Source organism: Petromyzon marinus, chromosome 80 (genome assembly GCF_048934315.1).
Source record: "Petromyzon marinus isolate PM22_M1 ecotype Great Lakes invasive population chromosome 80, UKy_Petmar_22M1.pri1.0, whole genome shotgun sequence".
Lineage (NCBI taxonomy): Eukaryota > Metazoa > Chordata > Hyperoartia > Petromyzontiformes > Petromyzontidae > Petromyzon > Petromyzon marinus.
The window spans coordinates 5,040,932-5,113,020 of record NC_133746.1 but is presented as its reverse complement, the minus strand read 5'-3'; the positions used below and the strand labels follow the sequence as shown (position 1 = coordinate 5,113,020).

The 72,089-nt window shown below is 44.7% G+C and overlaps 1 protein-coding gene and 1 long non-coding RNA gene across 2 annotated transcripts; both read left to right on the top strand.

Moving 5' to 3' along the window:
* Positions 1–2,288: 2,288 nt before the first annotated feature.
* On the top strand, positions 2,289–9,406 carry LOC142907632 (uncharacterized). The gene is made up of 4 exons (XR_012931143.1): positions 2,289–2,576; positions 5,007–5,312; positions 6,621–6,665; positions 8,840–9,406. It is a non-coding gene; the product is annotated as an uncharacterized LOC142907632 (long non-coding RNA).
* Positions 9,407–18,917: 9,511 nt separating this feature from the next.
* LOC116958573 (scavenger receptor cysteine-rich domain-containing group B protein-like) lies at positions 18,918–64,552 on the top strand. The gene is made up of 13 exons (XM_076057188.1): positions 18,918–19,398; positions 20,445–20,762; positions 28,688–28,987; positions 32,312–32,356; positions 42,188–42,469; positions 46,070–46,372; positions 49,726–49,873; positions 50,850–51,019; positions 54,320–54,373; positions 56,149–56,275; positions 58,362–58,624; positions 59,328–59,446; positions 62,602–64,552. The coding sequence occupies exons 1-13, from the start codon at positions 19,383–19,385 to the stop codon at positions 62,782–62,784; spliced, it is 2,328 nt and encodes a 775-aa protein (XP_075913303.1). The 5' UTR covers positions 18,918–19,382; the 3' UTR covers positions 62,785–64,552.
* The last annotated feature ends 7,537 nt before the right edge of the window (positions 64,553–72,089 follow it).

Here is a 72,089-nt window from a genome sequence, read left to right as displayed (position 1 = left end):
AAGTTCACTCGTTTCCGGTTAGTTTGTTTTCTTTGTGCACGTTATTATTTTAATGTTAACAATTGATAGTGGAATGTATCACAAATGTAAAGTTCGTATTTATGTAATGGAATTAAGCTGTGGTAACGACGTTAAAGATATTAATGCATGCGGGGTATATGGAGGTGCGGGCTATCTGAAATTTGTTTTACACAAAACGCTATGTTTGCGGGGTATATGCGTCTGCGGGTTATATGCATATGCAGGCTATATGTGGGAAAATACGGTACTTGTAAATGTCATTGTCCTGTTGTATACATTTTCTTACAGTTTTATTAAATATTTACAAGTATTTTTTTTTTACATTTCTCAAAAGGAGGTTTTGTTCCTGGTTAAAACTCGATTTTAGTAGGCATTGCGAGTGTTCACAATATGGAGATATGTATATTTTTCATTATCCCACAGAGTCATGAACGTGATACAGAGAAGTATTTTTTGGGGTGACTGTCCCCACCCACTACCCATCATCCCTCACTACTTTATAGCAAGCCAGATTTCATGGAGTTAAAAACAGAATTAGACCACTTTTTCCCAAAAACAAAGGGACAGAATGGAGAGGGGCTAACAGAAGAGGACTGACATCTAGCAACGGCCTGGTGCAGGTCTCTATAATGAATAGCTCAACCCAGCCATCCAACTGGTTAAATCGAGATTGCAACTCTGATATGTGCAACAGGCACTGTGGAGTAATAGAACGCGTAAAGATAATGGACACATGGAGAGTACTTGGGCCCACTCTCCTAATGTTCAGGAGAGGCTCTCCACACAAAGTCACACCTCTTCTTTCGCATATTTTTCTTTTGCGAAATTCTGATTCAAGATATATTATTTGTATACCAATTGAACTTTCGTGCCTTTTTAATTCAACTATTCGCGATTTGGCAACATCCACATGCTGCGTTTGGCTGTGTCAGGTGCTGCACGATCTTAACTACGCAGATTTGGTCAGATCAATGTGGCCCAACATAAAATCTATTTTGAATCCTAATATTGCCTGTGAAATCAACTATGTTAATTTATGTTGCGATTTGCCTGTTCGAAAATACAAACTTTGTTATCCCCCCCACCCCATCAGCTGCAGGGAATCAAAACTATCCAATGATCACAACTACCTCGAGAAGTAAGTACATGGGGGAGGGGTAGACTGTGCTGGGTTGAAGGGTGCACATTTTGTCTCACCGAGTACCAGCCTGGTATGGGAACCCCTATCTAGCAGCTAGTCACACCTACAAGACTCTCGAGCATCTTTGGTTGAAAGGAAAATATTATTGTCAGAACTCAAACAATGCTAGACACGTTTTACACGCATAGCTGCAAATACAGTAATTATGAAAACGACTTCATCTTTCAGGTAACACATGTTTATGTTATCTTACATTGTGGATTGTCAATTTGAGCCTAAGCCACACATTTCAGTTTCATTTATTTGGTATAGCCATGTGAGCCATTCAGCTCTTGAATCGGGTGCAACCGCAACAAACAAAAAACAAAACATGAACAAGAAAACACCTTAAAGTGACTATGTGCAAACAGAAAATTACATGAAAAAACAGCAAAAATCTTCCAGAAAAAGCACCGTACACCAACGCTGTGCAAAAATCCCAGTGGGATGCAAGTCAAACAACAACAACCATAAGACTATTTTGATTAACGCTATCATTCTTACTCCGTACTACAACAAACAAACATTGCCAAACCAAAAAACTTTTAGAAATTACCAAAATAAAGCCATAAAAGCAATGCAACAGTGATCATAGGAACTGTGACCAAAATTTCACAATAAACTACGTAAAAAACATGTACCATCAAAACCTGTAGCCATAGCTGGCTGCATGAGTCATTCCGCAACAGCAGGAGCATCAGTAGGAGTATCAAACTTTTTTAATGCACCTTTAAGATCAGCACACTAAATCAAAACACAGATCATACTTTGCAGCGGTCATCCGGAGCGAAACATTTTATTTTATTTTAGGCCACTGAATAGCAGTGGCAGATAGGGGTGTACAACTCCTCTAGAGCAGTTTTGAGTGAAGATCTCATAGGTCTGCTACTAGGAAAGTCAAGTCTTGTTGGGGGATAAAGGTGGTCAGGTAATGATGGCAATCCGTGTGTTGGAGACTAATGGTCTAATCTTCATTATGTCAAACGCATTGTATGGACAGATATAGTAACATCCTTATATACTGTTGTTTGTTACATACGTAATTGCTTATATGATGACAAATTTACACCTGTTTATTTAGGTGATATAATCCGTCTGGCTGACCGTGAAATGGAATGTCAAGGCCGTGTGGAGATATTTACCAATGGCCAATGGGGGACTCCATGCGGGGTCAGGGATTACTTGGGAAACATTGCCTGCCGTGAATTGGGATGTGGATATAAAATCTGGGCCATATCTGAAAACACTCCGCTACCGACGCCCATCTTGAGTGTTCAGTGCGATGTTGCTGCAGAGAATGCTTCAGAATGCACTGTGGCACCAATAAATAAGTATGACTGCATACAGCAAGGATTTCAATACACTATTTGCACAGGTATGTATTTTCCAGACCACCAAATCACACGTGAAGTATACTCTTGCTCAATTATGAAGTATACTCTTGCTCAATTATGAAAATGATGCACGTGTTGGGATGCTAATACTACGAAGAAAATTAAATACATGCATGTCTTAACGAGCGAGATACGTTCCGAGAAAATGTCTTGGTAAGCAAAAATAGTTTAACGATAATCGTTTTCCCATTGACTCCCATGTTCAAAGCTGAAATAAGTTTGAGCCCCAAAATTTAAAAATCTTGAACAACTTTTTTAACGTGAGAAATATAAATTACTGTATGTTTAAATAAAGGAATAAAACATCACCTTTAACACTTACCACGCATGATGGACCAGAGAGCAAGAGCCACCTTCACAGATTGCTGGGGCAAGTGCTATTAGGGAGCGCCTCTAAAGGCCAGTATGGTACACGTAGGGGTGATTGGCCATCACTATGCCCGGCCGCATATGTCTCCCTAGTGCCAATGTTTACACACCGCATCAGGTACTCATTTGAGTCTGAGTCCTAGAGGAGGTCCAGGACCGATTCAGATGCTCAACACCGGTTTTGGCCGTGAGCGGGAATCGAACTCGGGTCACCGGGTTCGTAGCGCCGCACGCGAGCCGTTGCTCCACTGCTCTACCACCCACCCATTACAGTGCCACCACAAGGCCCCCTTCCCGACACAGTGAAGCACGCTCTGAGGCAGCATACCACAGGAGACTGGTAAACAAACAACTGCAGGCCGCGTTTCGCCCCCTGCCGCCATGGGATGCATTTGATCGATCGGTCTCCAGAATCAGAATCTCCGCTCGTTACGTTAAAACGTGCTCGTTTTGCGAATATGGGCTAAATTAAAATTGCTCGTTAAGCACGACACACCTGTACCATACATAAGCATTTTATTACTTTGAGAACCAATATTACAACTGATTTAACTAATTTAAAATGGAGATGCTTTAAAAATTCACAAACTATCATTTGTCACTAAAATTTTAAACTGAATTGTCTTATCTAAAAAAAAATCTCATTTAAAACTTGCGTGACTGCAGGAATCCATACTCTTTGGTTCTTTTGGTGAAGTCACCTCGGTAGAAAAATAAAATATAATATATCACGACGTTTCGATCGCAACACAAGCGGTCGTCCGAAAAAAAATCCAGCAGTGGAACTGCTGAACCAGCGAGAGAGCTGTTACAACAAGAGGTTAAATATGTGGCGAAGGACAAGCGGGCGGGGTCAGCTGCAAAGGAATTCCATCCCCATACGCAAGCACGTCAGTTGTGTTAATGGGGGAGATTAGGGAGAGAGATTAGGGGGATTAGCAAGTTAATGTCATGTCTATGTGTAACACAAGCTGCGGCGCTGCCAACTGCGCTTTGAGAGGCAAGCACGTCCACGCAAGAGAACCACCGCAACGGTGGTCGCATCAGTGAGACACACAGCCCATCACACAGCCAGAACCATCGATATATCGAGGCTAAGGGAGCAGAGGTGGCCATGTTAGTGAGACCCCAGCCCATTAATGCAGAGGCACCTAATAGTGCATTGCAACTCAGAGAGTCGGAGATAACAGCCAAACGGCAGGGAAGAATGGAAGCACCACAGCAAGTTACGACTTTGCTTGGTTAATAACTTGAAAAATATTTCACCCAATCCTATGAGTAGTGACCAGTGATTCACCTGAACTGGGCCAGTGCAGAAGCTCGTGGAGGTTGTGGAGGGTTCGATAAGAAGAGCAGAGCTTGGAGAGTGGTGGGAGTTGTCATGGGGCAGGGTATGAGAGTGGGGGGTGAGCAGGGAAGGTTCTGGAAGAAAGGCGGGGTTCAGGAAACGTTATTGAAGAACGGGCAGAAAGGGGCCATCCGTTTAGTACGTAGGCATAGAGGGGGGAGGGTGTAATCCCAAATACGTACGCTTGCCTATGGGGGTCTACTGGCAATGTGCGTACACATAGAAAACGGGGGGGGGGAGGGTAAAGCCTCGATAATAATGCAGGCAGCGGTGGACTATCTGTTTTCTTAAACATGTTCATATTATTAATTATTGATCGTTTATACGTGGATTAAATATCGGCCGTTCTGTCGTATTCGTACAGGGAGGGGGGTAGGGGTCATGTTTTGACAGATTTTTGCATACATTCGGATGGCCCCAAATAGAGTTTGAGGCACTGGGAGCCGGGTTTGCCGAGTGGAGGAAAATGACAAGGCTCCCGAGCAATGGCTGGAGTAGCGGGTCTACTAAGTTCACGCATCAAGTCCTGTTCCATTGTATGAGCCCTTAGAAAATGTGTGCCTTATAGCCTTTTTTAAGAGACTGCGTGGGGGGTGATTCCACGTCGGCTTGGGAGTCCACACAAAGTGGCCAGGAGAAACACTTGAACTGAAGTGTTGTATTACGTAACATTTTGATTTCATGTCTATTTCAGCTAAAGGACTCCGTCTGGTGGGTGGAACAAATCGCTGCGAGGGCAGGGTGGCGATTTCGAGAAATGGTGTTTGGAATGAAATCTGTAATTCAACTGTCAACACTGAAGATGCAGACGTGATTTGTCGTCTGCTCGGCTGTGGTTGGAGTGTAGCCCATGGAGTCATGTCACAGTTTGGCGTTGGAGCTGGAACAGTGTTGTCTGATAATTTAGATTGCTCGTCAACTACGAATGAAATATTTGGCTGCTTGCAGTCTGGGACAAATAATTGCAACCGACTTCAAACCGCTGCAGTAATATGCCAGGGTATGTTATCCTTGAATTTACATGACTATTGTATCGGAAACAACTGGCAAACTTGATTTGAACTTGGTAAACTTGGTAAACTTTAATTTTTCTTTTTGGTTTCTACTGCAGGCAGATATTGATTTTAGTCATTTACATATTGTGATGAATGATTCAAGCATTGCCATGATGTCACAATTCACGATTCGTGATTAATTTCAAGAAGTCATTGTTTGGTCTCAAAGTCATGGCCACTCTTGTTCTTTTTCTAGTTATCTCTCATTTTTCAGCATCACCATTAACGTAATATAACACTTGTTTAGAGAATTTAAATACACAAGTATTACATTTTTCTTGTACAATATATAAAATATGTAACCTTCATAATTCAAAATACATGCATTACATAGCACTATTTTACAGCAATTACAATGCAGGTTTCTCTCACTTTATGCGGTAGACGCATTCCAAAAAGTGTACCCAAAGCAAAATTGCATAGCATAGCCTGCACAGTTACCCAACCCAAAATACACTGCACGAGACAGCAGCCTGCCAAGTAGCACATAAAGTACACACACAATGTTGTCTCACTTACGACCGCGTAGCGACATATGAGTGAATTCAAACTGCATAAGAGCTAATTTTGGGTCAAAATAGATTTGCCGCATATACGCGAAATCGCTTAAACCAAACCCGCATAGTGCGAGGGAAACGTGTACATTATAAAGTAATAATGGTCACCATAATGCTAATTACTATCTTCATCAGCAATATAATTTTCATCACAATTGCTTAACATGTAGTGCCAAGCTGCCTTTGGCTTAGTTGCGGAGCAACTCCTCCACCCGTTAGCATGTTGTGTGTGTATGTGTGCGATAGAGGAAACTTGATTCGTCAGTTCTGTCACTGGGTAGGCCGAACGTACCAACATCAGCAGTGCCCCCCCTACTTACACGAGATCAAAATGTCACCATGGCCAAAGCTGTGGATGCCACCACATCTCGTCGATGCGTTCTTCCCTACGCCAGATTCTGCAGCTGTCCTACAGTAGACACTTTACCTCCAAAATCTGCCTTAGCCGTATCCCACCATCTGCCCTTTCTTAGGTCTTGTTTGACCTGGATACATAATTGAAATGAAACTAAATACAATTCATAACATCTTTTCTTGCCTGTGCAATGTCTATAGAGCTCATAACGTATGTACGTGGCTGATTATTGGGTCAGGTTAAAGTATCTAGTCTGCATTCGATTTATTGTTAGAAATGTAGTAAAATCCCATTTGTCATTGTTACAAGAACATTAATTAATATGTGATACGATTTTTCAGCTTCAGAAACTGCAAACCCTCTACTGATTGTTACTGGATCTGAAAGTAAGTTCAACTATAATTATTGGTTAAATTGTAAGTCTAACTATTTAGACATTTCATTTGTTTAAAACACACCAGATATACAGTGAGGGAAAAAAAGTATTTGATCCCCTGCTGATTTTTTACGTTTGCCCACTGACAAATAAATTATCAGTCTATAATTTAAATGGTAAGTTTATTTGAACAGTGAGAGACAGAATAACAAGATAAAAAATCAGAAAAACGCATGTCAAAAATGTTATAAGTTGATTTGCATTTTAATGAGGGAAATAAGTATTTAACCCCTCTGAAAAAAAACTTAGTACTTGGTGGCAAAACCCTTGTTGGCAATCACAGAGGTCAGACGTTTCTTGTAGTTGGCCACCAGGTTTGCACACATCTCAGGAGGGATTTTGTCCCACTCCTCTTTGCAGATCTTCTCCAAGTCATTAATGTTTCGAGGCTGACGTTTGGCAACTCGAACCTTCAGCTCCCTCCACAGATTTTTTTTATGGGATTAAGGTCTGGAGACTGGCTAGGCCACTCCAGGACCATAATGTGCTTCTTCTTGAGCCACTCCTTTGTTGCCTTGGCAGTGTGTTTTGGGTCATTGTCATGCTGGAATACCCATCCACGACCCATTTTCAATGCCCTGGCTGAGGAAAGGAGGTTCGCACCCAAGATTTGACGGTACATGGCCCCATCCATCGTCCCTTTGATACGGTGAAGTTGTCCTGTCCCCTTAGCAGAAAAACACCCCCAAAGCATAATGTTTCCACCTCTATGTTTGACGGTGGGGATGGTGTTCTTGGGGTCATAGGCAGCCTTCCTCCTCCTCCAAACACGGCGAGTTGAGTTGATGCCAAAGAGCTCTATTTTGGTCTCATCTGACCACAACACTTTCACCCAGTTGTCCTCTGAATCAGTCAGATGTTCATTGTCAAACTTCAGACGGGCATGTATATGTGCTTTCTTGAGCAGGGGGACCTTGTGGGCACTGCAGGATTTCAGTCCTTCACGGCGTAGTGTGTTACCAATTGTTTTCTTGGTGACTATGGCCCCAGCTTCCTTGAGATCATTGACAAGATCCTCCCGTGTAGTTCTGGGCTGATTTCTCACCGTTCTCATGATCCTTGCAACTCCACGAGGTGAGATCTTGCATGGAGCCCCAGGCCGAGGGAGATTGACAGTTATTTTGTGTTTCTTCCATTTGCGAATAATCGCACCAACTGTTGTCACCTTAAATTTTGATTTAAAGCTTTCGTGACTGCAGTAATTCATATTCTTAGTTTTTTTCGGTAAAGTCACGTTGACTTTACCGAAAAAACTAAGAATATGTTGTCACCTTCTCACCAAGCTGCTTGCCAATGGTCTTGTAGCCCATTCCAGCCTTGTGTAGGTCTACAATCTTATCCCTGACATCCTTGGAGAGCTCTTTGGTCTTGGCCATGGTGGAGAGTTTAGAATCTGATTGATTGATTGCTTCTGTGGACAGGTGTCTTTTATACAGGCACACTCTTAAAGGGAGTGCTCCTAATCTCAGCTCGTTACCTGTATAAAAGACACCTGGGAGCCAGAAATCTTTCTGATTGAGAGGGGGTCAAATACTTATTACCCTCATTAAAATGCAAATCAATTTATAACATTTTTGACGTGCGTTTTTCTGGATTTTGTTGTTGTTATTCTGTCTCTCACTGTTCAAATAAACCTACCATTACAATTATAGACTGATCATTTCTTTGTCAGTGGTCAAACGTACAAAATCAGCAGGGGATCAAATACTTTTTTCCCTCACTGAATATAGTAGTCTAGTGTATAGTACTGCAGTATATAGTAGTGTATAGTATAGTAATGTGAGGCTATAACAGTTCGGGACCTTGGTGTAGAAGGAGGTAAGGCACACAAAGCTATGTAGCTCTTTTTCAGATGTGACCTGGCCATCACAAATGTGGAAATTTATAGCAGCAGCCAAATACTCTGAACGTGTGACGTTGATTCTAAATGTGAAAAAACTGGAGGATATTGTCAGTGGGCAAACGTACAAAATCAGCAGGGGATCAAATCATTTTTTCCCTCACTGTACTTAATTTGTGTCTGATATTTACATATGGCTAATTAACCAAAATGTATATTGATATACCTAGCAATTTTTTATACTGATATAACCAATTTTTTACATGTGACATTGTGTTCTCCAGATGGAACCATTCGGCTGGTGGATCGTGAAATGACTTGCAGAGGCCGAGTGGAAATATTTAACAATGGATCTTGGGGTTCGCTTTGTGACTATGCCTGGAGTTCATATGGAGCCGATGTTGTGTGTCGACAAATGCAATGTGGACGCGCTGTCGATAACCAGGCCAACTATGGCAAAGGCCCAAGCCCGAAGTGGACAGCCACGTGTGGTTCATTGGAAGAGTCTCTCTTCAACTGCACACTGACCAAAGGAAATGCAAACACTTGCACTACGAGATCCGATGCTGGTGTTCAGTGCACAGGTTTGCTGTTTTTCAAATATTTTTTCTCCAGTAACATATTTGTTTGAAGTCAATGCTATCTAATATCTCAAAAAGAGATATTAATCCTTTGATATTTGCATTGTCTTTGTGCTGTTCGCATTTTTGCATTTTTCTATAGTCTATCACCGGGGCAGAGACAAGGCCATAATTTTGAGGTCAATGCATATGTAACGCGATAAACGGGGTACTTGCCTGCACTAGCAGACATCCACCAGTAGGGTGTAATGTGTGGGCCACCAAGGTTCCCCAGACCCCAAGAGGGGGGCTGGGGGAAGATTCCATGTCCCTCTGGAACTCTGGAAGGGAGGCGTGGCCAGTGGCGTTGGGTCCCTGGCACGTGAATAAAAGCCGGACCCCTGACCCGGGTTCGGCAGTGTTCCTCAAGCCGAAGACTTAAGACCGGGCTTTGAGTATGACCCTGGGACCCCCAGACCCGCTGTCCTTCTAAGGGCCGGGACTGAGTGGGCCAGTGGCCGGGACCCGAGGACCTTGGCTGAATCGGGTCAGGATAGCCTCCCCTAGGGCCCCTAGCTGGAGGGCTGAGTGCAGAGTGGTCTCCAGTGTGAGGAGGAACGATAGCCCGGAGGCCATATCTCCCCAGGTAGTGGGTGTAAGGGGCCATTACCCCTTTGTGTTAGGGACCCTGTACATTAGTGTTGTTAAATAAAAGTGTCGCTACAACTACCGGTTCCCTCTCGTCCTTGGGCTCACTACATATGGTGACAGAAGTGGCCATGGACACAAAACGCAAGAACCGTGCCAGGAGCCCGGAGGAAAACGACGACGACCAGGCGACCGTGGGTCCGGCGATCCTGGCTGGGGACGGCGAAGTGCTGCCGGCCGGGAACCTGCCCGGCCCGCCACCCGTCGTCTCCCTGTCACCACGCAGCTCGCTGCAAGAGGTGCACCTTCACTTGCAGAGCTGCTTCAGGCCGCGGCCACCATCCTCGGCGACATTCACCGCAAGGAGGCCGGGGCCAGGGTGGAAATCGCAGCACAGCGGGCAATGGACACCGCCGCCACCGCTGCTGAGAATCCCGCCAAAATTTTCTAATTTCCCGCCATGGTGAGGGACGCTTCCGCCGGGTGCGCAATGCAAGATGGGATGCGCGTCACTGCCGGACCCGGCGGGAACCAACCGGATTGTGTAATGTCATTGATGGCGCGAAGGCCATAGGAGGCCGACATTTTGGCCGCCGGAGCTAGAGTAAGCGCCAAGCCAGAAGACCCCCCACTGTCCGGGGGACAATCGCTAACCATCCAACAGCACCTGCCGGTGCTGAAAGCGTTTCCGGTTGCGGACGGCGATTGGGCGGCCTTCCAACTCTGCTTCCTCTCGCACTGCGATGGTCTGAGGGGGATGCGCTCTGGGCGCTTCCAGGGGCATTGGACATCGGCGCCCTCGCCATGCTCATCACCATACCTCGTGGGAACCGCTCCACACTGTAACAGGCGCTCCTTCACATGCATGATCTACGGACCGTTTTCGGATTCACGCCATCACTTCAACAACAGAAGGAAGGGTGAGTCCGAATCTCCCCTTTCCTTCTGCAGTGCGCTCCTGGCCCTAGCCAGAGCCACGTTCCCGTACATTGATTACGAAGGGATCGATGCGCTGGTGTTGGAGAAGCTCCTCAGCCTGGCACGCGAGTTGCACATCGTGATGCCGGCAGTGGACGACGACAATTTTTTCTCCCAGTGCGCCGCACGGTGCATTCAGGCGCACTTGGTGCGTTCATCAACGCCGGCAACCCCGAGGGGGAATGTCACAAAGACTAGGGCTTCATGTCCTCTTCGGCGCAGAATTGGCAATCCAGCGATTGCCATTGCTAACAGGATTCCCGCCAGTGGGGATGGATGCCTCTGCACCGAGACAGAGCGTCCATCACTTGTCACAACTGTGGCCTGCGAGAACATGTGTACTCTGGATGCTGCGCTCCTCGCTGCCGAGTCTCTGGTCCACGCTCCTCGGCACCGCGCTCGCCTTCACCTTCACGACGGACTCAGGCAAATCGTGGCACCTCACGTTCTCGGCCCCCACACGATACTCGCACACTCCACCATGCAACACATCATGCGTCGGGTGGTGGGGAGCCGTGGGGTCATAACGGGGCTTGGGCGCTCGGCCCTGGTCAGTGGACTGAGTTAGCCCATAGAGTCGTGGCTGCCACGCAGGGATCTTCTGTCATTGTCGGCTCAATTGAGAGGGTCAGTGTCCGAATATTGGTTGACACGGGTGCATCGGCAACCATTATTTCGGACCTCATACGCAACATTCTGTCTGATAAATGTCGCCCCTTGCAGCCTGTTGACGTGCCTTGTTTTGCCACTAATTGGGGTTCTTTGGGTATAATTGGATGTATCGATGCCCAAATTTGTATTGGGGATGTCAGGTTGCAAGGCCCCGTGTTGGTCTCCTCCACCCTCGCCGTTCCTGGGTAAAATGCCTATCAAAATTTTTACCTGGGCTGCATTGAGCTCCCCTCCGGCCGACACATGACGTTCCTACCATCACCCACTCGCTTGCGCACGGCCTACGTGATGGTCCCGGCATTAGCATCCCAGATAGTGTGTGTTCCACCGGGATCTCAAATGTTGGTGCCTCTTCGATTGAAAAAAACCCCTTGCATCAGTCGCCGCGGCGGACGGTGTTTTGTTGCGACTGTCTACCATTGCAGTAAGGGGTTTGAACTTGGTTGGGGCTCAGATGCTTTGTTCGGGGGATGTGGCACCCTTCATCCAAGTCCTGAATGCAGGTTTGCGAACGACCGTCATCCCACAGGGGACGGTGCTCGCTCACGCGGCACCGGTGCCCCCTGGGGGATCCGGTCGTAGCACATGTCAGTGACATGTCTCGTCCGCACCTGCGCCCGGACCGCGATGAACAATGGATTGACGCACTCTCTTCCGCCGGTGAAACCTGACCGCTTTAGAACGAGGGAAACGGGAGTTTTCCAACATTTTTAGTCATGGCAAATTCTACATTGGGTGTACTAAATTGCTTAGCCACCACATTGATACGGAAGGCGCGGCTCCCATTCGCCAAAATCTTTTTCGGCTGAGTCCCACCGAAAAGGAGCATGTTCGGTTGGCCGTTAATGACATGCTGGCGGCTGACATCATCTCCCCGTTCACCAGCCCATGGGGTGCCCCCATCATCCTCATCAAGAAGCAAGATGGAAGCCTCAGGTTCTGTGTGGATTTCAGTAAATTGAACAAAGTCTCGGTGGCTGACGCGTACCCGCTCGCATGCATGGACGAGTTCCTTGATGTTTAAGCTGGTGCGCGCTATTTTTCGACGCTCGACCTCCTCTCTGGATTCTGGCAATTGCCCCTCGACGAGGAATTTAAACCTAAGACGGCCTTCCACACTCCGCAAGGCTCCTTTTAAATTCAATCGGCTGCCCATGGGCCTACACTCGGCCCCAGCGACGTTCCAGCGCCTCATGGAGCTGGTACACGCTGGGCTCCAGTGGGACTCATGCCTTATCTATCTGGACGATGTGATTGTCTTCAGCCGAACGTTCGACGACCATCTCGACCAGTTGAGGGCCGTTTTCATTAAAATGTGGGCTGCAAATTTGAAATAATTTAAGCCCCAGAATTGTCATCTTCTACGGGACTCGGTCCGCTACCTCAGACACATTGTCAGTCAGTCCGGCATTGCCACTGATCCGGAGAAAACAAGTTGCGTCCGCACATGGCCAACCCCCACTTCCGTCGGGGATGTGCGGAGCTTCATTGGTTTTGCCTCTTATTACTGACGTTTCATGGCCGGTTTTGCTTCAAAGCCCCATCATGCCCTGTCGGCCAATGGAGCGAAATTTCAGTGGGGAATGGTGGAACAAGCTGCATTCGACTCCCTCCATGACGGCCTGGTGAATGCCCCTCCCCTGCGATACCAATATTTTTCCGTGCCGTTCATCCTCGACACAGACTCTAGTAACACCAGGATTGGAGGGGTGTTGTCCAAGGTCGTCGATTAGACCCGGCTGCTGTAGGCAGCGAGGTCTTATCTCCAGTATGTGTTGCATGTCAACCACGCTCCTGGACAACTGTCACACTGGCTAGCAGTCCTCCAGCACTATATGTTTTCCATCACCTACCGTAAGGGCGTCCGACACGCCAACGCCGACGTGCTATCGTGATTGCCGCCCGCTGGCTGATGTGCTTGCTTCACGGGTTTGGAGCATTGCAAGTTGACATCGGATGGTTTGCCTCCGAGCCTTGCAGCCACGGCTGATGTCGATGCTGCCCCACATTGCGCTCACGCAGCGTCTGTCCCACACGATGCCCTGTTGAACCTTACCTTCTTACCTTCGACGAGTGGGGACGTCTTCAGCTGGAAGACAGGTCCCTCCTTAAATTTCGTCCACGTACCTGTGGCTCACGCGGGGGTACGGGTCGGGGGGGCCCTGCTTCCTTTGAAATGCGTGATGGGCTACTCATGCATTGGAACGCTTGCTCGCGCTCCCACAAATTGGTGGTGCCAACTTCCCTGCAGGGGAGGGTGATATGGGCTGCACATGAGCGACTTCTGCATCTTGGGGTGCAGAAGACACTTGCCATGCTACACTTGGATTACTTCTGGCCGGGCATGGCAAGCAATGTCGCTGATTTGAACCAGGGCTGCTTCCAGTGTGCACGGAGAAAATCCCCTGACAAACCATCCCACCCGCCATTGCAATCTATTCATGTGTCCCGCGTAAATGAGTTGGTGGCGCTGGACATTTTGGGCCCATTTACCACCACTCCTAGGGGTAATAAGTACCTGCTGGTTGGGGTTGAAAGTTTTACACGGTGGCCCATGGCCTGGCCTTTCCCCAACCATTCGGCAATAGCCATTACAGAGGCTTTTCTCCTGGGCTACGTCCTGGACACGGGTGCTCCTGAAGGGAAACACTTCTCACCGACCTTGTTGCAGGACGTGTGCTACCTGCTCAGCACACATAAGTTTTGCACCTCGTCATACCATCCTCAGACGGATGGTTTGGTCGAGTGCCTCCACCGAATGCTCAGCTCCATGCTGAGCCATCAGGTATGCGAATCACAGGTAGATTGGGACCTTCAGATCCCCGGAGTACTGGCCGCGTATCAGATGGCACCTCATGCGGCGACAGGGTTCTCGCCGTTTTACTTGATGTATGGGCGCGAGGTCAACCCCCCCGTGGATGTGCAGATGCGCGTCGGGACGCCCGGAGCTACATCAAAGGTTGCCGACCATGTCCGGGTCAATGTGCAAAAGTTGGTTGATCCGCGGGAGGCCGCGAAACACAATTCTGAATCACGTCAATTGGCCAATGAACGCCTGTGGGGCCTTCGCACATCCAGTCATGTTTGGGTGGCAGGAGACAGGCTAAGCTCCACTGCCGCCAGGTACCGCTGGAAACCTCGCCAAAGCTGTTGAAACCATGGAGGGGCTCCATCGAGATAATTCGTGTTGTCAGGCCGCAATGTGTGCAGATCAAGTTCAGTAGGCACTGCTGGTTTGTTCACCCATCGCGCCTCAAACCCTTCATCACACCACACACTACACCCACACTACACGGGGCCGGGAGCGTGATGTGACCGACGAGCCAAGCCATGCGCCAGGGATGCGCCCTCTGATGTCACAGGAGTGACGCCGTCGTATCCACCCACGCCGGCTGCTCCTGCTGCTGAGCACCCGCCCGCACTGCCGCCGGCCCTACAAACGGTTCCTGTTGTTGGGGATCTAACGCAGCGATGCGGACTCGATCAAGAACAAAGATATTTTCTTGACTCATACTCCCCCATTCTCACGGACTCCACACCACACACTAATCTCACGTCCATTCGGCAATTCATTTGTGTGCTCGACTGCCTTGTCTCGCCGTCGGCTGATTGTTCACCTGGGATGGCTCACGGTCGTCCGCGTGTTCAGTTGTAGATATGTAAATAGTGTATATTTGTATAATGGGGGCTTTGGAATTTATATGGGACCGTTCTTGTGTAATTGTTCGCACTCTCTCGTTAATGAGGCACACTTAATGCGAGTTTTTTTTATTGTTGTTCACAGAGTTTTTATTGTTAATTGACAGTCGGGACAAGCGACCTTTGATGTAACGCGATAAACGGGATACTTACCTGCACTAACAGACATCCACCAGTAGGGGGTGATGTGTGGAACACCAAGGTTCCCCAGACCCCAAGAGGGGGGCTGGGGGAAGATTCCATGTCCCTCTGGAACTCTCTGGAAGGGAGGCGTGGCCAGGGGCGTTGGGTCCCTGGCAGGTGAATAAAAGCCGGACCCCTGACCCAGGTACGGCAGTGTTCCTCAAGCCGAAGACTGAAGACAGGGCTTAGAGTAGGATCCTGGGACCCCCAGACCCGACGTCCTTGTAAGGGCCGAGACTGAGCGGGCCAGTGGCCGGGACCCGAGGACCTTGGCTGGGTCGGGTCAGGATGGCCTCCCCTAGGGCCCCTAGCTGGAGGGCTGAGTGCAGAGTGGTCCCCAGTGTGAGGAGGCACGATAGCCTGGAGGCCATATCTCCCCATGTAGCGGGTGTAAGGGGCCGTTACCACTTCGTGTTAGGGACCCTGTACATTAGTGTTGTTAAATAAAAGTGTCGCCTCAACTGCCGGCTCCCTCTCGTCTTTGGGCTCACTACACATATATAACCAATTATGTTTTTTGGAATGTTTTACCACAATCATGATGTGTGGTTAATGCAGACTTGATGCCTTGCAATGGATGTGTCAATTTGGTGTTTGAACATCTTAACACAACTCCTGTATTATTGCCCGAAAGACTAAAGTCTATACATTTTTCAATACATATTTTTACACGATGATCAGTTCACTAAACCTCTATAATAGGCTTTATGTTTGATAATAGCATAACGTTTCGTGTGAAAACAGCGTTACTTTGCATTTATTACAGAAAAAAAAACACATCACAATAGTTTACACATTTGATACAAATATTTAAAATGTGTATCTAAAAAACTACACTATGTATACGCGGATTTACTTCTGTATACTTGCTTACCAACTGCGAGCATCTCGGTTTGAGTATACGCGAATCGGTAACCATGCCGAGTCGTGAAATCTAAATTGGACCCGAAGCCTGCAGTGAAGGAAGAAGGGGAAAGTGTTGCATCTGTGGCCCGGAGGAAGAGGGTGAGGAGTGGGGTGAGCCCCTCCTCCTATAAAACTTAAGTTAACGACGTTTGATGATTACAATAAGCAGAATTGTGAAGTCTTCCTGTCATCACTGTGCACCTACAAGTGTGAAGAACCTAGGGGCGTTAATGTGTTAATATGAAATTATGCAGTACGTGTTATTGGTTGCGTTAGTCACAGTGATGGAATATTACATGAATAGGCATTAAATTAACGGTGTTGTGTGCAGGAACTGTTGTGTGCATGTTGGTGTGGTTATATTTACGCGATCCAACCCAAAACAAATATGAATAATATTGGTCACGAAAGTATACGTGTTAAATTGAGATACTGTATTGAATGTTCGTAAAAAACACCAATCAAAAGAGTGTAAATATAATTCCAGAGTAAAAGGAGCCATGCAAAGTTAGGTACAGATGAAAGTAAACAATACATGTAAGCCTAACAGTGGCATAAAGATACGCACATTGAAAAATACAAAACACATGGGAGCAAGAGGAACCAGAAAAAAAAGTTACGTGCAGTGGCAAGTCAAATATTGTATTGTCTATATTTAACCCAGATTATCCTGGAAAATTTGGCAATCATGTTTTATTGCATCTCCTGTTTAAATGAAAGAGACTGAATTATATTATTTGGGTCTTTCAATAAAGTCACGTAGATAGTGACTTTACCGACAGACCCAAAGAATATTAATTCCTGCAGTCACGAAAGCTTTAAGTCGAGACCGAAATAACCGACTAAATTATACTGATGATACTGACTGGCATTCAAAAGTTGTATAAGTCCAGATCACATTGTAATTTTACTGAACAATTTTTCTATCTACAGCTGCGGGACTTCGTCTGGTGAGTGGCAGGAACCGTTGTGAGGGACAGATAGAAGTCTTCAGGAACTCTGTGTGGAGTGGAGTGTGCAGTTCGGCGTTGGACAATCACGGCGCAGATAGGATCTGCCGTCTTCTGGGCTGTGGATGGAGTGTCTCTCATGGGAACTTGACCCAGTTTGAGAATACATCCGCGACAATCATATCGGACAGCATAACGTGTGGAACATTTACAAATTCCATATTTGATTGCCTTCAGTCGGGAATACATAGTTGCAGCAATATGGAAACCGCTGCTGTAGTTTGCGAAGGTAAGTACCAAATGCACCCGCTTGACAATAAAATAGGTCTGTGGATATTTTATAACTCCTGCAAAGAGACATGGAATATACTAATTGAAAAAAAAAACATTGTCACAAAAGAGCTGGTCTAAATTTTGCCAAATTTAAAACGTTGCACTGCAAACTACTCAATTGAGATTACATAGAGCAATGTCACTCCATACCTGCAGCCTAATGCCTACTTGTAGGTCGGTACTGAATTGCATTTTGCTTTTTTAAGGAAATAGAGTGGTGTTGTGGTAAAATATGCCTAAAGGAAGCGGGCTTCGGGTTCGACTCCCGACTTCGGTGCCTTTGTGGAGTTTCTATGTTCTGCCCCTGTTCTGCATGTTTCCTCTGTAATATCCGATTTTATTACATAGCTAAAAAGCTAAGACAAAGATCCTATTTGTAGCCTTAGCAGACTCGTGGGGCAAGTGCTGTTAGTGCCCACCTATGATAGCTGGCACGGCACACAAGGGGGTGCGTGACCAGCACTACACCCGGTTGCCTATGTCTACCTAGTCGCGATGTTTACACATTGCAGCAGATACTCTTCTTGAGGCTGAGTCGACGTAGGGGAGGCCCAGAAGTGGTTCAACTAATAATTACTGGTGTTGGCCGTGAACGGGAATCAAACTCAGGTTCTCGGGTTCGTAGCATTGCACGCTAACTGTTACACTACGGCTAAACAAAAAACGTGTAACTGGAATTGGCTAAACATTGGTTTAAAAAGGGGTTTTGGGGTCATCCTTTAATAAATCTCACACGTATGTTGTGTTTTCTTGGCAGCTGCTGAACCTACAAGCCAGAATTTGGTCATAACTCAAAGCCAAGGCAAGGATTGTCTATTGTTTTTATTCTTACCATGCCACATACATTTTATTTTAGCAACAACACCATATAACTCATTATTGTTGCATACTACATCTTGGGACCTCCTTTGCCAGTACCAAAATATGATAGTAGGTTTTTCTTCCTTTTTTTCTGGAAACAAAAAAAAAACCTTTTACAAGGAATCATGTCTGCACGAACCACTCTACTTGTGGTTAGAACGAGGCTTAACAGAAAGCTGTCTCTGGTGTAGACCAATCAGTTTCAAAGACAATGTATATATTATCAGTTTTTTTTATTCTGACCACAAGTATTGTGGGTAATGCAGCCATGATTCCTTGTAAAAGGTTGTTATTGTTGCCAGAAAAAAAGAGGAAAAAAAACCTATTATCATTGTTGCATATTGTTAGAGTTATCACCATATGATTTGATATACAGGTGACCCCCGAATTACGATGGCTCGACTTGCGACACCCCCCCCCCCTTTTTCGACCTTTCTTATAGTAAAACCCCCACAGTAGCGACCAAAATTCGTAAAAACGACCGCCTAATGACTGCTACCGACGCCGAGTCGATTGGCGTTGGTGGCAGCATGGCAGGCGAGTGTGCGCTTGTCATGCGCAGACTCGTCGCGTGATGGCGCTGCTTTTGTCTTCCGCCGTATGTGTATGTACAGTATAGACAATCAGTCACCAGCTGCGCATAGAGCGAATATTTGTTAGCATTATTTTCATTTATTTTCGTGGTCAATTTCGAAATTTGTATGGTGTCTAATGGGTGTACAGGAACGGAACCCCAATTCATTACATTGCGCCTATGGGAAATAAGGGTTACGACTTACGACCGTCATCCAGGAACCAATTAGGTCGTCGGTGCAAAGGTCGCTTGTACATATCAATATTATGCATGCATAAAGGCAAAAAGCACCCGTATAATGTATTTTGGTTGTAGAATTTGGGCCCCTTCAAATAAGATATTTGGTTGAACCTATTAGGCAGGCTTGCTTATGCTTTACCCATCACTTATTGTAGCTTAATTGCCCGCGTTGCACAAAAACAACTATGATAATTAATTCAAGTGATGCGACCATACTCCCCACATGCTGGAAAATGCAGGTTGATGAAGATATCTAATACTTATTATCCTTATATTTTTTCTTAATTGTGCTATTTATGCATCTCCAAACAGTTAAACCTTTATACGGGCTTGTCGGTTTGGTTTTAAAAATAATGTAATAGTTAATTTATCATTAAATGTCTAGCATGTGTCATTGTTTATTTAATCAATAGAAATACAGCATAACATTCTAAATTATAATTGTTTTACATTTGATTGATGGTACGACATGTGGTCTGTTGTATACAATTGTGGTAATGTACTTGTTAACAGAATCTTCCTTTGCAGTTTATCTGGGCAAATGTGAGAACTTTGTATAGTTTAGGTTACTTTATGGTCCAAATGTTTTGATATCAAGCCTTGCTCGTGTAATTGTTTCGTGTCTAATTTGTTGGTCATTTGATCTCTTCTAATATTAATGAATATTCTATATGGTCATATCCATAGAGCACGTATAGTGTATACATATACAGTAAGCCCCCATGTAACGCGCTAGTAGTAGATGCGTTCCTGAAAGGTACTGCGATAAGCGAAAAACGAATGAAGCGAAAGTTATTTCCCTATAAATAATGTAGTAACGATGAAGTTTGGTGAGATACGATGATACTACTTCGAAAACCACGCAGTGAGATAGCGGAACTAATAACCGAGTAAGGTGCGCCGTTACTGCATTACTGTATCAGCGTCATGGAATGCTATTAGCATGAATGACTCTATAAAATGTAAGTATTATTTCGTAAACTGAATCACTGTACTGCTCAGCTGCACAGCTCAAAAAAGTAGTTGTCGACCGTTCAGAAACTGCGTTATAAAGATGCGCGTTCTGCGTTATGATGGCGTGCACGTTCCCTCATGGAAGAACATTATTGCGAAAATGCATTGTAATCGTGCGTTAAGCGATGGCTTACCATACTATGAGTATATATTGTATGTATATAACACGTACCATATATACACATGCTATCTGTAGAATGATATGTGGTAAATTTATGACGGTTGTTATTCTCACAAATCTATTTAAAGTTTCTATATCGTTGTTTTCCAGATGGAAGAGTGCAGCTGGTGGATCAAGAGTTAATGTGTCAGGGAAGGGTGGAAGTATACAACAATGGTTCCGTGACCACATTTTGCAGAAACAACTGGAATGTGTTTGAAAGTGAAGTTGTGTGCCAGCAATTGGAGTGTGGCAGCAATGTAGAGGTTGCCTCCTACACGAACGACCAATATTATTTTGGCATTGGTCAGGGAACGTCACGGCAAGCCTCGTGTGGTGGCTCAGAGAAATCGATCACCGATTGCCAGATGTATCCAGCAAGTTCCTACATCTGCACAAACAAGGGGGCAGCTGGTGTTTCATGTACTGGTACGAGCACTCATTCGCTGTGCTGCTCTCGATTCCCACAGCCTCTATCCACGTAGCTTCAAAAAATATATTTTCCAAATAAACTGTGTTGAAATTTAGAGGGAAGATTGGTGCTAATGTGTCGTTTTTGTGAATTGGCACATTCATAACTAAAGAAATGAAAGGGACATTTTATTTCTTTGTTTGCCATGGTATGATTTTCCCCTCAAGTGTATTTTGCAAAATAATAATATAATACAGCTCATTTTAACTATACTGTTGGATGAAGGCCTTCCTACAACAACTTGTCGCGCAATGAAATAAATTAAATAATGTAACCTTTATACACAATTATAACCGTCATCTTCGTGAATTGGACATTACTATTTCCAGTCCCGATAGGCTCAGTTGAACACATAGGCTTTCGTGACCAATATCATCCATAAGAGGTTTTTTGGGGGGGTTAGATTGTGTAAATATATAAATAGGGATTACCGTTGGTACGGCTATTTTAATAGACAGGAAGTACAAAATCAAAGGGCTCATATAATGTGCATGCATAATGTGCGTCGATTTATTAATCCCCCCCCCCTACTTTGGGCAAGAGCACAGAAGGGTGGTCACCACATCTACGCCTCTATATAAGGAACGAAACAGGTAGACTTCTCCACAAATCTGGCTGTTGCCTGATGAAGCTAGTTGTAATTACTGGTGAAACGTCGCACTCAGATTGTAAATGTTGTGGCTTGGCTCTCCAACACACCAGTGTGCTGTTCTAGTTACGAATTGGCATGTTATGTTTATGTGACAACCCTTGCTAGTTGGCTGTGTTGGGTGGTGGCGGGTTTTAATGACACATATATTTACGCAATCTAACCCAAAAAAAAACCCAACTCTGTTATGGCCAGATATGCTCATTAGAGATTTGACTTCCTGGCGATTAATCGAAGGGAAAATAATCATAATCAGAAGGTTATTTCCTGAGTAAAGCCCATTGAGCTAAGAAGTGTTTTTTCAATGGCAACTCGGCCAGCAGGTAACAGTAAAGTATTCCACAATTACAGATTTTAAAAAGAAACAAACTTTACAATAGTAATAACTATTACAAATTACATTCACACTTAAATTTGAATGATTTTAATACAATCAACTTAAATAAGGACAGGGAATGCAGAATTTAGATGCCAAGAGACGAAACAAGGTGGTTCCAAAACTTTGCGGTAACACCATTGGAACCTCCTTTGCCAGTAGCAAAATATGATAATTGTTTTTTTACCCTTTTATCTGGCAACAAAACTGACACCTTTTTTATTTTCAAGGACAGTGCATACATTATCAGAGTTATGTTTTTTGTTTGCATTCCGACCGCAGGTATTGTGGTCAATGCAAACATGACTCCTTGTAAAAAAGGTGTCAGTTTTGTTGCCAGATAAAAGGGTAAAAAAACAATTATCATATTTTGCGGTAACAATTACATTAATGTTTTTGATCCAAACTGTGTAGGATATCTGGGAAGCCTTAATAGCCAATCAGACTTGTGTCACAGATATTTAGGATGGTCCATTGTTAATAACACCAATATCTTCATGAATGAAAATTGCCCTGCAGTGAAAATGTCTTCTCACATCCAATGACATTTTCCCAGCCATGGCATAGAGGTCACAGTGATGCATCCTATAAAATAACAACAAACAGTCGCCTTACAGAAGACACAAGTTGAGGATAGTACACAGGTGGTGAGTTACAGAAGAAATAGTTGAAACTCTTTGTTGCTGCTGCCATCTCCCACCCTAAACATGGTATCGCCACCTTCACCAGGCAAGGCCTAAGATCTAAGGTCCACCACAAGTGATGATACATTGACGATAATCAGTTGTTCAGGTGATGATCATCAATGTAAATATAAACCCCAAAAAGAAATGGCTATCACCACATCTACCAGCAGCCACTCACCCGGCTATAGATGTGGATGGCTACAATAGCCACCACACACAATGGGCCTACTCGGTTAAATGGCACGATACACATTCCTTATAAACAATCTCTAAATAGGCAGGCACATTTTGCTCTCAGCCCGGTAGAAAAAAAGGGACTCTAACCCAAAACGAATGCATCATCTTAAAGGAGGACAAACATGGACAGCCACTAATTTCTTCACGAACAATTATAGGCAATTTTTCGAAGAGCCAACTAAAATCGGCAGTCCTGAACAGTGGATTCCTGATACCGGTCATAACTCCGCCTTTCCGATTAGCACGGTTAGCTATGTACGGTGTGAAATAAGTTCAACATACACCTAAAAACCACAGCCACCACATTGGTACCTTTGGAAGGCCAACTGGGCTGGCTACACAAAAAAGTGGAAGACTAATTGAAGAACCTGGGGCCAAAGCTTGACGTAGATTTGTAAAAAAATCTGACATCTGCCGCAAAAAACGAAATCTCGAGGGGCCTCGGAAAAGTTACATGCCATGTTGGCAACCAGAATAACTTTTGAAAGTGTTCATCAGAACTGATGACTTGATAATTGAATCACACTGCTGGAGTTTATGAACTTGAAGGAAACACTGGGAAGACATCAGACTTGTACTTCACTCACTCCGGCCATAAAGCCTGGCAGCTCCTCAGGTGCATATACCAGCAAATATATAGTGAATTATGTGGCTTTTCACACGCTGTAATCCTGCTCAAATACACCAATGGAAATGTTCAGCAAATAAGCGGTTCAGAAGTAACTTCCCTTCACCTTGAACCAACTACCGCAAGCAACAGATCTATCCAAGCCGTGAATGTGGAAGCAGCTCTCAGGGCCACAAAATCCAACACGGTACTGAAATATGATGGTCTGTGTCCTGAGTTTCTGAATAATCTGCGACTATATGGCCAACCTTGGCTCGCAAACTTATGTACTAACATACACAGGGCAGGCAATATCCTGAAAGCATGAAAGCAAGCCAAATCCATCACCATTCTGGAACTGGAAAGTCACAAGACCGCCTCCAACTACCGGACCAATATCCCTATTCTCAACTTCCAAGCTAATGGAACATGCCATCCTTGCCAAAATTTCCCCCATCTGCCTCTCAAACGAGCCAGTTTTGGAACACGCCATAGCTGCTGCGAACAAATCATTGCATTTATATCACCATAATTGCAGCTGGTTTCCAGTGTCAATAGAAACCCAGCGAAGCAATGATTAATGCCTCTTCTGATGCCTGTGACAGTGTTTGGCGTCATGGCCTACTGCTGAAGTTGGTCAAAATCATCAGATGCCATTCTGCTGCTCACCTACTCAACGCGATGTTCAGCAAACGTACTCTCAGGATGAAAACCAACACCAACTATCGCCATTCGCCACTACGTGGCAGTGATATCATCAATGGTGCTTTTGCCATACTATGTGCACTTTAAGACCACGTGAAATGTCGAAGGGTCGCTGGCAGGAGGTAATGGGACAGACCCAGGTGCTATGGATTGACTGACCAATGACTGGTGCTTGCACCACCTGTGCCCCCTACTCGGCCCTCCGTTGTTGGAGGGCGACTGCCTCCAACTACCCAGCAGCATCCTTCACGAGCCTCCTCCACAGAGGCCGATCTTGACATTGCTGGTACCAGTCAGTGGCAAGTCCACTCAGCTCCACATCCTCTTGTACGACATCAATAAATATTTTTCCTAACCCATGCTACGCCCATTTATCCCCCCCTATCCTGCAAAAGAAAAGCTGTTTGGGCATGCATGAGGACTACATACCCCAACCAATGCAGCTTTTCCTGTTGGAGGAGCTCGCTGATGGGACTGTCCAGATCTTTCAAGGATTTGTGAGCTCACACAATCCAGCCTGGTCAAAGTCAGAATGCATCATAGGCAGGCAAACTTGAATCGTTTTAACTGACATAGATGTTCCATGAGGGGGGGTCCACATTTTGCAAATATAGAGAAGGGAGGGCATTATTGTGGCCGAGAAAACCCGAACCTTCGTATGGATTGACAGACCAGGTAGCTTTCACGCAGCATTATGCAGCCAAAGAAAGATAATGCTGCTCGACTGATCTGTAGTGAGACCTCTGCTATCATACTAGAGCTGGTCTTAAGTACACTGCCCAGATATGGAAATCTCCACTTCTCTTCACAAATGCCTTATCACTAATGGAGAGTTGAGGGGGTGGTGTGTTTGATGTCACAAAATACCCAGGCAGGGGCTTAGCTTTGGTGGGGCTGATGGTAATGCCCATCCTCATATAAGCATGCTCCTGGTTAAGCAGCAGCACTTACAACTCCTCTGAGTGAGCAGGAATCACCAGATGATCAGCAAACATAACATGCTTAACCAATAGGAAGCCATCCCTCAACTGCACATGGGCATGGATCAGCCTCCCATTGTATCTGTACCAGATGGAAATTCCTCAGGTAGAGCCATGGATGGCTTCCTGAACTACGTGGTCGAAACATATTTTAAATAATCTAGGAGCCAGGTGACATCCCTGTCACGCCCCAACGTGAACAACGAAGGGCTCTAACTCCCAGGCACGTAGCTTTATCGGGGTCTTCCCACCATCATTAAGGTCCTTGGTGATTGTGAGCATCGAGTCAGGGACTTCGAAAGCATGAAGAACAACCCAGAGCTGTGGCCTATTTATAGTATCATAGGCCTTAACCAGGTCAATAAAGCAGAGATGTAGGTCCTGTTGAATTTCCATACATTTCTGATGTAGCAGGCGGACAGAATATGGCATCTGTGCAGGACCACCTTAGCCTGAACCCACATTAGGGCTCTGCAAGCCTCTCCACAACGAGCCTGGCAAGGCAATGTTGAATAATCCTTGCCAGGAGCTTTCGTAGGATACTGAGGAGGAAAATTTGCCTATAGTTGTTACAATCTGTGCGGTCCCCCTTCTTAAACAGCGGGACCACCCGGGCATCCTTCAAATCGTGTGGAACTCGTTCAGTGGTCCATATTGCTGTATTGATATCACAAAGTACATTCTGCACATAAGCACCACCCTCCCTGGGCAGTTCGCATGGGAGATGATCTCTGCCCAGCACTTTTTCTTGTCTCAGGCTCTGGATGGGCTTCCGTACTTCCTCAACAGATGGCACCTCAGTCAGCCACTCAAAGGGGGCGACTACTTCTTCCAATATTTGAAGCATAGCCGTCCCAGCAGGGTCATCCTCACCTTGCCCCATGATGATTTCTGGGCTGAGGGATTTCTCTTCCCCCAAAATCTCACGGAAATGCTCAGTAAATCTGCAAACCTGTTCCTTGGAGTGAGAGATCGGATCACCATTATTTCCCCTAAGGACGGTGATAGGTGTGGAGCTATAACTTACTTTTTTGATAGAATTAAAGAGTAATTTGTGATCACAGGCTACTGAGGCAGATTCCATCTCCTCGAAAACTCATAACCAGCGCTCATCCTTGCAAGGCCGCATGGGTCTCCAAACCTCTTAGTGAAGGCTGCGGTAAGCCTTATTTTCAGACGTGGCATGCAGGAGATGGTTGGAGTGAGCCTGTCACTTTTTCTCAGCTAAACAGAACACCTCCTTTGTCAGTCATGGTCTAAGGGGAGGTTTGGACTGCGTCCCCAAAATAGCCATTGCAGCTGCATGAGTCACATTCCTAAACCTCACCCATTTCCGTTTGACATCATGAGGGGGTGGGAGGAAAACGATACCAACCCCAGCTGCAAGCGATTACGACGACGGAAGAATAGAAGACGTATTTTACACATGATAAGCTAATGAACAGTGGGTAAATCAGCTCCACGGTAGGTCCTGGTGTACATCCATAATGTGGATGGTGCCGATGCCAGAACTGCGTTTAGTTAATTACAAGCCCATGGGCTGTACAGAAGTCTAGTGCCTCCTACTATTGTTATTGAGCTGATCTGGCCCCTGCCTTCCAATTATTTCAGCCCAGGTTCCAGCGTCATGACCCACACGGGCATTAAAGTCACCCAACATGACTCTTTCCCGCGGGGTTACTTTAGCTAGCACCTGTGACGGGATGCCATAGAAGGCATCGGACTCATCAACCTTGCCTGCATCTCTCCACTTATGTTCATCTTTCGTGGGGCTGTAAGCCACCACCACCATTCCTCGTCTCCCATTGATGGAGTCGAGCCTACAAAAGCCTGGGACCTTGAAGCTTCCTACACCTCACTCCCTGTTGTTTGGCAATTTCCTGCCCCGAGTCCCCATTTGCTGCTGTGGTGGCATTGCTCATAGCCAAGACAACAGGCTGAACACCTCATTGGTGAACACAGCCACAGGGGAAATAAATGCTCGATACTAGCACCAACGCTAATATATATGTGACCTGCCATGTACATCATCTCACAAGTTCATATTTGAAGATGGCATAGCCCTTGCTGCACAGGGCACAAACCTCAAGAAAATTTCCATTACTCTAAACAGTTTAACATGTCGGCTTTCACAACCAATAGGATCCATAATAAAGGTTTTTCGCGTAAATATAAACAAAAAAATATTTTGTAGCTCATCATTTTATTGGAGCCATGCTTCTGTCGCTGGAGACTCCAATCAAATCCTTAAAAAAAAGCACGTTCCACCTGAAAAAATAATGCAGAAGATGCCTCCCATGATGTATTCGTCGGTAGCCCAGTGAGCTATGACTCCACAACAATATATCTAGGAGTTATGATGGACAGAAGCCAGAACTTCAAGCAACACATCCGTTAAAGCACCAAAGTAAAAATCGCCCTGCTGCAGAAACTAGCAGCAACAACTTAGGCACCGCAGCTGATGAGCTGTGAACTGCTTAGTTCTCACGGATCTACTCGGTGGCAGTCAAGCTCCAGCCTGGTCCGGGAGCTCGTCCACACAACTCACAGGCAATGTGTTAATTCTGCCACTGAGTGATACTGGACTTCCCTACACGTGCAAGTCAAGCCTTTTGTAGCTCAGTTCCACCTAAATTACTACCGTGCATGCATCTCTAATTATTGCGTGTTCAGACCATGAGACAATCCTCAATTATGGCAGCCATCCCAGTGTCAGCATAGTTGAAAACCTACCCACACTTTGAGTAGTTACTGCACCACGTTCTGCACTCAGTGTGGTGGGATATGTTTAAGAGGTTACTCTCTGTGCCCTACTTTTGGGGTAAGGTGAAAACCACTTGAGAAAATGACCATACTGAGCAGAACTGCAGGTGCTCCAATAGTGCACCGAGGTCCAAAGCATCAAATGCCATGAAGTGATGAAGGAGGACAAAGATGAAGCGAGTGTTGCAATCTTTCGCTTTTAGGTTATCATTAACCACCCTAACAAGGACTGTCTCGATGATGCTCCTCTGTCAAAATCGGGACTGGAGAAGACCATAGATGTTTTGATTGACCAATGATCATCCAGTTGCTGTGCAACCACCATCTTAATAACTTTACTCACAAAGGGCAGGTTCGAGACTGGTCTTTAGTTATAAAGTATGTCTTACCAACTGAGGACTTTCTAAAGATAGGTCGAATGACCACTGTGTTAAAGGGGAGCGTGGGAGGTTCCCCTTTCCATTGATTGCCAGACTATTTTTTATCCAGAACTGTGCTGATGTGAAACATTTTTCCTTACAGTTTTCAGTTGGTGGCTCACATTTTTTAAAATTACATGATAATGGTTGGGCACTGGAACAAGTGCTCCGAATTGTATGAGGACCATTTATGATATACAATGTGATTTTAATTATTCCTTTTAATAGCATATGTTGGTTTTCTATTTATTTAATTCTTAAATGTGTTCGTGTTAATTTTAGGTTAGTAACACTTAGTGAGGATTATAGATATACATAGAGACTCATATAGATACTTAGATACTCATAGCATAGAGACTCAGAGATATCTAGAGATTTAGAGTGATAAAACACTTCATAAATGAGTCTTGTCGGATGTATAATGCTCATGTTTCAGAGTGGCTTTTATTTTGACCTGCAGCTGCAGGGCTTCGTCTGGTTGGTGGCAACAACCGCTGTGAGGGCCGGATGGAAGTCTACAAGAATGGCATTTGGGGCGAGCTATGCAGCTCCACTCTAAACAGAGACATTGCAGACGGCATTTGCCGTCTCCTTGGCTGTGGTTGGAGCCTTGTGTATGGTAACCTGTCGACATTTGGACAAGGAAATGGAACCATTTTCCCAAATAACTTGTATTCCATATCAAACACAATAGCCAACAGTCTTAGTTTCGGAACAAACATGTGTAGCCATGACCAGACCGCTGCCATAATTTGTGAAGGTAAGCCTATACGATTGGTTTTATATTTTTATCGGTAATGGATTTATATATCTTACTAGAGAGTAGACTGTGCTACAGACTGCGTTATCTTCGCCAATGGTTGTCCCCTACTCTCAACTCTTTTCGATTTACTGTTTTTTCCACCATTGTCTGCGCCAACAATCACCAGACGCTACTCACCACCTGACATTGCCACACGATACTCACCACTCACCTGACACCATTGCCAGTCACCCACCACTCAACTGGCATCTGACCCTCACCAGACACCTCACCACTCCCATGACACAAGTTATCCACCTGCCCCTCACGACACACACATGAGATGTCACCACTAGATAGACACTCACCAAACACACGACGTTCTTGAAACTCAGCAGACATCACCCAGCACTCGCCAGTTTAATCGTTTACACACGCACACAAACAACACCACTCTACACAATTATACCATTTCACCATACCACTGCATGAATTACTACACCATTACAGTACACCCTACACCACTCCTGAAAACTACGATGCCATTTCACCACAGCACGACATGAATACACCACACTCCTGCACAACGTTACAGTGCACACTACACCACTGCTGTACACGACTACGCCACACGACTAAATTACTGTTCATCCTCAACTACACCAAACTACACTCCACATCACTGCACTACACCACACACCTACACCACTTCACCACACGAATACATTACACCTTATTCAGTCACTCATTCGCTCGCTCAATCCTCTCATTTCTTCATTTACTCGTGCAGCCTTTATTTACTCATCATATCATTCACGCGTTATTTACACATTTTATGATGTCTTTATTTGCCTCAATCCAATCAGCCATGGCTTCCTGCAGGCCCAGTTGTTGCTAAGGACGCCGTTGCTCGGGAAGCCATTGCGAGTGACGCCTGTCACGAGCCTGGCGGTTGCCCCGAGCTGCCGGAAGCTATACATTTGATTTAGTAGTGCATATAAGCTACTTAGTTTCGTGGGATTTTTAATTCTGTAGTCAACATGTTACATTGATTCACATCGTGCCTTAATTCAAGGTGTTTTACAATAATTATACACTTATGCATAAGATAGTGGTCAAAATAAAGTGGGTTAGTAAAAGTGGTGGTATAGTTATGGTGACAGGCGGACAGGTGGGAATGATGAAGGAGGTGTTGAGATAGTGACAGAGGTAGTGACAGGGGTAGATAGGGGTAGAGTGGTGATAGGGGTTTTGGTAGTGATAATGACTGGGGTAGTGATAGAAATCAGGGTGCTAATTGGGGTATTTGTGGTGATAGGGGTAAGGGTGGTGATAGGGGTAGTGATAAGGACTGGGGTAGTGATAGAGGTAAGTGTGGTGATAGGGGTAAGGGTAGTCATAGGGTTTGGGGAAGTTATAGGGGTGGTGATAGGGGTTGGGGTAGTGATAAGGACTGGGGTAGTGATAGAGGTAAGTGTGGTGATAGGGGTAGGAGTAGTCATAGGGGCTGGGGTAGTTATAGGGGTGGTGATAGGGGTGGGGGTCGTGATAAGGACTGGGGTAGTGATAGAGGTAAGTGTGGTGATAGGGGTAGGGGTAGTCATAAGGGCTGGGGTAGTTATAGGGATGGTGATAGGGGTTGGGGTAGTGAAAAGGGATGGGGAAGTGGTCGGGGTAATGGTGGTGAAAGGAATATAATTATTGATAGGGGTAGGGGTGGTGATCGGGGTAGTGATAGGGGTTGGGGTATTGGTAGGGGTAATGGTAGTGAAAGGAATAGGAGTAGGGATAGGGGTAAGGGTGGTGATAGAGATAGGGCGAGTGATAGGGGTTAGGGTAGTGGTAGGGTTAATGGTGGTGAAAGGAATAGGAATAGTGATATGGGTAGGGGAAGTGATTAGGGTAGGGGTAGTGGTAGAGGTTGGCGTAATGATAGGTGTAATGGTGGCGAAAGGGGTAGACCTAGTCGTGGCTGGGGGGCGCTGGCAGGCAGTAGCAGGGCTAGGGGAGAAGAGATGGGGGCTGTTCTAAGGCAGGAATGAAAGCTGCAGATTGTTGTTATAGTGAAGATGATTACTGTATGTGCTGCAATGGGAGTTGGTTCAGTGAAGGTTAGCGAGAAGGGAACCGGGACGAGAGAGTGAGACTGGGCGCAGGGCGAGGGAGGTACAGAGAGGGGGATGGTGGAGACTTAGGAGTGTAGATGACGGGATGGGACAAGAGTAGCGAGGGATGAGATAAGCGAGATGAGGTGGGGAAAGACAATGGAGGGGTTAATGGACCCAGAGTGAGAAATGTTAATGGACAGCGATGGTAGACAGGGAGCCGGTGGAGTTGAGAAAGTAGAGCAGTAGGGCAGTAGTGTGGGAAATGTGTGGGAGGTTAAATGTGTTCTGCTGTGTTTTTTTTTACTCGGCAACACAAGATCGTAGATTATTTTGTCTTGCTTGCAAACCTGACGCAACGAGCATTACAACTATACCAGAGTTGTGCCCGTAGCTATAAAAATGCGGATTTGTATAAAGTTTTAACACATTTTACAAACAAACAGGGGTGTGATTATATATATACAGATTATTTTTTTAAGTCAGTGTCACTGGTATGGCTAAGGGTGGCTTGGAGGTGAGAGCACTAACCTGGATGAAATCTGAGCAGCTACCCGTGATTAATCCAGGTTGTCAAATCTAGCAAGCTGTTGGTCTCAGCACAATCACCAATAATTGCACACACGTAAACAAGCGTGACATTTGGTTTCGAACTTATGATGAAAAAGAATCGGCGATACCCTTTCCGGCTATAATACAGGAGGTCTTAAGATGTTCAAACACCGAATAGACACCTGTTGCATGGCATCAAGTATGCATCAATCACAAATGTTCGTGGAAAAACGTGCAAACAAACATGCATTCACAATAATGTATGCATTGTATGCAGAGACAGCTTCCTCTGTGACCTTGTCTTTCCAGTGTTAGACCAGAAAAAATGTCAAAAGGCAAAGCGCACAAAGGCAATGTTTTACCCCAACCATCTGTGGTTACTCCAGACTTGACGATGCCTTGTAATCGGTGTCTATTTGGTGTTTGAACTCCTTAACCCCTCGTGTATTCTTGCTAGAAAGGCTAAACCCTATTATTTTTTTTCATAATCTTGGAATCGTTCATTCATTTTTTTTATCTCTAGGGATAGATTTATCCTTCCCAGAGGCAATAATTGAAAGTGCAGTTATTGTATGATTATGAATTGATGTCTAGCCATATATGATACCAAATGTTTATTACAAATGTATGTTATGTTGCATTCTCTAAAAATGCAAAAAAAAATGTCTGTTTTTCTCTTAATCAGCTGCTGGGACTGCCGACAATTATTTGTTTGTAACTACATCAACAAGTAAGTTCCTTAAGATAATGTCGTATGCCATCGAAATATTCAAGTGATATTCCATTGACACTACAGTGCTTTTACAATCTATTGTGACTATATATGCAGGACGGGACTTTTGGTCATATCAGATGTATTCATATTGATGTTCCAAATTATTTAGTAGCACAATTCTTCTATTTCTGATTACAATATAGATATCGATTTTTATTTATGTGCTAGAGGATTACAAGAAATAATCTTAAATTGGAAAGGGGCTGGTCTTGATCTTCCCCTCATTAAAAAGACAATGCTTTTAGTAAACACAGGAGTACACACTTCATGACGACACCAGATTTAAATGTTTGGAGATGAATATCACCTGCCAAACGTATCAAATGGGAGTCGTTTTACTTCTGAGATACCTTAAAGTTATGTTTGTTCCACTAAGTACGAAGCAGACCTTACCTACCCACCCTGCTACAGAGGTATGTTCGCCGTATTACAAACAAAACTGACATCAAATTCTCAGACTTAGAATTTTACAAAACTTAGTTTAATTACAAGCAGCAATGTAAATTTGAACCCAAGACCTCAGCAATACCACCTCCTTTAAGCCACATGGACACCTCTGTAGAAAATGTTTTATGTAAAACATGAAAATACTGAAGTACAATAAAGAGTAAGCACACTGGTTGCCAGTAATAGGAAAAATTGGCACAGAGTCTGAATAACGCAGCAGCTTATAATGGAAATATACAGGCAGTCCCCAAGATACGAACATACAACTTATGAACATCCGCACTTACGAACGAACCACAATACGATTTAATTTTCAACCATCCGATTTGCGAACTGAGCTGTGGAACAATTTTGTTTGGTGGAGCAATCCTCCGCGAGATGTAACGAGCCCCAGCATCAGGCATGATGCACAATGACAGTGAATCATTCGGCACTATTTTTGCACATCTAACATCGTGTGCTTTTTGTGCCATTATTGCACTTTTTATCTCTTTGTGACCCTCATGTCTGACCGTATGTACAATTCAATACTTAGTTCCGATATTCAAACAAATTACTTAACAACAGGTCTCAGGTATATAACCCATTCATAAGTCGAAAATTGCCTGTGTGATAGGTGACATTATGGACAATTGCCTTTTTTATAGCATATGCAATGGCTATCCACTCTATCTGTAAATAGAGATACCTTTTGGGGAATTCAAGAGTGGTTGTCTTAAAGATAGACTCGTCCTCACCAGAGAAGGTCACTACAATTGTATTGTAATTGTTATTACGTTGGTGAATGGAGTATGAAGATAACAACCATCTCATCCATCTATAGTGATCATACTTAAAACAAGCAATTGCAGCTACTTAAACTCATACATTTTGGTAAAGAAGATACAAATAATTCGTTAATAAAAGTCATACGTACTGCTGGTGTCAGTGCAACATTGATTGCCTTTGAGGTTACTGAATGATGCTATAGATTTGAAGCTTTCGTGACTGCAGCAATCCATACTCTTTGGTTCTTTCGGTAAAGTCACGTAGGTATAAAATAAATAAATCACGACGTTTCGGGCGCAACACAAGCGTCCATCATCAGGTAGGAAAGCATGGTCTGCTTCTAAGGCAGACTGTTTTAAATTGTATGAAATGGGTGTAGCTCAAAGGTTATAAAGAAGTGGCTGGGGCTAGTGTTGTTAATGTGAGAAATTATCATGTAAAAGTAAGTTAGGAGAGTGGCCTCCGAGACGAGGGCACGGAAGTGGCTATATTAATTTGAGGGATTAGCATGATGTTAATGTGAGAAATTAGAGGGCACGGAAGTGGCTATGTTAATATGAGAGATTAGCATGATGTTAATGTGAGAAATTAGCATGCAACTGTAGAAAAGGAGAAAAAGAGTGGCCTCCTCGACAAGGGAGTGCAACCCAACGGGTGTAATCCGAAGGGCCTGTGAGTATGAGAGTGCAATCCAAAAGACATGTGAGCATGAGAGTGCAATCCGAAGGCATGAGAGTGCAATGCAACGGACATGTGAGCATGAGAGATCTAAGAGAGAGGCATAGAGAGACACAGATAGTCGAATAACAGCTGACATATGCAGGTTGGATGGAAACATCACAGTCAGTTAAGACTTTACCTGGTTAATAACGTTCTTCCAATGATTGCTCAGTTTGTACCCATCCTCTCGGTGGAAGTTGTTTTATATTTTTATTATTTTATTGTTTCCCTTCTACGTGACTTTACTTTTACATGCTAATTTCTCATGTTAACATCATGCTAATCTCTCATATTAACATAGCCACTTCCGTGCCCTCGTCGAGGATTTCGCTCTCCTATCTTACAGTTACATGCTAATTTCTCACATTAACATCACTAGCCCTGGCCACTTCTTTATAACCCTTAAGCTACACCCATTTCAGTCTGCATCAGCAGCAGACCATGCTTTTCCACCTGATGATAGACGCTTGTGTTGCACCCGAAACGTCATGATTTATTTTATTTTATACCTACGTGACTTTACTGAAAGAACCAAAGAGTATGATGCTATAGAGATACATATTTTTAAAACACGTCAGTTGGTTGAGATTGATAGTCAATCTAAAACTTAGGTTTTCGCAGCCTATATAATTATTCACATTTATTTTTGGATTGAGCCCATAGCCACGTAGTTGTGGTCTATTATGTAAACAATATTGCCATTAACCCTCTACCACCCAACAAGATTTTTGACAATTGAAGCTCAAACTCCTTTGAGTTTCTTTAGGTAGCATATGATAAGTCCTCGCTAAATGCGTAGTGTTCAAACTATAATGCTCTTTTGCTACAATGTGGTTCTTCAATTCGGGAACACTTTGCACAACACTGAACACGCACCAATGTAATATGTATTATTTAATTATACGCTTCCATAATACATATTACAATTCCTTATGGAGGAAACACTAATTAACTGATTACTAACGTAGCACATAATCACAATAACACAGATTACAACTAATTACTAATCTACAACGCATTACTAATCATAGCCATTGACTGATTACCAATCGATTATATAATTACAATACCCCCCTCTGCCTCAAATCACTGAACCTGAATGAGTTAAATGATGACGTCACCCTGCTGCTCTATTTAAGACCGGGAGCAAGTGAGGGCTTTACCATTCTGGCGAATTGCCCGATGATGCTGGATGTATTTACCAGCGAAACCCGTTCTCGTTCTTCCTGAAGTGCCACAGCGGCACACGTCGACATCCCGTGGATTTCCCAGCCACCCCGGGGTTTGCGAGGGCCCCAGGCCGGACGGCCGGGGGTGGCCTTGCTGCCGGAGGGTGGGGGTGCCACACGCGCTGCGGGGGAGGTGATTTGACCGCAACGAGCGAATGAAGACGGCAGGGAAGGAGACGGGGACGCGGCGTGCGCCAAGGACCATGGAGGATGCCCGTGGGGCCGAGAGTGACCGGAGGGACAGCACGGGTCCGCCTGGGGTGGGGGAGGTGACGGGGGAGGTGCAGCGAGGGAAAGATGCAGGGATGGTGGATGGACCGGAGGGGGCGGGGGAGGAGGAGCGAAGAGGATGAGGGGAAGCGCCGGGAGGCCGGGGAAGGAGCGTCCCCGAACAGAACACGGGGGACGAAGCAGGAGGGATCCTATCAAGCCGGGGGCCACGGGAGGAACAGAGGAGGAAGATGACAGCGGACGCTGGTCCGGTGGGGGCGGGGAGACCTAGTGAAAGAGCGGGGAGGTGGCGCAGTGGAGCAGGGGCGGGCTGGACACCAACGCACGCCAGCAGACACAACTGCGTCAGGGTGGAGTTGAAAGACGACGTGGGGGAGGAGGTGATGATTGATAGAGCGACCTTCGTGAGGTCGGTGAAGCTCGGAATGCTGCGGGTTGAGGTGGCGGACCTGTACTGTTTGATTGCTCTGCCGGGGGGGAGGGCTTTCGACGTGAGCTTTACTTCGAGCCTCCTGCTGCAGAACTTCCTCACCCGCTTCGAGGAGAAGGCGGGGAAAAAGCCTCTGGCATCCATGAGGACGCAGCTGCTGTCGGATCTGGAAACAAAGGTTGTGACTGTCTTCTTGTATAATGAGGCACTGCATGACCAGGACGTGGAGATGTGATTGAGACAGCACTGCGTGCTATTATCTAACTGCAAGAGGGTGCAAGACTCTGTGGGGATATGGACCGGGGCCAGGCAATGGAGGGTGCACCTGAAGATGGAGGGGGGGGGGGGGGTGCTGAATCATATCCCGAGCGCCTTAAACATTGGGGGGAACAGGGGGTACGTGGTATACACAGGCCAGCCTAAACTGTGTAGGAGGTGTGGGGGAAGGGGGCACCTGGCGGCAGCATGTGAGGCAAGAATCTGCTACAGGTGCAAGGCGCCGGATCACACGGTGGAGGAGTGCAGGGAGCCGGCCCAATGCAACCTCTGCGGTAGCAGAGGGCACCTGTATAGGGACTGCCCGGAATCATACGCCAACAAGGTGCGGGCGTATCAAGGTGGACGGGAGGGGGAAGCGGTGGAGGAGGCGACCAGACGGGGATCGGACCGGGAGCTTGTGGGGGAGGAGGAAGGAGAGGCGGCAGAACCACCCCCCGGGGGGGAGAGGGAGGGAGACCTGCGGAGGGGGAAGCTACAACATCACTGGACCGGGAGGAGGGGGAGCAGGGGGAGGAGGGGAGGGAAGGCGAGGGAGATACCCCAGGAATTCCCGTGGTGGACTGGGCGGAGGCAATGGGCGAGGAGGAGGGCGAGAGGGAGCAACGGGTGGAGGAAGGATCTGAAGGGGCGTGGGAGGAAACAACGGGGAGGAAGAGGAAACTGGACAGAGCCCTAAAGGGGGCTGGTCCCCAGCATGACACGGATCCTTCAGGCTCCTCACCGGACACGGAGGAGTCTGGGTGGAGGAGGACAGAAGAAGGGGGGCGGTTGAACCGGGGGAAGCCCCAGAGGTTGAGGGGGAGGAAGAAAGTGCGAGAGAAGGCGGACAAGGACGGTTGCGGGGAGCGTGCAACGGAGTCGGAGACGGACTAAAGTACACTCCGGCATGGACCTCTCGGCGGCGTTCATAAACGTGAGAGGAATGAAGGGGAAGGGAAGGAGGGGAGCAATTATGCAGCTGTTAAAGGCTTACAGAAGGGACGTGACCTTCCATCAAGAGTGCCACCTACCGTACACCCTGGGCTCGGAAGAACTGCTTGAAGACTGGGACGGCCACTACTTATGGTCGGGTAGTAACGGGAATCGGTGCACTGGGGTAGTTACCCTCCTGGGCAGGAGGGAAATGAGGGTGGAGGGAACCCAAGAGACGATCCCGGGCCGACTCCTTTGTGTGGACATGTCCTACCAAGGCGTGGAGTTGCGGCTGGTGAATGTGTACGCCCCTGTACGATGCATGGAAAAGGTAGAGTTGTGAGAGAGCTTAGCAACCCTACTGGCTACTAGGCGACAAGTCATCGTAGGGGGAGACTTCAATTGCCCGTTATACTTAACGGACCTGGTGTCGCCAAAGGGGAGGAGGAAACTGGACTCTTCCTCCAGAAAGCTGAGAGAACTGATGGCGGACCTTCGCATGATAGACGCTTTCAGGAGGGTGCATGGTGTAAGGCCCGGGTACACATGGTCGGACAAAAGCGGGGGAGCGCAGTCGCGGATAGATTTTATCTTCACCTCTGCCATAGTAGAAGTGGAAAGTGCAGGGGTGGAGCCCTTCCCCCTCTCGGACCACAAAATGGTCATGGCAGGGCTCGCGATCCCAGGTGGGGCGAGGAGAGGGAAAGGGATGTGGAAAATGAACGTGGGCCTATTGGAGGACCAGAAAGTGGTGGGGGACTTTGTGCAAAAATACAACGACTGGAGGACCTTGCAGGACTGTTTTCCCATGAGGGTGCAATGGTGGGGCCAGATGAAGGGCAGGGTGAAAGCGCTTTTCCAGTATCATAGCAGGAGGAGGGGAGTGAACAGGGAGTTGAGGCAGTGGAACGTCAGGCTGGAGAGGATGTACAGGTTGCTTGAGCTAGGCTTCCCAATGGGGGAAAGGATAGAGGAATTGAAAGGGAGGATAGCCTCAGTGTTGGAGAGGAGGGCTAGACAGCTAGTGTACAGGGCGAGGGTTAGGGCAACGGAGGAAGGAAATAAGTGCACGAGGTTTTTCTTCAAAGCAGGTAGGGAGGGGGATAACGCAATTAGGGAATTGGTAAGCCCTACCAGGGGCAGGCAGACGACGACGGCAGGGATGATGAGCATAGCGGAGGATTTCTATAGGGAGCTGTACGGGAGAAAAGGGACAGATGGGGGAAGCGGGAGGAGCTGCTGGGGGCACTGGGGAGGAGGATTGGGAGCCTGGAGCCGCTGGGGGAAAAGATACGGCAGGGAGAAGTGGAAGGGGCGGTAAAGGGGCTGAATAGAAATAGAACCCCGGGCCCGGATGGTATCCAGCGGAGTTCTACGTCAAGTTCTGGGAGCTCCTGAAGGAGCACATGCTGCAAATCTGTAGGGAGACTTTAGAGGAGGGCCGGGTGCCGGACGATATGCGGGAGGGTTTAGTTACGCTGATTTATAAAGGGAAGGGGGATCGCAAGGACTTGGGAAGCTGGCGCCCAGTTACACTCCTAAACACGGACTACAAGATTTTAGCGAGGATAGTTGCGGCGCGATTAGGGAAGGTGGTTGGGGGGGGGGGGGGTGGTAGAGCCGGATCAGACGTGCGCGGTCCCGGGGAGGAGGATCGCGGACTCCCTGGTGGTGCTGAGGGAGGCTATAGAAGGGGAAAGAGAGAGGCGGTGCCCGCTGGGGATTCTGAGTTTGGACTTGGACAAAGCCTTTGACCGTCTTTCGCATGAGTATATGCTGGCGGTGATGGAGAGAATGGGAATGAGTGGGCCCCTGGTGGAGTGAGTGGCACGGCTCTATGGTGGACTCAGGGCTAGGCTTTTGATAAACGGGGTACGCTCGAGGGTGATTCATGTAGGGTCCGGGGTGCGGCAGGGGTGCCCGATGTCCTTGGTCTTGTTCGTCATGAGCATGGAACCTCTAGCGCAGACAATAAGGGATAACCAAAGGATTAGGGGGGGTGACAATCCCGGGCAACAAGGAACAAGGGAAAGCGACTTTGTATATGGACGACGTGGCCGTGCTGTGCAGGGACGTTGCGTCGGTGTGGAGAGGTATGGAGGAGACAGGGCAGTTCTGTGCGGCCTTCCGGCTTGAAGAGCAACACAATGAAGAGCGAACTGACGGCCTTTGGGGACTCGAGGTTGTTCGAGGGTCGGCTACCGGAGTTGAGACTGCAGACGGAAGAGATCACGGTGCTGGGGGTGACCTTCTGTAGGGATAGATCGGCGGAGCATAACTGGGAGAAAAGGATAAGGAAGGCGAAGGGACGTTTGGGTAAGTGGGCAGGGAGGCGGATCACGGTGGCTGGGAGGATCATGGTGGTGAAGGTGGAGATACTGCCAACGCTAAACTACCTGGTGCAAGTATTCCCACCTGGTAGGAGGGAGGTCAAGGCCTTGACATCGACGCTATTCGGATTTATCTGGGGGGGAGGGATGGAGAGGGTGAGGAGGGCCATACTGTGCATGCAGGTTGGGAACAGGGGGAGGGGCGCCCCAAATGTGGAGTACACCCTGATCTCGATCTTTGTGTGTAATGCAATGAGACTGTTCTCTGCAGAGCCGCGAGGCAAGGCGGCATGCTACATGAGGTATCACCTGATATGGCGCCTGCAGGGCCTCGGGATGACCCAGGCTGAGAGGAGCACACCCTTGGACTGGCCGGGGGGGGTGGTTGAGTGACGTGGTGGGGGACTACATAGGGCAGCACGGCCTGAACCGGTGGGGGGGCCGGTGGAGCCCCAGAGAGGTGCGGGCCGAGGCGGAGAAAGGGGAGGCCTGTGAGGAGGTGCCAGGTGTGAGGAAGGCGGTACACCGGCAAATTTGGAGGAACACGTCGTCGACTGCACTCACAAAAGAACAGAGGGACCTATCCTGGCTGGCGGTCCGGGACAAACTGGAGACGAGGGGCTTCATGTACACCCGCCAAATGGCATGCACCCCCAAATGCCCGAGGGGCTGCAACGGGGATGAGAGCGCGGTACATGTGATGGTGGCATGCCCCTTTGCCCAGGAGGTGTGGAGGCGGAGTGAACCGTTGTTGGCCCGGTTCGCCCCGTCGAAGGTGACAACATGGGACATCATGTGGGGGGAATTGCGGGGAGTGGGAGGGGAGGACAGGGACCGGGCGTGGGCCATAATAGGCGCAACAAAGGAGGCCTTATGGAAGGCGCGCAAGAAGGAACTGGAGGGGTCCCAGATGTCCCCTTTGGAAACATGCTACGTGGCAAGGAGTTTGTTGGAGAGGGTGGTGGAGGTGGATCGGGTGAGGCTGGTACACGAAGCCGCACGGGAAAAGTGGAAGTGGCCACTGCCCAGGGTGGGTTAGGGCGGCCTGGGATGGGGGGGGGCTTTACTGGTGCCCGGGGGCGAGGTCGTGCGTGGCTGGAGGGGAGGTAGCCCCTCCATGCACAGATGTGCCCCAGTGCTGTGTCGGGGGTGATTCCGGTCTCGCGGATGGGTCGGTGGCCGGGTGGGGCCTCCGCGGCGCACGGGAGGGGGCGGCCCCTCGATCTTTGTTTTGTTTTCTTCGCTGTGAAACTGAATAAAAAAAATTTAAATCGTAATTACCAGCGAAACGCCGTACTCAAATTGTAAATGTTGTGCATTCACTCTTCAACACACCGGTGGGCTAAAGTAGTAAACTATTTGTCCTTTGTAAACCTGACACATTTTTTACTGTTGGTCGTGTCGGGTGTGGAGGGTTACGACACATTTATAAATAACGCGATCTAACCCAGAAACCTTTATTATGAATAATATTGGTCGTGAAAGCCTACGTGTTAAAAGTATATAAGTTAAAATTGCAGTGTGCGGAATTCAGTACACAAATTATATCTCAGAATTGCCATGGTATGTCTGCGGGCTGATTTTATAGTGAAAATGTGATTTCAATCTCGAATCTTTGACGTATTATACCATGTAACGTATATACCTCACTTAATGTGTTTGCTTAAGGTGGAACTTGTCAAGAGCGCATCTGTGTTAAATGAGGAATTACTGTACTTGGAAATAGTGGACTGCATCAGCTGACCCTGTCCATTCTCCTGCTACTCCGTGCGCCCGCCCCCCAGCTATGCCCAGGCCCTACTCCAACCCATATCATTACCCCTTACCCCAACCCCAATTACTACCCCAACCCCTTATCATTCCCCTAACCACTACCCAACCTCCTATCACTACCATAAACACCTATCACTGCTCCAACCGTCTTTAACTACTCCCACCTATCTGAATTGTCACCATAACTACACTACCATTAAGGCACTATATATAACTCTATATAAGATAAGATATACTCCGATACGGGGCAATCCTCCACTTCGTTGCTGATACCCATTCGTAAATTGAACGGTTCGTAAGTGGAAACACAACAATGTATTGTATTTAAATGCCCATATTTGATGCACGTCTGAGATGAACAGAACAAACCGGGAAGCTCATCAATAGGATGAGTGGCTCAAAATGTAAAGACTGTAAGCTTACATCCTGGTTTGGTGTTGACTCAACTGGGAATGCCTCCAGGGTTAGGTTGATATGAGTATCGCTTCTGAGGAATTCAACAGTAGTCCTGAGGATGGACTCATCCTCACCATAGTAGAGAGGAATTTACATCACTGGCTCATAGCTGTAAACGGATGAACACCACCTCAATGCTACATTTATCAAAAGATCACTTTGACTTTTCAAAATTAACACGAAGGTTTTTCATGAAACTTTTATATTTCAGATGGAAAAGTGCGTCTGGTGGACCGTGAGTTGCAATGCCAAGGCCGCGTGGAAGTGTTTAACAACGGCTCATGGGGCACGTTGTATGGATACTACGGGGATGTGTGTGGAGAGTTGCAATGTGGAAGTCGTATTAGAACCATCAGCCAACGTGGTCTATGGCAGCGTCAGACATGGAATGCCTATTGCAGTAGCATGGCGCAGAGTCTTGCAGACTGTACTCTGACTCCAGCAAACAAGTATTTTCGCACGCTGTATGGAAATGATGGCGTTGTTTGTTCAGGTAAACAGTTTTCATGTCCTATTGTTGTCAGGTTCTGTGCTCATGGGGCCGGTCTCTTGCTTCAATCTCCCTCCATCCACACTTGATTCACGGCCCCTCTATACCTTGCAATGGGGTTTTATGGCCTTAGCCAGGGAAGGAAACTTGAGGTGGTTTACCTTTGTATTACTTGGCGGTGTTTTTCAGGTGATATCATAATAATAATGCGAATACAATGTTGGAAGTTTACATGTGTAATGACGCACTTCGGAGACAGGGATCGTTAAGGCACCTTCTTTATTCTCACACTTCAGTGAACTACAAGCACTCTACATGCTTACACACTAGTCACACATCCGTCTAATTCAACAGCACTATCTAGCTTGTACAGTTGGCAGGCTGTCTAGCTAGCGGCGTCTAAGGATGGTTAAGATGGTAGCGACGAAGGTGACGAACAGCGACACAGCAAGGGGATCCATTTCCAGCAACAGCCCCGAGCTCTCGCCCCAGGCACCATTTTATCCTCCCGGTGTGGCCTCGCTCCGCCCTCACCATGCCCCCTTTCTGAAACCTACTAGCAGGTTCCCGGGCTTCCAGATGGGCCCCTTCCTGAGCTTCTTTTTAGTTCTGCTCGTCACTGTATATACTCCCTCTGCTGACGTGTATACTGCCCTCTGCTTTCAGTACCACTTTTCCGTCAGCAGTCAGCGTTATTACACTACACATGTAACTAATGCAAGTGCATTACATAACTCATTGCAATCCACATATTAAGATGTTTCAGCCAATTTATACATGTTGTAGCAAACTGTAGCACCAAGTAAAAACCCACGTGTGTGAGGAGGCAACACTCTATCCTATATGCTTGGAACAGATTGAGATTAGTCGACACTTGCTCTTAAGCCTCATGACGAGCCAGAATATGGCACCTCCTCAACACCCACTGGAAGGGTATTTCACATAATTTGTGTGGTGATCTACCAACCCTCACTGCCTCCAGTGCTAGGTTTAAGGCCACGTGCAATAGTCACCACCAACAGGCTCCATCAGCGAATTCAGTTTAACTCCATACCTAGGATATAAGGTTTCATAAATGTGAATAAATGCAGATCTTCTCTCACTACAATATCAGCGAAGAGTACAGGGCAGCTATGGTAATCAATATGTGGATTCCACAAGATGATGGGGGCACAATTTAGGTATAGCCAATCACATGGTTCATTTTCTATTGAAAATAATGTTCCATGGATCTGATCTGTAACTTTTTTTTCATATAATACAGATTGATTGATTGATATAATTATTGCATAATAATGTGTTCATGCAATACTATCATGCCAGGATAATGTTAACTCAGAGGAACCATTGTCGAATGGACATGCTGTTTTATTAAAAAAATGTAGTAAAACACACCATTATTTATGTATTTATCTATGGGACCCTTTTTCCGGTCTGAAGATGATGGAAAAGGAATATGCTTTACCCTTTCCGGATACAGGATGTGTTTAAGATGGTATAACACCGAATAGACACTTATTATCACAAGGCATCAAGTCTCCATTGACCACACATCCTTGTGGTAAAAACCTGTAATCAACAAGCTTTTATAATGTATGCATTGTCCGTGAAACGGATTGCTCTACACCAGACAGCCTTCTCCTCTATAGCCTTGCCTCAATGGTGTTAGATCAGAGAACAAAGGGTAAAGCATATTCTTTTTTCATCATCTTGATACCGGCAAAAAGGACTCCTTAGGTAAGTAAAGTAAACCTTTGACAAGGGTTAGGTTCCTGAAAACCCTTGCGTTTGGTAAATTCGCGGTTGGTAAACTTAAGACCTTATGGGGACAATAGGGTCAGGGGGACCGAGGTCGCGAGTGAACCTAAGAAATGTAATTTGTTACTTTCACTAAAATTAACCAATGAACACAGCACACTAAATAAAGAACATTTTAGTGCCATTGAAGACATTTAATTAAGAAAAGTACAGTGAATTAAATTTGATTAATCTTTGATAGTGATGATGATGCACTGCCATCACCATCACTTGCTCATACACTCAGGGTCATACTTAATTTATAATAAAAAAATATTTCTGAAAAAATGTATATCACTGAGTGGCACGCAATATTAGTATATGATATTTAGGCACAAAACGGTAATACGCAATCACAAACATAAAATATGCAATAATTTCGTGAGACGGAGCGTGAATCGGACCAATCGCGGAGGTAGCAACGTGTTCACACTTCGCAAGTCTACATTTTACGCTCAACGTGCACCACGCTCGCTGTAACGCGATTCTAGTGCCTGACAGACTACTCGCTATAACGCGAGTCTAGCGCATGATGGACTACTCTCTATAATGCGATTCTAGCGCATGATGGACTACTCACTATTACGTGAGTCTAGCATGTGACGGACTACTCTGCTGAACGGTGTGGGTGTTGGCAACGTTCAGTGATGCTGGAAGTTGGTACTATAGTACTGGTGCTGTAGTAGTGATGCGTGCTGTGATACGCAGCATGCCTTCCTCTTCCTCATTCTTTGTTCCGGCAGCATCTTTGTGTGCATCGCATCATCTCGCTCCCTTATCTTTACTTGTCATATATCTCACACTCACTTTATATTAAAATATGTCACACATAGCATATTTATTGAAATTCTATATAAACCGAACACATTTTAAAATTAACACGTAAAACAGTGTACTGTCAAATAAAAACATAAATATTACAATTATGGGTTGGAACGGCACCCTCCCCCCACCTTCACCATAATTCCATATGGCAATATTACAAACCCTAAATAAACACAATCTTCAGTCCTATTATACAAAACAAGCCCTTATCGTGCTCAGTAATTATGTTTAAACACAATTTATAAGCATTGCTTAATTTTACTAACGAAATGCAAAGCTCATTCTCCAGTTCTCTGGATATTTATAAAACGAAAAAAAACCTGTTTCTGTTCAAACCTACACTGCATTTCCTTGCAACAGGTTTCTTTTGCGAATTTGCTTTACGTGGAAATTTTCAGGAGCGCAACCCCCGCGTTAAGCAAGGACTTTGTGTATTGTTCCTGAGATAATGAACGTTGTTTTATTTTACACGCTTTTATTTAACTCACTGTGTTGTTGATGTCGTATTCTGAAATCTTGTAACTCAATTTTTTACCCACTCCCCAATGTGGTATCGACTGCAGACTTCGTTTAGTTACGCCTTACTGATGACAATACTATATTCTATCAAAAAATATAATTTTAAACAATCTTTTTATTACATGCTTTCTATTAACTCACTGTCTGTTGTTGTCGTATCCTCAAATCTTGAAACTCAATTTTAACCCACTTCCCAATGTGGTATCGACAGCAAACTTGGTATACCTATGTCCTACTGATGACAATACTATATTCTATCATACAAAATAAAAATATATATTTTTAAACATTCTTTTTTACATGTTATGTTTCGGCTTGGGTCTAATTGTCCATGGTCCCTTACGTTATGGCAAGCTTCGGGGCCACTTCCTGGAGTCATGGAGTTCTTCCATTACTCGTACGGTACATTTTAATAAAGCGTGTTTAAATTTTTTTTTAATATTACTTATTTTTTTCTTGCAGCTGCTGGCATTCGACTACTGGGAGGCGACAGTCGCTGTCAGGGTCGGTTGGAAGTCTATAGGAACGGAGACTGGCGTGGAATTTGTAGCTCAGTGTTGGATTACCAGGATGCAGATGTAATGTGCAAGTCTCTTCAGTGCGGAAGTGCATCGTTTGTTGGAAACACAACCAAGTTTGGTCCTGAATCTAGCTCAGTTTTTTCACAACGTGTATCTTGCCCCAAAACTGCAACAACCTTACTCAATTGCTATTGGAATGACATACTTTGTGATGATACAACTGCAGCTTCTTTGATCTGTGCAGGTGAGTAAAAGGCAAATATGCACTATTCTGATGCACACACGAAGCTAAACATACACTTTCTACTAAAGATTGAATATTGAAACCTTAACGGGCTGGGGTATCACTAACATGGGCACTTTTATCCCTTAGCCTCGATATATCGATGGCTCTTGTTGTTCTATGGGCTGTATGTCTCACTGGCACGGCGACCATGGCCCTTTACACCCTTTCCTCCCACAGCGCAGCGGCCCACGCCGAACTAATTTCCATAATCTCCCATTAACATCCCATTAACACTGCTCCTGTGCACATGTACGGCCACGGTGTTCTTATGCGGTGACGGAAGCTCATTAACTTTGACACGCTAATATCTCTCCCTAATCACTCTCTCCATATTCTCTCTCTCCCGAGTCGTTATGGTGTTCTTATGCAGCGACGGAAGCTCATTAACTTTGTATTGCTAATCTTTCTCCCTAATCTCTCCATAATCTCCCCATTAACTCAAACATATATAACCCCTTGTTGTAACGGCTCTCGCTATTTTATTCCTGGTCCAGCAGTTCTGCTACTGTATATTTTTTTCGCCTGAGGACGACCGCTTGTGTTGCGATCAAAACGTCGTGATGTATTATTTTTTATTTACATTTTTAAAATTTATTTTTCTACCTACGTGACTTTACCGAAATAACCAAAGAGTAGAGTGGTGATTCATGTTTGAAAGTTAGAAAATAATTCCATTTGACTCAACCACAGTAATTGAAGGTTTATGCAAAATGATAAATGTGTGCATGTCATTAAAACCTCGTAAAATATATTAGATATTTTATAAGAAAGGTCAGGGGTGGGACTCTCTCCTGGCTAAGAGTGGACTTTAAAGTGCTACTGCTGACCTACAAGGTATCCAATGGGTTAGTCCCGCTATATTTACAGGAACTGATCCATTTTCATTCTCCAACGAGGTCTCTGTGATCTTCAGATCGTCTTCTCAGGATTCTGAGGTCAAGGCCCATTTTCTGGGGTGATCGGGCTTTTGCCAGTGAAGCTCCCAAGCTTTGGAACGCTTTGCATTTGATAATTAATGAGACAATCTGAATCGTTTGCTATATTTAAGTCTGTCTTGAAAACTCACCTCTTAAAACTGGGTTTTACCCCCCGAGTTATGGCTATTTACTCTGCAGGTTCTATTTATTTCCTGCTTTCCATAGTATCTACTAATGGAATGCGCCTTACAAATTTGAGTTAGTATTATTATTAACGTATGAGGGATGTAGAAAGGAAGTGTGGAAGAGAAGACTGGGAGCATGTGAGGGATTTAAGTTCACTTCGAATTTTACAAACAACGATTCATTACTACATGCATAGTTGATGTAAGAACACATGTAGAAAACATGATCAGAGTAAAAAAACGTACCCATGATAAAGTAGTGGTCATAATCTTGATTTGAAGCTTTTGTGACTGCAGGAATCCATACTCTTTGGTTCTTTCGGTAAAGTCACGTAGGTAGAAAAATAAAATAAAATTTAAAATAATATATCACGACGTTTCGATCGCAACACAAGCGGTCGTCCTCAGGCAGAAAAAATAATCCAGCAGTGGAACTGCTGAACCGACGAGAGAGCTGTTACAACAAGAGGTTATTTACGTGGCGATGGGCAAGCAAGCAGGGTCTGAACTGGAAAGGAATTCCATCCCCGGAGGCAAGCACGTCAGTTGTGTTAATAGGGGAGATTAGGGCAAGAGAGATTAGGGAGAGAGATTAGCATGAAATGAGCATCCGTCGCCGCATAAGAGTATCATCCCCGTATATTCGCACAACAACAGTGTTAATGGGAGATTAGCACTAGAGGTTAGGCAGGGAGATTAGGGGGATTAGTAAGTTAATGTCATGTCTAAGTGTAACCCAAGCTGCGGCGCTGCAAACTGCGCTGTGAGAGACAAGCGAGTCCACGCAAGAGTACCACCGCAACGGTGGTCGCACTAGTGAGACACAAAGCCCATTGCACAGCCAGAACCATCGATACATCGAGGCTAAGGGAGCAGAAGTGTAGTGATGGTAGCATCACTACTGTGTACACACACACGCGTGTGACGTCACTATGCGGGGAAGTGTCACGACCACGCGGGTCTACACACACACATGACGTCATCCCGGCTGGAGGCAGGAATGACGTTCTGGACTCGGGAGGCCACGAGGGTGGTAAGAGGTCGTGGTACTCTCTGTGACCCCGGCTGGACATGTGACTGGACCCCAGTGGGGGCCGGGGGCCTAGGGGGCACCTCGGGGGGCACGTGGACAGCAGGGGGGCTTCGAGAGGGTTCTCGAAGGGAGGCGTGGCCGGGGCGGGGCCCGGGCACGCCGAGGCCCATATAAGCAGCCTCCTCACGAGGTTCGAGGCTGCCCGTATCAAGAATGAAGATGCATCGTGAAGACGCCAAGAAGAGATCCATGTGTAGGTCCCAGCCGGAGGACTCTAGGATAGCGGTAGACGTGTAAGTAAGTCCCGCCAAGACAGGAGGCTGTACCTCCCTAGAGTATCTGAGAAGTGTGTGTTAGCTAGAGTAAGTCGGTGGTCACCACTCTATGCGTAATGTAAGAGTTAACTGTTGTGTTCATTAATACATAAGTGTTGCCTCCCAAGAAGTTGTGTGTGCACCTAATTCGAATCCACTACAGATGTATGGTCATAGTTAAGCAACATTGCATGAGCAGAGAAGAATTGTGATGGATGAAGAAAATCACTTTTGTGTGTAGAGACAGATTATTGACACAGGAGTAATGAGTTTTCAAGATAGAGCTGCACTTTGAAAATGAAAATCAGGAACAAAAAAGCTACTAGCTTTTAAACACCAATGATAATGATGCTCAGTGCTGCGTCCTTGAACTTGGAGTTTGTTAATTGAGTGGAATACGTTCCATGGAAAGTTTCTGTCAACAGAAAATTCCACCTTCAAATATCCCTGCATTGTGCTCGTGACCTCGAGATGTTTCTCATGCCCAGTTCACATACGCACTGCAGTGTACCAACATGCAATGAACAATGCACGGTAAAAAATACATCACATTCATGGGGGGGGGGGTCACCATTGGGGTGACAACAAAGTTGCCTAAGCCAAACGAGTAGGGAGTATAGTTGCAATGCCCGAGACTCAAATAGGGAAACTAAGTCAACTTATTGAACATTTAAAATTAGTGAAACATTCCATGCTGGCGAATGCAGCTGTCTTGTTTAAAGTACGTGAAACGCTACACTTCCATTAGTTATCAAAGAATGACCAACACTCGTAAATGCAATGATTTTTCTCTGATGCATTTAATATTATTTTAAACTCTTTAAATGTATAACATATACTTTTTATTTATCTTTCTTTAAAGTTCCTGTGGAGAAGACAATTACTCTTTCAGGACATGATGGAGTCATATTATCTAATAATTTTACCCTAGATAACACGTCTTTGACTTATACATTTGTAATACAATCCATGTCTCCAAATGTAATAAAAATTAAATTTGAGAACATAAGGTAAGAAAATATTGTTTGAAACATAAAACACACCACACATCCACACTACAATACACTATACACGGCATGTTTTATCTCGATCACTATCAAATCACGGATTTCAGGAGTTTGCCCCTGTACATTTTAGACATACTTGCAAACCGTGGAGGTTTCGTAAGTTGAAAAATTCGTGGATTACAGGGTAGCGAGCATGTATTTCGGACCAAGGACCCCAATCCGATTTTTCCCATGAGGTCTATTATTTGTTGAACGCGGTTTCGCCCAACACGGAATATTCAAGGAACGTAACCCCGCGTTACATGTATTTTTATGCACTTGACCCTAATAATAAACATGTTAATTACAGTACCCGTTGCAATCAGTAACAGTCAGAGTGGTTCTGTTCTGGAAAATTGTAAGTTACCAATTGTAGTATTCATAAAATTCGGCAATTTTGATAAAAATGAGTTATTAAACTTAATTGAATATTCTGAAATGTTTTAATAGACCTATGTAGACTGAACAATATTTCTAGGATTGATTTATGCAAGAGGTGGCAACCCTATTGATGTAAATACGAAATCATGTTTAGATTTTTAATACTAGCTAGCAGCGACATGAGAAAGCCATATAAGGTTATGCGGTGGCGGGTTTGTTAACTACCACGCCTTGTATGCAGGAGGTCGGGGGTTTGATCGGGACCATGAATCCTGTATATTTGGAGTTTGTATTTTCTCCCCGTGGTGGCATGGATTTTTCTCTGGGTCCTCCGGTTTTTCCCTCCAAATTTGGAAACGTGCTCAGAGTATTTGGCTGTTATAAATTGCCACATTATAAGCCACTTCGTTGAATATCATTTGTGGCCAGGTCGCTTCTGAAAAAGAGGTACATAGCCCAGTGGGCCTTACCTGGTAAAATAAAAAATAAAATGTTTGTTTCAAATTAGTTATTAAAAAAAATGCGGATAGAACTCTAACCTTTCCGTTTCATTATACAGCTTGCAAGAGAGCAACTCGTGCGTACTTGAACGCCTCGAGGTTTGGGATGGACTGGTGAGTGAAGGCAATTCCCTGGCTGTGCTCTGCGGGGGAGCTGCTGTCGGCCAACACATCAAGTCCACCAAACAGGTCATCTCCTTGGTGTTAAAGGCAAGAGGACCATTAGATGGTAAGTGCGATTAAATGGCGAGCAAAGTGAACTGAGGTTTCCTTCTAATTTTGACGAATGTTTTCTTAACGTAGTAGCGATCTGATTTAATAAAAACATGTTTAATTTTACTCTTGTAATTATTAGTGACTGCATGTGGGATTATTGTTAATCTGTTGCTGGGGACTGAGAGATAGAGTAATGGCCCAAGGTTATGGAAGCCACACAGAACAGGGCACAGTTGGCAAATTACTGTGGAACGGCTATCGGCACAGTTCTTCTTTCGTATGGCATTTTTGGAGATTGCAACAGATTACAAATTGATGTCGAGATTTGATATCTATTCAACTACTTCAGAAGTATCCATGTGTATTTGTTTCAGTTCGCCATTGAAAGATGTTATTGGGCAGTCGTTTACAATGTTGCACGGTCTGAGATGTCGCACCACAGTGACAAACTGGACTCTATTAGTGCCGTGTTACATAGGGGGCACTGAAGAGTGAGATAATGCCACAGCCGTCATCAGTTTTTATTTTTCGGTTGACGTTTCACCTCCCATAGGGACCCCATGGTTTTGAGTTATGTTAATATTTTGATTAACGGTATGTTTACGTTATGCACGCGCTAATTTCGGCCAATCGGAGCGCTTGTAAGTGGGCTGAGCATGCCTTAGCCAATCAGCAAAAGCCATTTATGAGCGTTTAGACCTCGACTGGCTTTGTTTACGTTTTGTCTTGGCAATGGAAATAGCTCTCTTGCAGGCTCAGTGATGTTTTACTTAATTTTCAAATTATAAGGGAATTAATAGTGATTGCAATGTCTCTTAAATCGAATTCAGAAAAGAAAAGAGGTAATAAAGTAATTTCCTTCAAAACAAAGCAGGTCAGTATTGATAATCATTAAAAAGGGGTAAAAACAGTGCAATTATGAGTGAGTTTTGCTTTGAGCCACCATTTTTACAATTTTGCTAAAATAAGGGCAATATTAAAGCTTCCAATGTGAAGGATTCCTCTACCAGGATATTCAAATGTAGGGCTATTATTGTAGAAATGTAAAGACTGCTAATGATATGGATCGGAAGAAGAAAATCGAGGCGAGTCTGTAGATAGCTTCACCATTTTTGAGAGGATTAGAGCTGTCTTCGAAGACAGATTCATGGTTTTAACTGGCAATTCCTAACAGTTATTTTGATGAATATCACTTTTCGTGGAACGGATTAAAAACGTTAACCCAGCGACTACTGTATAATATTCCAATTACGTTGTTATACCTACTATAGTCACCCAGGAATGTCTGTCCTTAACGCTCGTGATGTCACTCCACGTCGACCAGCCCCCCCTCATTAATAATTATGAACAGTTTACGCCCTCCACATTGACCCGACCCTCATTAATAATCATGAGCGGGTGACGTCACTCCGCATGGAGAACCCCCCCGCCCCTCATTAATAATCATGTGCAGGTGACGTCACTCCACATCGAACAGCCCGCCTCATTAATAATTATGAGCAGGTGATGTCACTCCACATCAAACAGCCCCCCTCATTAATAATCATAACCAGATGATGTACTCCAAATGGATACCCTCCTACATTAATAATAATTAGTGGGTGGCGTCACTCCACATGGTGGGGGGCAAGGCGCCTCCTGCCCCCTCCTCAGCGTCAACTTACAACCCTCACTACAAAGGCAGAACCCTCACGTCACGTGATCTACGTAACGCTATTGCGACATAGAAGTAAAAAGGACGTCATGATGAACAAGGGATTATAACCTTTAAATGAAATAAGTCTGGGTCACCGTGTCCTTACAAATTGCACACGAATGGATGCAGTGAATATGACGTTGTGGTCTGCTTTTTGCTTGCTGCAATACACCTGTAGTGAGTCCAACTGAGTCACAGACGTTAACTTGGGAGCCACACTATTTATTTAACACAACAGAGCCAACATAACATAACCTACGCTCGGGTCTCGAATGCCCATCTAGCCACGCTACGGCAGAACTAGACACGGTTCGCTATTCCGGCCCGGACCACAAGCTGGGTCCCGGACCGCGTGGCTAGAGGCTTCTTCTCCCCGACGTGGATCTTCGAACACCAACACTTGAAGAACCCCGAGCTCCTCACGGAGATCTCATTATATGCCCCTGGGCTGGGGCTGGCTCCGCCTTTAGCCCCGCCCACCTTCCAGGCCCCCGTCCACCGGTGGCCCCCCTCCAGTATCGTCCGGTCAGGTGACAACAGGTCAGCCAGAGTGTCATGCCCAGAGTAACCATGGCTGGCTGACGCCCGCTCTCGCTTCCTCACTGGGAGACGGCACCGCACGCTGCTCGCGGTGCCTTCACGCTCACCCGCACTCACCCAACCACCGCTTGTGTTGGTACTGCAGCACGCAACCCGGGCTGCCCGCAATAACAACATCACCGGCTGTGACGCCGCAAGTCCCGGCACCATACCGTAACAATCACAGTCACTACATCACCCCCCCCCCCCTACGTAGCTTCCAGCCGTCCCGGCTGCTAACTCCCTTCAAAGCAACCAACCGACATAACAAACAACAAGTGTGCTCCAACAACATAACAAGGCAACAATAAATAACTCAACCCAACTGTACAATATATACACATGAAAAAAAACAATCGGTCAACCCAACAACCCCGGCGCACGATATCCCCACAATCAACATCTCCCACCTTCAACGTGTAACAATGCTCGTAAGCTCGATAGCGAGCAGGATCAGCCAAATACTGGCCCGTAAATACCCCCTTGGGACATGACGTCACTGTCCCCCAAGGTCTCCCCGACGTCACTCCCCGCGACATCACTCACTACTCCTCTACACATTTGCTGTACAAGTTATATTCAACACTAGAACATATTCATCATAATTATACATTCAAAATGCTTCACATTTAATGTTTGCGCTGATGTAGGTCAAAATAAAACTTAAGGAGGGGTGGGTGTCATATTGCGAACCGTGAACCAAACTCCGCGTTTTCCTGTTATCACCATTGCGGCTACTTTTAAGAATGTAACAAGACTCCTGCTGTACAGGACAAAGATTTCCATTGCATTAGGCGAGTGAAAGTGCCCTGCTCCCCATCCAGCTAATCAGCACCCTGCACTGACCACCTCGCGTGCTAGACGGGAACGTGGCCTCCAGCCAATCAGAACGGCGGTGGGAAATTGCATCTAAAACTGTGAGATTGTTTGTCAGAATATTGATGATTCTGATTGGACTTAAGAGCTGTAATGCTGGGATGAAGTCAATCCGAAAATGCCAAATAACGTGGTGTTGTTAAACTTTCAATTTCACCACAGGTCGAGGCTTCATCGTAAGCTATAGCTCCATTAAAGTAACAAGACGTTCAGAAGGTGAGTACATGCCACAGTACACACTGTCAGTACGTGTAACAAATACACATTAAATACACTATACATTTTACAATGTTTAGGTGTATTACCACTTCTTACTTGAATATTCATTTGAAATGCATTGCAATCCAGTTAGGCTTCTCTTAACAACCCAAAAAACCGCAGGTCTAATTATCCATATAACCTATTGGGTCATCTGCACCCTATTTTTACTTTTTATCCGCAGTTACCCGTTTGCTTTCTGTTCTCCAATTGCTCAACAGATTCCGCTTTTTTCGTTACAAGCAGATTCCTGCCATCCTCATCATTTGTATTCAAATGGACATTTTAAAACCCATGAACGAAACAGGTGATAGAGCTCCCTGTGTTCTTCAAATGTCCATTGAAATTACCTACTATAATCACCCAGAAATGTCCTTCCCGCGCGTGACGTCACTCCAAATGAGGCCCACCCCCCGCGTGACGTCACTCCACATTAGGCCCCATCTCATTAATATTTATGAGTGGGTGGATTTTTATGCTAACGCAGAGGAAGGTCGAGCTGTATTAAATAATTTATTACGCAAAGTCGCTTCAAATATGACGTTTCTTTCCAGAAAGTGACGTAAATCTACGCAGCACAGTGCTACATCCGTGCGTGACGTCACTGCAAAAGAGCCCCCTCCCCCCCTTCATTTATATTCATGCCCGCGTGTAAATGTACACTAACGCACAAGGTCACGTACTCCTCCCCTCATTAATAATCATGAGTGGGTGACGTCACTCCACATGCCGCACCCCTCCCCAATAACCATTAGCGGGTGACATCACTCCACATGGGGCAACCCCCCCCCCCCCTCCCTCATTAATAATCATAAGCTGAACAATTTTTCTATTGAATATTTCAGATTTACTGCAATATACACCCGTCCTTAGACGGGCAGAAAAGCTAGTGCTAAATAATCGACATGTAATCCCTCTTCATTCCCTGATAACATCTCAACGGATGTGTATGGTCAGGGCACTTTGCATATGTAATTGCATAGACAGTGGGGAAGGGGTGCTCATAGGTCATCCATGGACGCAATTCCATGGATGACTCATGAGTATTTAAAAGGACAATTGATTGTACAGCGCACGTGCACTGGAATAGTGTACTGTGTGCACGATTTCACAAATATGCACACAAGCTGCATGTATCACACACGCAGAGGCCACTTTGGAATTCATGATTTTTGAGTGTGTGAATAAGTGGAGTTAGCGAGTAAATGCATCCAATTATCCACAGATTATGATTATTCATAGGATTTCCACCTGACCCAGTCTGGTAGTTTACATCTGTATTCGGTGGCAGGAATTGATTCGTGCCGAGATGTTGTGGAATTTCATTGAACTTTTATTACAGGATTCTATAGCTGACTGAGAAATATGTTTGGGTTTGGTCCATGAAAAAGGCAGCAACACGAGTTATTTGTTTAACTTGACCGGCTGTTATCCCTGTCATTGATTTTCGTAAAATCGTCACTACTCGTATGATTCACATTTCTTCAAAGATAAGTGCAGTTCATCAATACATAATTTTGTATTATATACATTCTGCGAGTTGTTTTGTTGTTAAAGATGAGTGGAGTAAATATGAATGGGGTCAGGCATAACTTTGAGGATAATAAATACGATCCGCAATGTTTATTCCCCACATCACCGCGGATAAGACGACTTCTATTGTTGAAAAGCTTTTTTTTTTATTTGGATGAGTCTTTTATCATTTTCCACATTCTTTTTACATTCTTTTTTAGTCCCTGCACCTTGTGGGATAACAGCAGATAACACGGTTCAACTGCAGAACATGTATGGTTATTCCTCTTGCGCTGCTGTGTTCATTGGAAGTCGATGGATACTGGTTGCAGCAAACTGCGTGTACAAGTGAGTTTCGCGTATGCTATATGTGTCTGTACAGTGTTCATGTAATGTGTGGTGCAATTAAAATGTGCATTTAATTGACAATATCTTCTGTAAAATTATTAGTGAACAACTTCATATAGATTATAAAGAAAACAGAATCTAAACACATTCATAAATAACACTAACTTAAAATAAATCTAATCAGCTCGTTTTGTAAAATGGCCAATCTTGATAGCACTTAACGATCGATAAATGCCAGAGAAACATTGAGTTATGATTAAAAATAATGAATAAAAATAATTATTACGATCAATGTTTAAATAAGGATATTAATGACGGCTTCATAGTAACTATTTAGTAACACAAAAATACCTCAACATTGAATATGTATAATTCAAATTAACTCATTTATATCTGTGGGATCCTTTTTGCCAGTGTCAAAATAATGAAAGAAATAATAGGCGTTACCGTTACCAGCAATAATGCACTGTTTAGATCTTCAAACACCAAATATACACCTAAAAAGGGTCCCATAGATATAACTGCTCAACCCAATCTATTAATGCTTTGATATTTGTGTTGCCTTTGTGTTGTTCACCTTTTGGCATGCTCTCGTCTAACACCTGTGCATAGACAAGGCCATAAAGGAGGCTATCTCTGGTATAGACCAATTAGTTTCAAGGGCAATGCATACATTATTGTCAAACCATGTTTGTTTGCATGTTTTACTACAAGCATGTGTGGTGAATACTGACTTGCAATAGATCTATTTTTAGTGTTTGAATATCTTAACACAACTCCTCCTGTATTATTGCCAGAAAGGGTAAAGCCGATTATTTTTCATCATCTTGATACCGGCAAAAAGGGTCCCATAGTTAAATGTAAATAGTGATACTAGACAATACTGGTTTGTCTCGTACAGCCAATGATTTGAACGAGGTTCCCCATAACACAATGAATACATTTCCAACTAACATGACTATAATAAATTAGAATGTAATTTTAAAGAAGTTTTATCTGCTATGTATTTTGCTCTTTTTACGAGTGATATATTCCAAATGTGTACAATGTTGTTTGCCACTGGATAATGTAGACATGTAAAAACAACTGAATGATCAAGTATCTATTTCGAGGAGCTGAAAGGGCTTTCTGGGAGGGACGAGATGAAGTGGAGGAGCGAGGGGAGGGAAGAGGAAGGGAATGGGCAATAGAGGAGAGGCTTTAAGAGAGGAATAGAAGGAGGCTAAGGAGGGGGCTGCTTAATGTACAGGGGCAGTGTGGAGTCTATGGGCAGTGTTGGGTCTTTGGTCAGTGTTGGCTGTATGGGCAATGCTGCTTAATGTATAGGGCAAATTGATTCCAGTGGAGGGGTGCAAGGAAGGAGAAAGATTGGAAATTAGATTGGGCACAGGGAGAAGGAGAGATAGAGATTGACAGAAAATTGTGAAAGAAGAGCACGAGAGGGGACATGATGGGAGAAGCAAGATAAGGTGGGACACAGCAATGAGAGATTAATGTGTTAACATACGTTTAAAAGTAAGTCATGAAGAAATCATAAAATTGGCTTTGAAAAATCCAAGTGTTAACATCATGCTTTTTGATGTGTGATGTAATTCTTGATAATGTACAATGTAGAATAAGAGTTTGCGAGTGTGCCAATTAAATATTATTACGGAGTGCCACGTTATTCATGAGCCCTATCTGAGGTGCAATCTGGCAATCAACCTCCCTCCATGCTGTTGGTTGGTTGGTCGTATGAATGCATCGGTAGATTGCCTGTGGTGGGGTAGAGTGTTTCGTGGAGGTCATATTGCCAACAGTGGCGTGAGCGATTAATAGCAGAGCTTCACCTTTGCATTTTTTTTACTCGACATGTAGTCCTACTAATTTACAGGCAAATATACATTATTTCTCATAAAATTTATTTAAAATAGTAATATTTTATGATTGATATGAGCTTATGCCTCCAAATGGAATCACTGTAGACGATTTAGATACAACATCAGAACGTGTAGTCTGTGCTTCATATACCACGAGATGAATATACAGTATTTGAATACAAAATTTAAGTTAATATAATCTTTATTCATGTGCGTGTGATTTTCAGCCGACCAACTTATGAGTGGAGAGTGAATTGGTGGCAATTAATTGCCATCTATTGGTGGGGATCGAATTGGAACTGGGTTGGGAATATTCCAGTGGCCAATGTATTTTTACACCCAAAGTACAATGTCTCCCTCCCTGACTACGACGTAGCTGTGGTGGAGTTAAGTCAAACCATACAGCCATCGGAGCATCTAAAGCCAGCATGTTTGCCATATTTTTCTGAACCGGTACCTTATCCGGGAAAATACTGCTACCTTTACAAAAGTAAGTGTTGTTCACGCATTTACAGCATGATAGCAAGTCCTCGTTTAACGTGGTAGTGGATACGTTCCTAAAAAGCGCTACGTTTCCCAAAAAACGTGCTAAGCGAAAACATTTGCCTATGAATAATGTAACGATAAAGTTCGGCGAGATGTACCACACACCACACAGTGAAATGGCAGGACAAATAACCGAGGGTACGGTGCCACTGTTTCTGTATCATTGCACGTACCGTATCACTATCGCTCAGCCACACATTCAAGAAAATAGTTCGTCATCAACCGCTCAAAAACCGGGTTATAATGGTGCACGTTCAGTGTTATAACGGTGCGCATTCCGCATTGTATGGAAAACTCTTCCCTAATTGGAGAACTGCATTTATAGATAAAATGCGGTGTATTAACACAACAAGTTAATGGAGGACTTTCCATATTTTGAGTCTGCACGTTCTCTCTCCCTGTGGTGGTCGCATGTTTTTTAATCCGGATGCCACCTCCACATTTCGAATCAAAATGCCTTTACATTATTTAGCTGCTACTATAAATTCCCACGTGCTGATATAAGCCGCTTCGATGAGCTATCATCACGTGTAGCCAGGTCACTTCTGAAAAAAGCAAATAGCACTGTGGACTTCACCTGGTGAACACAGTAACATTGTATTTTTTTTTACTTATTCATGATGTGTCTGTGTGTACTGGTTGTTTAGCCTCAGGCAGACAGATTGCACCCTTCAGCATCATCGACACGAATGAGTGCAAATCTTTCCAGTACAACAACAGCGGCATCACCAGTCGGATGATCTGCACGGAGTCTGCAACATGTGTGGTAGGTGATAGGATGAAACATTATGGCGATGTATACCGATATTTACATTTTGTGCAAAGATGCAATATTTGTATTATTTTGGCACGGGTTATTTTAAATCTAAACTTTAATTCTCACACATGGCCTCTGCTCCTTCAACTCCACTGGCCTCCCTTTGTAACGACTGACGATGATGTAATAAGAGCCAATTTTTTGGGACACAGCCACAATACGGGACCCTAGGTTTCGTTTTTTTCCTTAAGCTTGTAACTTCCTTTGAACATCCCCACTCCTCGTGCTCTTCCCTTTTATTCTCCTCGAGCCCCCTTTCTGGAACCGTCTGTCACTGTTTTTCCCTGAGCTAATCCCTGATCTTCCTCTATAATGGATTCTCTCTGTTTTCTGCCTAATCCCGTTCAAATCGTATTCCTCCAATCCCTTTAAAAGTCTGCCTCCTGACAAATCACCATGGAGGCCTCTTTCGGCCAATTTGAAACCTTGTTTATTTTTCAACCGTATTTATGCTGCATTTTGGCTTGGGGTGAGTGGTTGCTAATTTTGGTCATTCCACCTTTACTTTTCCGCTGTCTTTTCAAACACCTGACGCTAGTGTAGCTGGTCCACCCTGTCCCTCTCCTATCGTTAATCCTTGCGAAGGGGACAGGTAGGCTAAATAGATAGCAATAATAAAAATACAGTTTGGAGACAATGAGTAGGTCATCTGCATTGTGTTTTGTACTCCGGAGAAGTGGCCAACTCTACAACAGCTGAGCACCAGGGGTTTGTGAATTGGGCAAACTTTATTTCAAAGTCTTCACAACACTGTAGCTGAATTCATATGTTAATGGGATTGAGCGCCAGTCTTAATATTCTAGACACAATTATTATTATTTTATATTTTGAAAGCAAAATGTATATCAGTGATAATTGTGCATACCTTCATTACCACCGATAACTAAACAACAGTCAATTGACATTAGTGAGTTCCTGTCAGTCGATTGACATTCAAGTAATATAAAATGAACAGTTATTTAAAATTGGAGCTCATGTAATATGCAGCTCACCAGCACGAAGTCCGCGAACATCTAAATTGGGGGCATGCCCCGGACGCTGCTGTGCACGATGGGAGTCGGGGTCCAATCGCTGATCACCATTTGCATTCACTTATATTTTCTTTAAACGCATTTGGCTACCCGTAGCTATACAAAAAGCTTTCTTTGGTTCCCATATATGTACTGCAGAGTGTACAAATATACGTGATTAATTACAGGTAAGAATACAACGGCTACACTAGTCTTTTAATCTAGTCATAGCTTTGCTCCACCTTGTCTTGCGTTTCTCATCTCCTTACATGTCCTTTCTCGTCCTCTGTGTTCCCAATCTTCTGTCACTCCTTTTCCCTGTGCCCAATCGGTCGTTTCCCCTCTTTATACCCCTCCACTGGATTCAACTTCCCTTGTACATTAAGCAGCACTGCCCATATCGAGATGGTGGCAATATGTTAACGATGGGTAGTGCTGATAATGTTACAATGCTAGATAGTTAACATTTTGCACGGTGGCAAGATTTTAACAAGCTCGCCTGGCGTGCAGGAGGATGTGGGTTCGATCCCAATCCTGACACCTGAATATTTGAAGTTTGAATGTTCTCCCCGTGGTATCGTGGATTTTCCCTTTACATTTAGAAACATGCATTTAGAGTATATTCTTGATTCTTTCGGTAAAGTCACGTAGATATAAAATAAAATAAATAATTAAATTGGACTTAACTGTTAAATATAAATAAATGCAAAAAACACGTTTCGATCGCAACACAAGCCTGATGAAGACCGCTTGTGTTGCGATCAAATCGTCGTGGGTTTTATTATTTTATATCTATGTAACTTTACCGAAAAAAACAAGAATATGAATTCCTGTAGTCACGAAAGTTTTAAGTCAAAATTTTTCGCATTTAGATTATTTGGCTGCTTTCCACAAGCCACTTTGTTGAGCTCTCATTTGTGGCCAGGCTGTTTCTGAAGAAGAGCTACATACCTGGTAAAATAAAAACATAGTTTATAGTTTTCAAATAAAAATAGTTTATGGTTTTAACACTGCCCATAGAATCAACACTGCCCATAGACTCAACACTAACCTATATAGATTATTTGGTTCTTTCGGTAAAGTCACGCAGATATAAAATAAAATACGAAAGCTTCAAATCAAGACTACCTATATACTCACTACTGCCCCTGTACATGAAACAGTCCACCTCCTTAACCTCCTTCTGTTCCTCTATCAAAGCCTCACTACCTCTTTTCCACAGCCCATTCTCTTCCCTCCCCTCGCCCCTCTCCTTCCCTTCCCTCCCCTATAGCCCCATTCATGATCCCCTGTGAGTACCCCTCTATCGCTGCTGTCACTCATTCCTCAACACTCGTAGCACGCCCCCTGTCAACTCCGTTCTGTCACCGCTTTGTAGGCTGCATCAAGCGCTTTCAGTGAAGGCGCTGTATAAATATACAATTACATTGGAAATTAGATATACTGTATACAAATTCAAAGTGATTTATTGCTGAAACGAGCATTGGGAAGTTGCTCATCTACCGTATACAGCCCCGAGGCAGTGGAAATAACAATATTCATAGAACTACCACTGAATGGTCCTCCTTTTATCCACATCCAGTATGCATTAACCACACATGCTTGTTGTAAAACATGCAATCGAACATGCTTTAATAATAATAATGTATGCATTCTCTTTGAAACGGATTGGCCTACACCAGAGACAGCCTCCTTTATGGCCCTGTCTCCCCAGTGTTAGACCAGAGAACAACGGTAAAAGGTGACAGCACAAAGGCAATGCAAATATCAGAACACGGATAGGTCCGGTTGAGCAATTATATCTGCAAACAGCATTCGTTTGGACGTTTTCCTACAAACATATGTGGTTAATGCAGACTTGAAGCCTTGCAGGTCTCGGTTTGGTGTTTGAACATCTTAACACCGTGTTTTTTTTTTACGGAAAAGGTAAAGCCTGTTGTTTCATCTTTTTGTTACAGGTAAAATTGGATTCCATAGATATAATTTTTGTTTCAACACATTTTGTCTGAATGGCCAAATACTAATTTGAAGCGTGGCTGCATGTGTTTTGGAATAAAACAAAAGTTGAATTAATTCTGTCCTCTTGTATTTCAGGAAAAAGATACCCAAATCTTGATGTGTCAAGGGGTGGATGGCCTGTGGTACGTGACGGGCATTGGTAATCGTCTGGCGCGGTGTGAGACCAATGACGTAGATCTGCGCGTCTTTGCAAGGGTTTGGAAATTCTTAGGCTTCATTAAACTAATCTCGGGCCTAGAATCCCACAGAACAAATTAGCAGTGTACAGTATGGAAGAAAACAAAAGACAAAATTAACATCAAACTAGCATCACATTTATCTATGGGACCCTTTTTTTGCCTGCATCAAAATTGTGCAAAAAATATGCTTTACCCTTTCTGGCAATAATTCAGGAGGTGTTAAGTTATTGTGGTTAAATATGCAAACATGTTGATACCGGCAAAAAGGGTTCTATAGATATAACTGCTCAACCCGAGCTATTCATATTTCTACAGACTGGTTATATTTTTTATTAGTACGTTATCATGCGTACGTAAAAAAATAATATAGTTTGATTCTTTCATTTTTTTAAATGTTATCCTTTAATGCAAATTACATTTTAATCGAATAAATATAATTGCTCAACTAAATATAATACATTATATGGTATGGAATTTATCAAATATGCCAGATTTGTTTAAAGGGAACTGGGTATTTTTGAGATATTGTGATATAAATGTGATCATATTGTTACATTGTCAGTGAGCGGAAGTTCATGAAAAATGTGAGAGTGGACAGGTGCAGTCGGATAAATCGATTTATGCTACATTACCATCTTTAACAACTTTCATGAAAATTGGGATGTTGCCCTTGGTTTATAATTTTCCTCCCAGGTAAACATTGCAACTTCGTGAGCGGCATAGCCAGGGCCGGATTATGACATTGCTGGGCTATGTCGGCGTAGGGTTTGTAAATCGAGGAATGCCTGCTTAATTTTGTTATATCGGAATGAAAATAACGTTTTAGAGTAATTTTCCCTATATCGTTTATTGTTCAACATATTACGTATAACTTCTAAGTTTTCTAATTATTTTTTTATAGAGGCCTCTCATAATGCCAGACCCTATGCTGTAGCTTTATTAGCTTTTACCTAAATCCGACACTGGGCAGAGCATCTCCTCTCCGGAGAGAGCACACGTGTGCTTTTGGCATCTCACCCAGGTGTCTGCTGGGCTCAGGGAACTGCGGAGAGAACGTGCCATCCTCATTCCATACAGCTGAGGCTTGGGATTGGCCGATACAGTCAGCCAATCGGTGGTAGTTGTTGAGCAGATATTAGACACAAAAAACACCTATTTTATTTACAAGGCAAAGCCCACTGCTCTTTTTCAGAAGCGACCTGGCCACAAATGATAGCTCAAGAAAGGAGCTTATCATGTGGAAATGTTTAGTAGCAGCCAAATACTGTAAACGCATGTTACTGATTGTGAAGTAAAAAACCAGAGGTCCCAGAAAAAATCCATGCGATCACAGGAAGAACATGTAAACTCCAAATATATAGGCGTTATGGTTGGGACTAAACCCAAGACCTCCCGCATACCAGGAGAGGGAGATAACATATCCCCACCACTGATGTAAGGAAGGGCTAACATATCCTTGGGTTAAAGCTTTGAAGAATTCAGGGACATCCTCACCCATTGACTCAACACTGCCCCTGTACGTGAGCAGTCCCCCTCATTAACCTCCTTTCCGTTCCTCTATTGAAGCCCCACCTCTTCTTCGCATGAATGGTCATACATATATGTTAGACTAAATTGCAAGTCCTGCATTACAGTTTGAACTTAGATCCCTATTTTACATCACAATTAAGGAACCCTTATGTTTGACGAAACGGTTGAATAAATTCATGTATTCTGAAGCTGACAATATAAACTTTTATATTAATATATTACGTGATTGTAATATTAGATTGTATTATGGGCATATGCAGATGTTGAGAATTACAACGCTGTAATTTAAGTATTTTGGGAATAAAGGATGTTTAAAAAAAGTATCAATCTGTTCCTTTCCTGTTTTCTATTAATGTTTTAAATATAATACCCTATATATTAAATTCTAAACATAACAATGAATTAACTTGGTTTGCTAGGTGGCCAGGTGATAGCGGTGCTGCAATGGATTATTGAATACATCTGTGCACAACTATAAGCGTTGCTGCCTCGTATATGAGGCATTGTGGTCTGTCACTGTGAGGGTTGCTCTTTTTTATCAATAAGGGAGAGAGAGAATTTGGGCTCCATTTTCTCTCCCATGCAATCCCCTTAATATAGGACACCAATGCGGACTTTTAAACGTCCTTTAACGGTAACAGAAAGATAGACAATTCAATCCGGAATACAGAAAATCTTAACAAGATTTGGAATTTATAAACTTTTTTTTATTCAATCTAGATTTGAAGCTTTCGTGGCTGCAGGAATCCATACTCTTCGGTTCTATCGGTAAAGTCACGTAGGTATAAATAGAATAAAATAAATCACGACGTTTCGGGGGCAACACAAGCCTCCGTCATCAGGTGATAAATGGGGAGACACCATCTCGAGAAAGGGTTTATATATGTTTGCTTGTGCCTAAACGTCGGTCTAGACGGATTAACAAGTTTTAAGGGAATATGTAAATAAGTTATTAGCATACGGATGTAAAGAAGTTATTAGAAAGGTTCGTAAAGGGGATGTTAACATTCGTGGGCTCGATGAAGTCACGTAGAAACTGAGCAAAGGCAGCCGTGTTGTCCACTGCGGAGAAGGAGAAGCAGCTGCGATTTCTGCTGTAGCAGCAGTGCTGTCTGCTGGCCTGTGAGAGGATCACAGCGAGTTCGGACAAACCTGGTTAACGACAAACTTATGCAAGTACAGGTTTGTAAAACGTTTGAGAAGGCCCAGAGCATAGGCATATGCTTGTACACAAGTGATACGTTTGAGAAGGATTAAATAAGTTAATAGCATGTTGAGAGGCCCATCGCCACATATATAACCTTGTTGTAACTGCTCTCTCGCTTGTTCAGCAGTTCCACTGCTGGATTATATTTTTTCTGCCTGAGGACGACCGCTTCTATTGCGATCGAAACGTGATTTATTTTATTTTATACCTACGTGACTGTACCGAAATAACCAAATGGTATGTATAACGAGCTTTGGGAAAGAGAGTCGCATGTTAAGGTTAATGAACTCGGTAAAGTAATGCAGGTAGACTGACCGCAAGGGCGGCCGAGTTGTCTACTGCGGAGGAGCAGAAGCAACCGCGTTGTCTGCTGGAGCCACAGTGCTGTCTGCTGGGCTGTGAGGATCATAGTGAGTTCGGGCCAACCTGATTAATGACGTCCTTCCAGTGGTTATTCAGCTTATTCCCATCTTCTCGGTTGAAGTTGCCTCTAAATTTATAGATCTGGATGGCTTCATGGACAAATCTTTGATGGTAGCCTGAAGGTTTGCAGAGTACCTTGGTCTCAGAAAAAAAAACGTTATCATGCGAGCCCACCGTGTTGTAACAATGGTCGGCAACAGCCGAGGTGTTGGTTCTGCCGTGTTTCAGATCTGCCTTGTGTTCGCGAACCCGGTCCAAGATATGTCGTTTAGTTTCCCCAATGTAACTACTGCCGAAGGTACAACTTAGTTTGTAGACTCCAGGGTATTGTAGGTCAGGAATTACCTCCTTCACCGATGGGATCAAGTCACGGATTTTGTGTACTGTATTGAATCGGACCTGAATCCCATGTTTGTTTAAGATTTTGGAGATATTCTTGGTAACACCTGCTATGTATGGTAAAGTGATGGTTTGATTGGATTCTCAGATGGTTGTTTCTCCGTGGTTGGAGAAACAGCATTTCGAATAGTGTGGTCCGAGTATCCATTCATCCTGAGGGCCTCGTGTGCGTGCTCCAGATCACTGGATAGGTGGTGTTGGTCGGAGATGCAGTGGGCCCTATGGTGTAGTGTTTTGATGAGGGAATTCTTCTGGGCCGGGTGATGGTGGGAGGGCTTAAGATAGAAATCCATGTGGGTGGCTTTCCTGTAGACCGAATGTCCTAACGAGCCATCAGGTATCTTTTCAATCAGAACATTCAAGAATGGTAGCTTGCCATCCTTCTCCACTTCCATGGTGAATTTGATGGATGGGTGTATGGCATTGATGTGGATGACAAATTGGTTCAGTGCTGGCAGGCCATGTGGCCAGATGACGAAAGTGTCATCAACGTATCTCTTCCACAAGGAAGGACGTAGGGTGGGATGTCTGGATGGCATCTGTTTCAAGTTTCTCCATGAAAACATTCGCTACCATTGGTGAAATGCTGTTTATCCAACCACGGAGAAACAACCATCTGAGAATCCAATCAAAACCATCACTTTACCATACATAGCAGGTGTTACCAAAAATATCTCCAAAATCTTAAACAAACACAGGATCCAGGTCCGAATCAATACAGTACACAAAATTGGTGATCTGATCCCATCGGTGAAGGCAGTCATTCCTGACCTACAATGTCCTGGAGTCTACAAACTGAGTTGTACCTGTGGTGGGTGTTACATTGCAGAAACGAAACGACATATCTCGGACCGGGTTCGCAAACACAAGGCAGATCTGGAACACGGCAGAACCAACACCTCCGCCGTTGCCGACCATTGTTACAACACGGTGGGCTCGCACGATATTGTATTTTCCGAGCCCAAGGTACTCTGCAAACCTTCAGGCTACCATCAAAGATTTGTCCATGAAGCCATCCATATCTATAAACATAGAGACAACTTCAACCGAAAATATGGGTATAAGCTGAATAACCACTGGAAGGATGTCATTATGTTGTATATGTAGGTTATGAAAATTTGATGAAAATAATAAAAATTAAATGAAATTTTGGAAATTACATAATTATCCTAAATTATGTTAACTGCTGTAATTTTGTGCATAAATTATGCTAAATCGAGATACTCGTATTTCTTTAAGTGAGTGCGTGCGATTATGCTAATGTGTACCGTTATGATAACCAGGCCCCGCCTCGTTGACGAGGGTCGGTTATCAATCGGGATAATGCAATTAATCGTATGCAGTTATGCAGGTGCTGTGAGCATGCCAGAGTCAACTTGGCTTCGTTGTTTAACTTCGTATTATCGATCGGTATAATACAATTATTCTCGCTTTAACATTCACTGGGTGTATTAGTGTGTTTATGCCAAGTCTCCAAGTTCAGATCTCAGCGCAGAATACAGTTCTTATGCATAAATTTCAGGAAAGAACACACAACACTTCTGCGTTAATCAATTTTATTTCTAACTAAACTTTAACTCTAGAAGATGCAACTCTCAATCTTGGAATTTCAACACAGTATCAATACAGTATCAACGACTGCATGGTTTCACTTTGACAACGGCACATTTATTCATTCCCCCGCGTAACGCGAGCTCAGTTGGCGAGAGAGTCGTTAAAAAAAACATGCATTCGCTATTCTAAACAAAAACCTTAACTTTATAATATACTTAAAAATTGCTCACACAGTACTGCATCCATTCATAGACCTTCAAGGCAATTCTTATCACGTTGTTTCACTTTGGGTCACGGAGCAGTTGGTTATTATGCAGTGTAATGGAAAATATGAATAAAGTCCTTAATATTATGCGACGGTATTCATACGAAAAGCAATAAAACTATTATTCCTAAAGGCACAAATATGCGTTCATATATTCATCAGCAGATTGTATAATTAAAGAGATGGCTTGGAGTAAGGTGTGCGGCGGGACGTGCCATCTCACGGGAGATCCATTAATTCGTGTACAAGATTGTATAAGGAAACCGGTTTAACACGATTTCTCCCCGTGATCATAGCTCCGTGGTGAAGGTGTCAAGAATTAATTCGTATTGATGAATCTATGGGTAATTTATGCGATTAGAAGTACAATCACAAAACGAAGAACAACATTTTTTATTTAAAAAAATAATTATTGTACTTATAACCGACAGATTGTTATCACCCGATCTGTGATGCCTTCATGGCCAGCTGATGGTTAATTAGTCTTAGTGTGTAGGTTCATTAGATTGTTCTTTTGGTAAATTCTTGTGTGAGCAGACGACGTAAGCGTCGCGGGTTTGTGAAGGTGGGGGATGGGCATACGAACAACGGCGGTTCCCTCTCGCTCGGCGTGTCTCACGCCGCCGGGTGATGAGCTCGCCGGCATGCTGCCCTCTCCTGGTGCTGCTCGAACGCGCTCAGTTGGCCCGCAGGCGGCTGAGGCTCCTTTCACTGCTGGATGAGCTGCGCCGGCACGCTCCCTCTCCTTGAAGATGTGCGATCGCGCTCGTGCTGGTTCGCTGACAGCAGGCTCTCTCCACTGCTGTAGTAGCTGCGCCGCTCGCGCTCTCTCTGTGGAGATGCGCGATCGGCGCTCGTGCTGGTTCGCTGACAGCAGGTTCTCTCCACTGCTGGATGGCCAAGTCGGCACACGCTTAGCCGCTGGCAGCAGACGCTATTGCTTGGTGCGTCAATGATGGCTGATCTTCTGATGGTCGCGCTGCAGCTGGGAGCTGGCACTCGATGTAGAATAAAACTTTCAGCGATACTCTGTCTGCCCATGCCGAACTCAGCACAGAGCACCTCCTCGCCCCCCTTCTCTGCGAGACACAGTACCCATTGCTAATGTCTCGAGGCCATGCCTCAAAGCTGACTTGATGTCTTCTTCCGAATCGATGGTCGCCGTCTCCTGCGACTGGCCGTGCCTTGTTGAACTCGCTGTTCCTTGTTGAACTGGTTTTCGAGAAGATGGTTGAACTGTTATATTCGAAAAAAAAATCTCCGCTCTGCGCAGTGGGGGGTGTGTGTGTGCGTCCGGTCGGCCCTCCCGGTGTGACCTTTTCTCTACGCACAAAGGGCGTTAAGGCTTTTAAAGTTACATTTATTCTATCACGGTTTGGAATCGTACCACTTGCAGTTATGATTCTGTCTGTGACTCAAGGTATTTGGTTTTATTTCCACGAGGAGATGATGCTCTCTTGAGCGTATGCATATTCTTATCACGTGCTGCGGGAAGACAAAGACGGCCAGGAGGCTCTCTCTCTGGCTAGCCCTTCGGTTTAACGTCGCTCAAATATCATTTGGTTTAATGTTTAACAAGGTTGTGATTCACCCCGTTATCCTGGCCCTTCCTCAGTTTTTATTAATTTCGTCGTTCCGTGTGTATGCTTATCATTTATATCATTTTATTTCCGATATCCTGGGTTAAGAGGTATGTTTCTTGATCCTGGGAATTCGTATTCCTTGGTATTTGCAAGGTTATATAAACGGAATATAGTTTACAGTGAATAACGTTCATTAAAGTTATGTAAGAACCTATGTTTTGTGACCGGGCTTCGCTGTTAATTACTTGCCCGCCCGCGGTAGTAGGGTGGGGTGGGGTGCCTTTATTAAGTTCCACGCATCGGGTGTGCAGATGGCCTGCACGATAATAATTCCCTTGCTCTGGTGTGAAATTCCTTTCTCTCCCGCGCTGCGGGAAGACAAAGACGGCCAGGAGTCTCTTGGAATATTGTTTAAACTCGTTTCGTAAGTTTGCCCGTTCGCCTCATTCCTTCTCGATAACCCTTGATGTAACTCTGCATTTCCTGTCCCCAAGATTTGTGATTTAACAGTAAGAGTATTAAAGGTGAAAATCATTTGGTATCGAATTAATAAATGGGTAATGATTCACTGATGTAGATTATGGCCTGGTTTTTAATTGGAGTGGGTGTGAGGGTCGATAATGTTAGCTTATTCTCGTTGTTGAATTTTGAACTTTTTAACCGTTGTTTAATAGCAAAATAAGAGGCATTTTTTTTTTACTCTCTGGCGTCACTATGTCTGCGGCTGACGGAAAAGGGGACGAACTCTTGGCTTGGAATTTTCCCTCCCCTCTTGGTGACCCCGACCTAGTGTGACATCAAACAGGCTTGTCCATCTGGAGATCTCTCAGATAACCACTAACCTATATATCTATCGGCAAATATTAATATCAATTTTGGAAAAGGCTCATATATCCAACAATTAACCAGGTTGGTTCGGACTCACTGTGATCCTCTCACAGCCCAGCAGATAGCACTGTCGCTCCAGCAGACAAGCGCGGTTGCTTCTGCTCCTCCGCAGTAGACAACTCGGCCGCCCTTGCGGTCAGTCTACCTGCATTACTTTACCGAGTTCATTAACGTTAACATGCGACTCTCTTTCCCAAAGCTCGTTATACATATTCTCTCTATCTTACGAGCCTCTCCACATGCTTCTGTAATCCTTCTCAAACGTATAACTTGTGTACAAGCATATGCCTATGCTCTTGGCCTTCTGAAACGTTTTACAAACCCGTACTTGCGTAAGTTTGTCGTTAACCAGGTTTGTCCGAACTCGCTGTGATCCTCTCACAGGCCAGCAGACAGCACTGCTGCTACAGCAGAAATCGCTGCTTCTGCTCCTCCGCAGTCGACAACACGGCTGCCTTTGCTCAGTTCCTTCGTGACTTCATCGAGCCCACGAACGGTAACATCCCGTTTACGAACCTTTCTAATAACTTATTTACATCCACATGCTAATAACTTCTTTACATATTCTCTTTAACTTGCTAACCCGTCTAAACCGACGTTTAGGCACAAGACGGAAGCTCATTACTTGGCTCCACATGCTAATAACTTCTTTACATCCACATGCTAATAACTTATTTACATATTCCCTTTAACTTGCTAACCCATCTAACCCGACGTTTAGGCACAAAACGGAAGCTCATCACTTGGCTCCACATGCTAATAACTTCTTTACATCCACATGCTAATAACTTATTTACATATTCCCTTTAACTTGCTAACCCGTCTAAACCGACGTTTAGGCACAAGCAAACGTATATAAACCCTTGCTCGAGACGGTGTCTCCCCATTTCTCGCCTGATGATGGAGGCTTGTGTTGCCCCAAAATGTCGTGATTTATTTTATTTTATTTCTACCTACGTGACTTTACCGAAAAAAACCGAAGAGTATTTTTTTATTCGTTATACACAATTGATGCACTATGCAGAAGGACACGAATTAACTTTGACGGATGATCATTTCCTGACAAACAAGTATAGCACACTCTTCAACGGTAACAGCACACATCTTCAGAGGGTACCCACGTCTTGGCAATCACTGAACACCATGGGGACTAAACAGATAAAGAAAATGCGACGACTTCGTACCAACCCTTACGCACGATTCACTCTTTGGTGATGAAACAACGCAGCAAAAGTCCTGGATACACAACAGCAGAATCAGGACTTGGCTGGCGGCATCAATAGCGCTCCAAAATTTAAACGCAGTGGCATTATCGGGACTTGGTTTGCACCATCAACAGCACTTTGAGCAACTCGACATGGCTGCAGCCTTGGTCATGAAGTTTATGCTCTCGAGAGCGTTCCGAGTGACTCCACACGACGACAGTCTCTGGACTTAGCTGGTGACTCCAACCACACGTTGAACAACTCAACGCAGATGCTATCTTGGTCACCGAGCTGCCTGCCAAGCAGTAGTAGCTGGTCTTCTCCCCGAGT

What these genes read in the sequence shown, in the direction of transcription:
- LOC116958573 (XM_076057188.1), top strand. An exon ending in GGCAAGAGGACCATTAGATG is followed by an intron (nt 51,020 to 54,319) that starts GTAAGTGCGATT and finishes ATTTCACCACAG; the next exon opens with GTCGAGGCTTCATCGTAAGC. An exon ending in GCAGCAAACTGCGTGTACAA is followed by an intron (nt 56,276 to 58,361) that starts GTGAGTTTCGCG and finishes TGTGATTTTCAG; the next exon opens with CCGACCAACTTATGAGTGGA.